Source organism: Coturnix japonica, chromosome 2 (genome assembly GCF_054131305.1).
Source record: "Coturnix japonica strain WE chromosome 2, WE-NBRP24, whole genome shotgun sequence".
In the NCBI taxonomy this organism is placed as follows: Eukaryota; Metazoa; Chordata; class Aves; order Galliformes; family Phasianidae; genus Coturnix; species Coturnix japonica.
The window spans coordinates 32,111,694-32,172,792 of record NC_140664.1 but is presented as its reverse complement, the minus strand read 5'-3'; the positions used below and the strand labels follow the sequence as shown (position 1 = coordinate 32,172,792).

At 38.2% G+C, this 61,099-nt stretch overlaps 1 protein-coding gene across 3 annotated transcripts; it reads left to right on the top strand.

Annotated features, from left to right (window-relative positions):
• Window positions 1-801: 801 nt before the first annotated feature.
• On the top strand, window positions 802-26,310 carry YTHDF3 (YTH N6-methyladenosine RNA binding protein F3). 3 transcript variants are annotated; one of them, XM_015855721.3, is made up of 5 exons: window positions 802-1,061; window positions 2,755-2,779; window positions 8,079-8,164; window positions 9,386-10,978; window positions 21,765-26,310. In XM_015855721.3, exons 1-5 carry the CDS (start codon window positions 1,038-1,040, stop codon window positions 21,786-21,788), a joined length of 1,752 nt encoding a protein of 583 aa, XP_015711207.2. In that variant the 5' UTR covers window positions 802-1,037; the 3' UTR covers window positions 21,789-26,310. The 3 variants fall into 3 exon arrangements, with proteins under 3 accessions (XP_015711207.2, XP_085395635.1, XP_015711206.2); XM_085539509.1 differs by lacking the exon at window positions 802-1,061 and adding an exon at window positions 1,189-1,332; XM_015855720.3 differs by lacking the exon at window positions 802-1,061 and adding an exon at window positions 1,344-1,870.
• Window positions 26,311-61,099: the final 34,789 nt, after the last annotated feature.

The following is a 61,099-nucleotide window of genomic DNA, read 5'->3' as shown; positions in this document are numbered from 1 at the left end:
TGACTGTCTTCACATCAACCCTCATCCATTTCTTTTATAGTCCAGCTAAGGCCATTTCTTGCTATCTTTCACAGAATCACAGAATGACCCGGGTTGGAAGGGACCTCAAGGATCATGTAGTTCCAACCCCCCTGCCTGGCGGGGCCACCAAACATACACATTTACTAGATCAGGTTGCCCAGGGCCCCGTCCAACCTGGCCTTGAACACCTCCAAGGACGGGGCATCCACAACCTCCCTGGGCAGCCTGTTCCAGGGCCTAACCACTCTCCTAGTGAACAACTTCCCCCTAGTGTTTACAACTTTCAGAACCTATTGCCTGGATCTTTCATCACCCTTATAGCTTCCCTCTGGACTCCAGTTACGCGCAACTTCCAGTACAGAAACCACTTTGTCCATTCTCACACTCAATCCTATCACAGCCCCCTGATCTCCCAGGGTCGCAACCATTCCACCAGCACAGCCCAAACAACCTCAGACCCGCATTCACAACCGCCCCGCACACACACACATGTAGCGGAGCATGGGAGCCTCGCATTCCTCAGCTGTCCGTGCGGAGCATGCGCACTACGACACCTACGGAGCGTGGGGGGGGGAGCTGCTCCGAGCCCTTCCGCCTGAGCCTCGTAGTGCGCATGCGCGCTCCCGCCCCGGCACCATTTGAGTCGCTGGCAGCGGGCGCGCGCGGGCCTATTTTCAGCGCCACGTGACATGGAGGCGGGGACGGGAAGGGAAAGGTCAGCAGCGACGCCGGCGGAGGGGGAGCGGAAGGTCAGGGCGCCGCGGAGCGGAAGTGGGAGCCGGAGCTCGTCCGCCATTGTGGGGAAGCGGAGCCCGGAGCAAGGGGGGGGAAGCGGCGCTGCGTGCGGCCGGCCGGCTCCTTCCAGCGGCAGCCCCATCGGCGGCGAACCCAGGCGGCGGCGACAATCAAGCGGCGGCGGGGAGGAGGAGGAGGAGGCGGGGGCGGGCGAGCGGCCCCGGCGTGCGGAATCACTCGAGGCCCAGGCGGAGCGAGGGGATCGCGGCTCCCCGTGAAGAATGTCAGCCACCAGCGTCGACCAGGTACCGGCCGCCCGCTCGCCGCTATCCCCGCCGCTATCTCCTCTCCTCGCGGCCGGCGCTCGGAGGGCGGCGGCCCGGCGGCCTCTCGCTCCGTCCCTCCCTGCCGCCATAGGGATCGGCGCCCGCGATGGCGGCCCCTGCCCGGCCCCGGCAGCCCCTATTTATAACCGCCGGGCCGCGCCAGCTCCGCTCCGCCTCCCCGCTGCGGGGCCCAGCCCGGCCTGGCGGCTCTGCGTCTGCCCGCGCCGCTAGCGAGCCCTCAGCAGGCCCCGTAGGCGCCCGTTTCCTCTCTCCACTCCCGGAGAGCTTCTCCTGGCTCTTTGTGGCTTTTCCGACTTGTGGTTACCTCCTTCTCTCTAATTGTCTTTCTCTCCTCACCCACGTTTTCTTCTTTCGGGCCTCCTACCTTGCGACCTCCCCCTTCTTCCAGCTTCTCGGATTCTAAGCAAGGCTTCGAGGTTTTCTCAGGCCTCTGCCGCTTTTCCTCTCATGGCGGGCACTTTTCTGCCTCGGTTCTCGCTTCTTCCTTGGGCCTCTGCCTCTCCTTCAAAGTTTTCTTCTCGCAGCCTCCTTCCCCCCTTTTATTTTCTCTGTGCCTTCAGTGTTTTCTGCCTTTTGTCTCTGTGCATGCTCTCCGGTTTCCTTTTGTGCACTTATTTCTAGCTCAGTGGTCTCTCAGCTTTCATTGCTCTCCTGCCTTCCTCGGGGGCTGTTGCTTCTCAACTTCTTTTTTAGCTTTTATCTCTCGTTGCTCTCTGCGTGACTGGATGAGTTGTATCCCAATAGATGAGATGTTGGGGTTTCTTAAGGTGGTTTTCTTCTGGTTTTGGGAGAGGGTGGTGGCCTAACTCTGAGACAGATGTGTATACAAGCAAGATGGAGGTGTTTTTTTCTAACCTAGCCTAAACTTTCAAACCAGTAAATACTGAATCTTTCAGGGTTAAAAACTGCTGGGGAGTAGTGGAGCCTGAGAATCTGCTCGTGAGGAGATGAGTTAGATTCTAATGGGTTAGGAGTTGCCTATTTCTTTTTAAGCTGTTTTATTTTGTTCTAGAGGAATTCAGGTTACCGTAACTTGTTCGTTTACAGTGCTTCTTAGTACATGGCAGATTAACAGTGTTTTGTAATGACTAATCCTAAAAAAAAAAAATTCTCCTGGAGGTATTATTTCCTTGTGTGAACGCGTAGACATGGTATTATTTTCTTGATGTAACTGACTGAACAAGGAGCATATAGCTTGAAGTTCAGCTTGCAATATTACCGTATATTCTTTTCTACATTTAAAAGGCAAGGCATTATAGGTTGTTTTTTCCTGATAAGTACCCATCAGTCAATTTAAACGATGACATATGATAATGAAGCTCTAGCACTGGCAGTAATCTTAAGCTAACTTTCTTTGTTCTTTTAGGCTATGCTATGTTTATTGCTTATGCTTCTCAAGGAGGGGCAATCAAACAGATTTCTGCTGCCACTTAAGCTTTGCATGTTATAAAAGTCTGTAGGATATTTTGATGATGAAATTGAAATTCAATTTTAAAACTCTTCAGTTGGATTTGTACATCAGCTTTTATAATGGCTTGGATTGATATTTAAATTGAAAAGAATTGGTAAACTTAAATTATCTTAACAAAAACATCAGAGGATTCTAACTGAAATTTTCTGTTTTGCTTTTTTCCCCACTTCCTATGTACAGAGACCTAAAGGACAGGGAAATAAAGGTAAGTTGATTCACTGTCATTTTGTGTAAATGTCTGATCTTGTTTGTGGAGCTTAATGTGTTCTGAGACAATTAAGGGAAGGGAATGCTGCTGTAGGATGGCTTATTCCAGATGAAGACAACAGGAAATTGTGTACCAAATATTACTTCCCAGCATTTTTACTGTGCTACAATAGTATCTCAATTGAAATTTTTATTTTTCAGATTACTGCCAGGAGTAATAAGATAATTAGCTGGGTTTTTTTGTAGCTGATGTTGTTTGATACATTTCTATGATCTCTTTAACAGTCTGCCTTGGACCTTTCTGTACAGTGAATGGAATCAGTGTATTAGAATCGTCAGGAGGAGTCTTTTGAGCAGCTTCCTTAGCTTGAGAAATAGGAGCCACGTGACTCCTTAATTACTCATATCTGTGAGCAGAACACATCACCCTTCTTATTTTCAGAAAATATCTTGGCTCTGTCTGTAGAGAATATTTTTGTAGTCTTCCTAAGCCTTTTTTATTTGTTTGTTTTTTACTTCATCTTTTTAAAACATTTTTGTATTTAAATTAGGGTTTATTCCCTTTCACAGAAATGACCAACTACTTTCCGTCACTCTGAAATACTTGACCAGTCTGTCCTATGCAGCATATCTGATTATGTCCTGCAGTTTTGGTTTTTTTTTTCTGGTCTATGGCTTATCTTTGATATTAAAAAAACAAACAAACAAAACAAAAGAAACCCAACCCAATAATTTATTTGGGTTTTCTATTTAAGTAGTCAGCACGTTTGTGCCAATCAATTTCTTATCTGCTTAGTAAGCTGAGCAGTAGGATAGTATGCAAACAGCTACCTGTGTGATGCATTCACTGTGCTTATTTCTGCATGCAGATTAGAAATGTTTTTGGGGAACTTGTGTACTTTTTGACCCTGGTGTTTATTATCTGAACTAATCTAATTGTTCTCTGTGAAGTGTCATTTAATGTTATCCACACTCCTTATTCTCTTGTTCTGTCTGTGTCCAGATTATTTACTTCTATTTGTACCACTCATGTTGGCATGTGCTTGTTGTATCTTGTTGAATCTGTCTTAGCACTGGAACAGGCTGCCCAGGGGGGTGGTGGAGTCTCCTTCTCTGGAGATATTCAAGACCCGCCTGGACGCCTACCTGTGTGACGTGGTGTAGGGAGCCTGCTTTGGCAGGGGGGTTGGACTCGATGATCTCTAGAGGTCCCTTCCAACCCCTACAATTCTGTGATTCTGTGAATCTTGCCTGTCCCCTTCTGATTTCAGCATGCATTCAGTGAAAAATAAACCCGTCTGCCTCTTTAGTTTCAGTTCAGTCTTTTTTCTTGGGTACTTGTTCTCTCCTATTCTAATACTTAAGGATTACTTTAAGGCTTACTTTTTACGATTTTACTTTGAAACAGTTGGGTTTCTGCCCTTTGTGTTTCTCTTAAATAGAAAGACAGTTTCATTTTAGCACATAGTTTGTGGCTTTCTGTTCTTCAAATGATGTTGTCTGTATTTCTAGAGAAGTTAGAACAGTCAGAGAATCATAGGAGTAGTTTTTAACCTATACATCCAATGGTATGTAAAGTATTGAGCTATGTTTGAGATACTGTCCTGCTGTTTGTTTAGTAATTAAAAAGCAAAAGTCAGTGTATTTTCATATGCCACAATTTGTATGTGTAAATCAAAGACAGCTTCAGCTTGTCTAAATAAGGAGGTTCTTGTACTTCTGAACTTAGATTTTAGTGGATTGCATCCTGTTAAATAATGTACAAATCTCCTGGTGAGAATATGATATCAATGAAAATGGAGGTGAAACAAACCAATAAAAAAACAATAATCATTGCAATTCTACTAAAATATAAAGCATAGCAAATAATTTACAAAACTGATTGAATTTGGTGTTAGATTAAAGGATGTGGTGATTGAAGATGGTAGCACAGGATTGGCTCAAGTAGTTGCTGTTAGATCAGAGGTTTGTTAGAGAGGATATATTAATTTAGTGTCAGAAATTCTTCCTGTCCAAATGTTAGCAGACAGTCATCTTTATCAGTGTCATGATGTGGTCCCAGCTTAAAGGGGCTTTGAGGGAATATATGTTACTGAGTCAGCAGATTAATCTGAAGTTCTGTGCGTATATATAGGAATGGTGATGTTGAGAAGGATACGATTAGGTAGGGAAATGAAGTATTTCTCATGTTCAAATAAAAATACTAAGCCTTCAAATGATATTGAGAAGTAACTTGCTTGTATTTTCTAGTGAATGCTCTTGATGCTTTGTTCTAGTTAGTTAAAAGTAGGTGCCAAGTGCTTTTTCCTTTGACTGCAATGTGTGGGTTTATACATCTCAGTTATAGAACAGTGTATCAGTCAGTTGGACGTTCATTCCAGTATTTCAGAGACTCGAACCAGTAAATGATCTTATCTTGGAAGTTTTCTTACTCTGTTTGTCGAACACCTTAGTGTTGACATAAGACATCCAAACTGGTATTAATCAAATGATGTCTTGCAGCGGGGGTGATAAGGACCTGATGTTCACCAAGCTCCCCTTCTCCCTTGCTGTAGTTTGTGCCAGCATATTGCACCTATGAAAGGAAAGTGCTGACTCGTGTTTACCTGTATATACTTTTGGTTTTGTAGGAGGTTTATTTATAGGATTAGGTTTAAAACAAGATTGGAGCACTACAGGTTAAGTACTTAGATGTACCTTATTAATCTGGATGTAGTGACAACTTCTAAGGGGGAATTTAATCTTAATACTTTTGGCCATCATTTGTGCAATTTGCTAGTGATTATTCAAAGGATAGCAGCAGTTGAAGCAACTTGAGCTTTAAATTACTTTATTTGACAAGTTGTTTCTTCTTGGTATCTAATTACACTGTATTTTTACATGGAAGTATGCGGTATTTTCAGGGTTGGATTGATACAGATGCTTTTAGTAACTGTAGGTTAGTTTCTGTTAGTATACTTCATCACTGCCCTGCTCACTTAGAAACCTTAATATGAGTTTTTGGGTATGAGGCATGCATCTTAAATCTGTTTTCTCTTGTTAAATACGTGCGTGGGCTGCATTCTTCATTATAAACACCTTATGTAAAGTTAGAGTGAAAAGCTAAAGAGACAGTTGTAGTGATGCTGTTTAACTGAGAAGCGTATACATGTAGTAGAGATGGCAGCACAGAACTATTTTGTGTTGCTGACTTAAGATCTCAATATAGAATAAACAAGAAAGAAAGCACATTTATAAGAATATTCTGTTAGTTACGGCTGACCAAAATAAATCTCTTAAGAGACCTTTGAATGCCTCTGGAACAATAAACATGGCTCCTGTTATGAAGATCAGCTGTCAGTATGAAGAGATTAATTTGGATAGGATTCTAATCTTGGCATGTAGTTTGTATAGTTTGTATATTGCTTCATGTGTGGCTGCATGCCTTTAAGAAACTCGTGTCCCTCCTTTTTTTTTTTTTTTTGTTTTTGTTTTGTTACAACAAAATTGTATATGGAGATGTTGCTGTTTGTAGTCTTTGGTTAAGACTAAGCAATAGTTATGGCGTGGGTGTGAAGAAGAGACCTTGAGGATCATTCTTTTGTGTGACTGGGCCAGATTTGAAAAGGAGTATAGAGTTCTAGAACATCCATATGTTCCCATTGTGTTTAAGTTCATGATGGTTAATGAAACTCCTTATTTATGGAAAAACAAACAAAAACTAATATTATCTTAATTTGCTATTTAACTTGGAAATATTTTTATATCATGTTTCAGTACACTTTGTGTTCACCGTTGTTAGTCATACTTGTCTGTAGCTGGTACACAAACACTGTGTTAGTATATAACAAGGTCAAGAGATCTGTCTTTTAAAACCCCAGGATGGGAGGTTGCTTCCCTTCTTCTCAGGTAGTTGCTTTGAAACTAATCTTCTATTGTTCTTTACTAAATGATGATTTTCCATCTCTTGTTACTGCTATCTGAAATTAATACGTTTTTTCAAGTTTGTTTGTTTTTCCCATGTGTTTATGTGTATTCCTTTGTTATTTTTCCAGTTAGTTTAATTTGCTGAAGACAGCTTGTTACTGAAATCAAACGTGGAAGAAGTTGTGAAGTGTTTGGTTTGCAGTGTTAGCTTTAGTGGGGGGAGGAACACAACCAAGCAATAAAACATGCTCTTAAAACAATTTCTATGTACAGAAAAACTTGAAGGTTTACTTATATAGCTGTATATACTTTTCAGAGGCTTTTGCTAAAAGAGAAAAGCAGGTGTCAACTTGTATCTGTGTTTTCCCAACTGTTAGAAAATCTGCTGCTTTGCTGTTTCTGGTATCATTCATTCTCAGAGCACTTTATTGATTACTCTAAAACTTGTTCGCACCAAACTTACTGATAGGTAACAGCGGCAAAAAAATGCACTCAGAAAAGCAGTCAGCTCTTTTTGAGAAGGCTTCTTTGTCTTTCAGTTGTATAATTTCACATAAACTACCTGCTTATTTCAGTCACCATTCTGCTTTACACTCTGGGAACTGTGGAGTTTAGTAGAAAATTTTGCAATTTGAACAATAGCCTGGGGAAGGGGGGAATTGAGAGATACCTCAAGTAATTTGAGCAACTGGAAAATGCCAAGCAGGTATTAATGCCTTAAACGAGGCAGGTTTATTAAAGGTAATAAATAGAAAGCTAAGAAGAGCAGATAGGAAGAGATTCCTGGGTATAGTGGAATGTGTGCTGGGAAAGGATTGTAAACTTGCTTTTGGGGACTTGAACATCTGTTTCTGTCTTGCATTGTCCCTTTTAAACTTAACATGTTGCTAATTCGGTGCATTCTAATAGTCGTGTAGGAAATAGAAAATCAGACAGCCGAAATAGGCCTTCCTTGTTGGATTGTTGACTTTAATCCTATCAGGAGAAAGGTGTATATTACAGATTTCACTGAACCTGTTGAATATGTGTGATCTCACTGGTCTGCACATTTGCACTTAGTCTGGTACTTCTGGAAACGCTGGATTTACTGCCCATGCAAATAAGGTGACTGTAGTTTTTCTGTCTGTGTAGTTTAGGAAATTCCTCCTCCAGGAAGGTAACTCTGCCATCAAGAATAGTTTGCTTTGGTCTTTCCAGACTTCTTCTGAGATTTGTAGGGCTTAATGATCTATTTTCTTTTATTTGAACAGCGTAAAGCTTAACAATAATGTATTCTGTCTCAATAAAGCATAAGTAGAAGCATTTCAGTGAACAGGCGATTAAGTGTTACCTAGTTTAAAAGCGTATCGTCACTCTTCCAGAAAGTGTATCTAATACAAATATAATTTTAGTTTCAGTACAGAACGGTTCGATTCATCAAAAGGATGCAGTAAATGATGATGATTTTGAGCCATATCTAAGTAGTCAGACAAATCAGGTAAGTGAACATTGCTTACTGTCTTGAAGTTAACTTTGGAGTTCAATGGAATTCCATTCTTAGTTCATTTTTGAGTGATTTTTCTTAGCATTACTTGCCTGAATAGCTGTTGAGATACAGTTTTGTATCTTATTGTATTTAATATATACTACATGAAACAGTTAAAGCTGTCTTAAATTCTGGACAAGGTTCTGTTAGTAAGTGTGCTCTGGTGTCTCTTGCTTGTGTTCCAACTTCAAAAATAACTGGTTACAAGAATCTTCAAAAATAAAAAAAAACCCATACAACCAAAATAAAACCCTACACCTTACGTTTGCAATGAATTGTATTTTGGATGAAATTCAAAACAACAGTTCCATTGGCTCTGAGAAAATATCAAGTGCATGGACATGATTCCCTTTGAGACTGGTAGGAATATCTCACAGTTGATTGCATAATAGATTGAAGCATCATATTACTGGAGTGCAGTATAATGCTTCTGCTGGAATGTTAATGGCTTATTTTCAGAGCTTTGAATTGTCTCTGTAATCAGAAGCTAATATACGTTAAGTTTATAAGTTGTAGTGGTCTTGAGAGGGAAAGGACAAACTATTAAAAGACTTTTGAGGACTCTTCCTCCTTTTCCATTTCCTCAAATAACACAATATTAAGGAGGCATTATCTAAGAGATGATAACATGCTGCATTTTTCTTTCCAAAACAACATCAGATGTTGTATGGTGGGTAGTCCTTCAACTGTCTTGGAACTTCATAATCTAAAGACATAACTGTTGTGATTTCTTGGGAGTCTTGGGAATGGAATTTGGATTAAGTGAGCAAACTTTGTTCTGCTAGACCACAGATTGTTCTTAATGGGAACTTTAGTTTGAATATTGTTCCTCACTAAATAAAGATGTTCTTATGTTCTTTCTACCGTTATGTTCTGGTAGTTGTCTCCTATTTAGACAAATCTGACAAGAAAGCAGCAAGAATACAAAAAAATTAAGTCCTAATTGCAATTATGTTTCTTTGTTAAAAGTTATGAAGTTGTTATGCCTTGGTTTTTTTGAAGCGGTTTCCGAAAGCTTAGCTACTTCCAACGGGTCTTTTTACTCATCTTTCTTACCTTTGAGGGAATGGGTAAAGTTGTGAGTTCATTCATACGATTGTTAACAGTGTATTAGAAATATTTTGTCCTGAGAGTATAGCCTATATTGCTGATTTTTGTTTTATTCTCTTGCAGAGTAACAGCTATCCACCAATGTCAGACCCATATATGCCTAGTTATTATGCTCCATCCATTGGATTTCCATACTCCTTAGGCGAAGCAGCATGGTCAACTGCAGGTGACCCTCCAATGCCATACTTGACAACTTATGGACAGATGAGTAATGGTGAACACCATTACATACCCGATGGTGTATTTAGTCAACCCGGGGCATTAGGAAACACCCCTCCGTTTCTTGGGCAGCATGGATTTAATTTTTTTCCTGGGAATGCAGATTTCTCTACATGGGGGACGAGTGGATCTCAGGGACAATCAACACAAAGCTCTGCTTACAGCAGCAGCTATGGCTATCCACCTAGTTCTCTTGGGAGAGCCATAGCAGATGGACAGGCTGGATTTGGCAGTGATACTCTGAGCAAGGTGCCTGGGATTAGCAGCATTGAGCAAGGCATGACTGGACTGAAAATTGGTGGAGATATGACAGCTGCTGTAACAAAAACTGTAGGTTCAGCTCTGAGCAGTACAGGAATGACAAGTATTGCAGCCAACAGTGTGCCCCCGGTTAGCAGTTCAGCACCTAAACCAACCTCATGGGCTGCCATTGCAAGGAAGCCTGCTAAACCTCAGCCGAAACTCAAGCCTAAAGGTAACGTGGGCATTGGGGGCCCTGCTGTACCACCACCACCTATAAAACACAACATGAATATTGGAACTTGGGATGACAAGGGGTCAGTGGTAAAAGCTCCCCCAGCCCAACCAGTACTGCCTCCTCAGACTATAATCCAGCAGCCTCAGCCATTAATTCAACCACCAACACTGGTGCAAAGCCAACTGCCTCAACAGCAGCCTCAGCCACAGCAACCACAACAGCAACAAGGACCTCAGCAGCAGGCCCAGCCTCACCAGTTACAGCAGCAGCAGTTGCAAAACCGCTGGGTAGCGCCTCGTAACAGGGGTGTGGGCTTCAGCCAGAACAATGGAGCTGGTAGTGAAAACTTTGGTTTAGGTGTTGTATCCGTCAGCTCCTCACCTTCTGGTGTGGAAGTGCACCCAGTGCTGGAGAAACTAAAGGCCATAAACAACTACAATCCCAAAGACTTCGATTGGAACCTGAAGAATGGACGTGTGTTTATAATCAAAAGTTATTCAGAGGACGATATTCATCGCTCCATTAAGTACTCTATCTGGTGTAGTACTGAACATGGTAATAAGCGCTTGGATGCTGCTTACCGTTCCTTGAATGGAAAAGGCCCGCTCTATTTACTCTTCAGCGTGAATGGCAGTGGACACTTTTGTGGAGTGGCTGAGATGAAGTCTGTTGTGGACTACAATGCATATGCTGGCGTCTGGTCTCAGGATAAGTGGAAGGGCAAGTTTGATGTCAAATGGATCTTTGTCAAAGACGTTCCCAATAACCAACTGCGGCATATTCGCTTGGAAAACAATGACAACAAACCAGTTACCAATTCGAGGGACACTCAAGAAGTACCCCTAGAAAAAGCCAAGCAAGTGCTTAAAATAATTGCTACTTTCAAGCATACCACCTCAATCTTTGATGACTTTGCACATTATGAAAAGCGTCAAGAGGAGGAGGAAGCCATGCGTAGGGTAAGAAACCAGTACTATAGTAGCTCTCCTGTTTTTTCGATTCTTGGTGACCTTGTTATTTCATACAACAGAAATTTCTCAGTGTGAGTGTTGAATCGGAACGTGGTGCTTTTTTGCCAAGGTGTATGTACTCGAGATAACTAGTTCTTAATGAAAAGATTAACTTTCTTGAACCGGTGTTAATAAAACAAGTTACGTGTTTTAACCACAGTGCTAACATTGGCGTGCATAAGTTGACTTCTGAGTGTTTTTTAAAGTGAACAAAAGTTAGATTACATTATCCATAAATGAAGTTTCCCAGTTTAGACTTTTTTCAGTTTCTGAATCATTAAAGGAGGAGACTTGAAATTATAGATAAAGTTAATGTTATTTACAAAATAAATTAAGATTCTATTTTAATTAACTTTAACAACAAGATTACCGCGAAGAGCAGATTTTCTGCTGGACTCAGTTTGTCTTTTATAGGCTTCTGAAACATACAAGTGATATAACGATGACTTACGCAGTGTCAGGATTATATCTTTGGCAATTCTGACAGTGCAATTAAAAATCTATGGAGTTTGTTTCTGTGATTAAAAGTGTACCTGTGATAAATCTGTAGAGAAAACTGTAATTTTGGAGGCCAACATTTCAGAAAAGGAAAAAAGACTTTCACTTCAAACAGTACTTGCTTGTCAGGTGAACTCTCCCACCACTAAAAACTGCTCTGTTCACCATTAGCCTCAATATTTACTTTTGCTATATTTTATTCCAGTCTTGTTAACTGTAACAGTAAATGCATGATTTATCTTACGGTTAGAACTGCTTCAGGGGTCTGGAATTACTTTACCTAGTTAGTTGATATTCAGAAGTGTGAGTTTGCATCAGTGGGACTTTGCTCTCTGTTCGTCCATCACACCACTTACTGCATAAAAATACCCTTAAGTCTGTGGTTTATGCTAAATAGGAGACTTGTGGGATATTAAAGTCCTGAATTTGTTCTTCTTTGAAGCTGTCATCGTTCTGACTGCAAAAGAATTTCACCTGCTCCACTATCTCCTTATCTCTGTTAGGTGAGGTCCAACCTCTACTGCCATACTGCCAGCATCAACCTCTGATGCCATGGGCCAACATAATAAAGCAGGAAGCATTAATTTTAGAGCACCCCTTTTTATTTTCTTCTGTTTTTGCTGAATTTTTAAGAAACAGTGGTGTCCTAAATTAATATTGCTGCTTCTGTGCCATCTTGATGATGGGAGATTGGACCATGATCCTATCTAATATTTTACGTAAGGGGAAAATTTTGATCTTTTCAGTTTTTAGTACAACTTTATGGTTTTAGTAATGTTTCAGAAAGGCAAGACTAAGTGTTTCTCTGTAGCCTTCATGTGTCAGAAGTGCCTTGATTTCTGATGGTATAAGACACTTTATGAAGACCTTGTTGACTTCATAAGTACAACAGATACTTTTGTGAAAGCGCTTAGCAAAGGAGTCATAATTCTGATGTGTCCTAGCAACTGTTTTGTGGTTTGTATCCCTCCACAGTAGGTAAAATCCGTGACACATAGTGGGAGGGAGGGAGCGAGCATGGATTTAGTAATGTTTCCGTGTATGTTAAATTTAAACATCAGCATATTAAACGCAGCATTTGATAGGTCTCTAACTACGTGACTGCGATTGTGTATTTTATGTAATAAAGGAATATTGCTCTTTAATATTTTCAGTGATGCATGCAGTAACTGTATGACTCAAGTATTGAACTTTACATTTCTCTATTAATACAGCTTCTTTTCCCAGTTCTAGTGAAAGCAAACATACTTGTTACGGTACTCGCACAATGGACATCAATACTTTTACAACAACATGCAAATTGTTTTTGTAGCAAATTACAAAAAAGGAATGTAGAGCTGCGTGTCTTAGATGTCGGTGGGAAGTTCTTAACAGAGAGTGTTGCGGTGCTTGAACAGGCTGCCCGGAGAGATTGTGGATGCACTGTTCCTGTAGGTGTTCAAGATCAGGTTGGATGGGACCCTGGGCAGCCTGGTATTGTACCAGATCTGGAGATTGGTGGTCCTGGTTGGGGGCTGGAACTTCATGTTCCTTGGGGTCCCTTCCAACCCAAGCCATTCTATGACGCTGTGTCTAGAAGTGAGGTTTCCTTTTTGAAGATGTATTTAAGACATGCCTGAAGGAAATTCATAGAATTCATAGCATGGCTTGTGTTGGAAGGGACCTTAAATATCATCTAGTTTCAGCTCTCTGTATTGGGCAGGGTTGTTACCCACCAAATGAGGCTGCCCAGGGCCATATCTTAGAATATAGGAAGTCCAAATTAAACTCATTCCCTTAACAACTAGTGTTGGTTTAAAACCTCTAGGTTTCTTCTTGTTCTGTTATGATGTAGTATGGGAACAACTTATCCTTAAGCTGTAAACATTCAATTGTTAACTCCTTCATGATTCACACATGGTTTAGAAATGCAGTAATTAGTATTGTAAGCTCTGTTTTATGGTTAGTTGAGTAATCCTTTATTACCTAAGGTCATCTAAGTTTATGGAGCTGTATACAAATTAGTGCACTTCTTACTGCCAGTAGAACTGAGTATTCCATGCAAACTGAGTTAAGGCCTGTTTTCTGTGGCAGCTGTGGTTGTTTCCGGTGCTTCTGTCATAAGTTTTCTTTTTGCTGTTCATAAAAAAAATAATACATCAGATAGCAGTAGTCACTTGCATGTTTCTTCATGTTTGGTTACACATTTGTTGTTGCAAAGGCGGTAGCAAACTTTCCTACAGCCAGTGATGTAAGCAAAACAACATCTGATTTATAGATGTTGTTTTACTCTATAACTGTTCATTCCAGCTAACTTATTTGAAAGTAATTGGTTGTAAATATATATATATATATTATTTATATAAACGAATTTTATATGTTTATATAAACAAATAAATAAAAATTAACCCTAAAATCTCAGGGTAATCAATAAGTAATTTCTAATCTGACTTGTCATTGTTTTGTTTAAGTTAGGACAGCATACTTGTAAAAGTGCAGTGAATGAGATTTCCTTAACTTTGCATTTGATACAGGCTGCTTTAAAGTGTCAATATTAGAACTGCTGTATCAGTCACTGCTTGATGTGACCCTGCTGTGGACCAGATATGTAAAAGTAGGATTGGGAGCAAACTTGTGCACACAATTTTCTTACTGCTGAGGTTCTAGTATCCTATTTTAAATGTACTAAGTTCCTTACCAAGAGAGTGGTGAGGTGCTGGAACAGCTGCCCAGAGGGGTTGTGGATGCCCCATCCCTGGAGGTGTTCAAGGCCATGTTGGATGGAGCCCTGGACAGCTTGGTCTTGTATTAAGTGTGGAGGCTGGTGGTCCTGCCTCTGGCAGCGGGGATGGAGCTTTGATGATCCTTGAGGTCCCTTCCAACCTAATCCATTCTATGATTCTATATCTTTTAATCTAAGGAACAAGCAAGCTCCTTTTTCATGAGGTTGTGTCAATAGTAATCTGAAATTGCATCAGTTGCATTAAACCTTAGGTTGAAGTATTGTTTTGTGGTTGTAGTGTAAATGTGCATGACTGCAGACTGTTTGAAAAAGTTACAGCTTAAAATACCCTGTTTAAGAGTATGTAATTACGGTAGGAAAATAAGTTGCAAAAAATATGTTGTATTTAATACACTTGGCCATCAACAAATACATAGGTCAAAATGAAGCCTGACTTTCATTCAGAACAACAAAAACAAACCAAACAACCAAGCTCTCAGCCAATTAAACAAATAACATACCCCCAAACTAACAAACAGCTGTTGAAATCTTCCAAGGTTTTCACTCAGCCAAAGGGGGTGACTTCTTAGAAGTGTCATCATCTGTTGTTTGAGGACCTCTTTTGGTGTTGCTTAGTACTGAATTCTACTTCTTGTTAACATAAGGTGGACAGAAGGTCATGGTTCCTCCTAACTGTGGACCACTGGCTTAGTAACAGTAGCATTAAATTGTTTTATTGTAACAGTCCTGAAAAATAATTATTATCTGTAGGAGAAGATGAAATAGTAATAATCTTAACTGCTTATCTAATTTGCATTTGGCTTTTTTTCTTTACAGGAAACTTAAAGGGCAGGTAATTATTTGCCATGTTTGTTTTCCTCTGGCACTACCTTGTTGTATGAGTGCTCGTATAGCCAGAACTTTCTGACTCAGAGTAATTTCATGTTTTTTCCTTTGTTGTGATACCGATGTGGCTGCTGTTTCTCTGATAAGCGGGTCTTATCAGATGGTAGTTTTAAACCTGTTAAACAATATGTCTTTCCACTCCAGGACATTGCTGTCTTTATGCTTGATTAGATATTTCTGAACAATATCTTGTAGGGGAATGAGGGAAGCGAAAAAACATCCATAAAGTCTTCACTGTTATCTTTTTCCTCCTGCTCCAGCTCATTCAGCTCTGTCAAGCTCTGATATAAACACATAATCCTTGCACAAGTCAAAGAAAAGAGGTAGTTGAATAGCATTTTGAATGTGGGTAATTGATAGTTGTGCTGTAGTCTTGTGTGTGTGTGCTAAAGATTCAAAACAGTAAGTACAGGAGATTTTTAATATCTTGTGAGAAATGCATTTGCTATCTACTTTTCAGATTTTGAGGGTTATTACTTGTTGCATATCTGCATTTTTTTCTTTATAAATAAGTGGTATTGCAGGTATCATGTCTGCTGCAAGAAAAAAAATAATAACTGGTTAGAAAGTAGATTGTTTTTACTGTTGATGTGCATAAAGTGAAGGTAACCCTGGTTGTGAGAAACGAGAATTATTTGCTACAAGATGAATTTGGACACTGATCGAGCTTTTTCATCCTGTGATGAAGTATACTTCCTATGCCTTAATATGCTTTAGCATTGTGAGGCATTTAGGAGCACCTGAAAATGATCTGCAAGTTTTCTTACAGGCATATGAATTTCAGTGCCCGTGGTTTCTGTGCATTTCGCTGAGGCAATTGTTCTTGTTTAGAGTTAGCATTCAAAGTTTATTACAGGATAAAGATGATATGGAGGGGTTTGGATATTAAAAAATTGTATCAATGATAAATAATGACAATGTAAGAATTTAAGTAGTGATGTAACCTGCCTTTCTGTTGTAAGGGAAAAGCTGTTACAGCAGGGGAAGTCCAGTACTGCAGTGTTGAATGAAAGTGCTGGAATGCAATTAAGCTCACAGGTAGTTTTAGTTTAGAAAGAGACTTAAATGGATCTTGTTCCCTTTTCTTTTGATTTGAAATTCCTGCCTGCAGAAGGAAGACTTCAGAGTCTTTTCTACTGAGCAAGAGTGACCAAATTTCTCTTGCAATATACAGACCCCTATTGGAAAAGCTCAGAATATCATCTAACTGGTTTTCCTGGATGCTCCGAGGCAAATCATTTTTGGAATCTAATGCTTTAATGTTCATAAATATGAAGGTAGCTTCTTAAAACAAAACTTTGAACTTGAATTGAGTATGGTTTGTTAGAGCTGCAGTGTTTCTGAATGCGGTGTTGGAGTTCTTGTATTTTTTAAGACACAGGAGCAATTCTAAGTTCCTTACAGAGCAAAAGCAGATCCATAATTGTTCACGAGTGGCCTTTTGCATCCTGCTCAGATGAATCTGTTGAGAACAAATAGCACTGAACGCTATGCGTGTGATGAAAAATGGCTATGTAAAGTAGTCACAACCTGCATGACTTCATTCTACTTCTGCCTTGTTTCATTAACTTATGCCAGAGGTGGACTAGTTAGGAGAAAGTTGAGCATAGATTTTTGGTGATACAGAATCACAGAATGACCTGGGTTGGAAGGGGCCTCAAGGATCATGAAGTTCCAACCCCCCTGCCTGGCAGAGCCACCAAACATACACATTCACTAGATCAGGTTGCCCAGGGCCCCGTCCAACCTGGCCTTGAACACCTCCAAGGACGGGGCATAAGGACATGTTGATTTGATGGAAAAACCAACAAACCAACAGAAGAGTATGAAGCTGAAATATCTAGAAACACTGTTTGTACAGATTGAGTTGAACTAAATTGTTGAGTTTTAGCATGCAAATTGATTGGTTTTAACCTTCAGAATCATCTGAAATCATGTTTTACAGTGTTTTTTTAATCAGATGAACTGTCTGAGCCAGGTTCCATTTAAGTGCTTGGTAGTGTTCATAATAGGAGAGCTAATTGATTACTATTGTGCTTCTCTACTTAGTGTCGTATTCAGTTGTGAGAATGTAAGCAAATTTGTATGTTAATTCCATTTTCATATGGAATAAAATGAGAAAATGAGATAAACTATAGTCATGATTCTTCATGGCAGGTGTTAAATTGAAATTTGAGTTGCAGATTGTAATTTCTGTTACGTGTATGCAGAGGGCATTAGTTGTGAGGCTTAAAGAAGGTCTGAGAAGTTCTCTTGCAGAGTATATTCTAGCCCTGCAGTGAATGTCATTTCTCTTCTAAGGCAATTCTAGATTTCTTAGTAGAGTTGTTAAGTAAAGTCTTGTTTTTGTTGTCCATGGACTTCTGAGTAGAAGTTGTCACTTGTCTGCTTCCTGCAGTTCATCAGATATCAGTTCTGAGGCTTGAAAAGTCAGAATTACACAGTTTCTTATTTTACTTTTTAATGAACTTCCTTCGATGGCTGTAGTGTAGCTAATTAAAATCTGATATTTCAACATGTATTGCACTGTTGGGAAGCACTTACTATGTCTAGTTAGAATTGGGCAATCCATCACTGACAGTACCCATCTGGGAAAACAAGTCTGGAAGTGCTTTTCTGGCTCATGGAGTTTACGTTTGTTTTTTGCAGCGCCTTTCTTTGTGTCATTCTGTAGTATCTTTAAATTAGTTGAGTTTCTTTCCCACCTCTGCCTGATGAATGTTCAGACCTTGTTATTTAGTGTACTGTGGAAGTTCAGATGTGAAATACATTTCTCTCTTAAGTATAACAAAATATAGAATGGTCTGTCCCACTGAAAATGATCTGCTCAAATATAATTTACCATGATCATTGTAATATTCACAGTTTTGCTGTTGCTGAAGCTTTCTGAGGTTAAAATAAGTAAAATGCCATCAAAATTAATATGGAAAATAGGATTTTTGGGTTTTGCAGCTTTTCAAACTTCCCTAGCATTTATATGCTTGAAAGCTGTATTTGTTGCCTGGAGCTCTAATGATCTACAGCAGCAGGGTCTTGGATGAGTATTAATTCATATGGCTTACTGGACAAGGAAGTGCTCTGGAGTTGTAAGATTTTATTTGACATCTTTGATTTTTAATTTGTGACTTTTACTTTTCATGTTGAAATAAGGAATAGAAGAAACCAAACGTTTGGGAGGAGATGGTATCTGAGTGCTTGAATTTCTGGGTTCATCTCCTAGAGATCCTTCCCACCTGATCTTTCCCTCCCAGAATCACTAGAAGTTCCACTTAGTTGTCTTTAAATTCTTTTATCTGGTTGTGAGATAATCTGTCTTCAGATTCACCTTCCCTCTGGAATTTGAGATGTTGATAAGGACCTGCATTTCACACAACCTTAGAAGTTTCATTAATATACAGCCAATGAGATTCTTGCTATAAATGGGGTAAACTATTTCTAGCATTTTTGCTTTTTGCACAAATCTATTCTTGGTTGTGGTCTTGAGCACTAAAATCAATGTTCATGCTGTCCCAGCTGTAGTGATACACTGGGGTACGATGAATGGCAGATTATGGCTGAAGTCATTAGTAAATGAGGTTTCATTAGCTTTGCTGTGGCTTTTTCTCACTACCTCTACAGCTGTCTGTTCCACCTCTGCCAGGTGTTCCAGCCCACGCAGTTGGGTTGGCAGAGGTGTGTGCCTGCACTTCCCTTCACAGAATGCAGTCTGACGTGTTTGCTTATGTTGCAGATCAACATGAAGATTAAATCGAAGTCTGCACTGAAGCAACAAAAAAATGCTGCATGTTCCCTTTTGAAACTGCTGTAAGAATGCTGTCTCTTGACAGGGCAAAGCAGACAGCTTCGAGCATGAAGGTTTTAAAGATTGCAGCGTGATGCACAAGTTCAGCAGAATTTTGGTTTTTTTTTTTTTACAAGTATAGTTGATTGTGCTGGAGTTGAACATGTGGGGAAACTACCTGCAGTTTGTGCAAGTTTGCAATCCCAGATGGCTTTAAAAATGCACAACTTCAAATGCTTACACCTCTTAACTATCACAAAATAAACATAAGTCCTTCTCTCACTCTGAACTTCATTTTGTAGGACCTTGGAGGGGGGGAGGTTCATCTTAGGACTGTAACAATTCTTTTTCTTAGGTTTCCACTTAAATGTTGCTACTAAAAATGAGCATTTTTTTCATTTCCCTTGTTTGGGTAAGAAGTTCCAGAAAGTGGTGTCATACATCTCAGCATTTTCCTTCAAATCAGATCAGAACATATTTTTGTTTCTTTGAAATTTTGTTGGCATAGAGATTTTGTTAAATCAGAGGATAAATTGCATTGTGATTGCTTTTTAGCACAGGATCTTTCAATTAGTGCAATGAAATTTTCAAGTCAGTAATTCAATGCATATTGCTGTTCTGCTCATTACATATTTTCCTTTACTCTCAGTTGAGACATATTTCTAATGCCCAAACCTTTTTAAGTTCACCTTGATTTGGTTTTGTCTGTTTGTGTAGTAAGTTGTTTGCGTACATGAAGCTTGCTCACCTCATGGCCTCTTGCTAGCAGTTACAGCTCACCAGCTGTTCCATTCCCACATAGTTCTAATTCATACGCTTAATTGCTTTCCACTCCTGCTCTAAAACTCCACCCAGAGCTGGGTAAACTTACTATGGCAGATCGGGAATTGAAGCAGGCTGTGCTGGCCTTTGGCAGGGAATGTGGATTGACCTGAGGAGCTTTTTACTCTGAGATGCTGAGTTTTGGAAAAGATGTTACTCACCTGAGTCTAAGGAGCATAAGGAAGAGAGACAGCAGTTTGGAAAGCAGAGGGAAACTGTGTAATCAGCTTGATTGCACCTGTAGATGGAGGGAAACTGAAGATGCTACTTTTGTAGAGATAGTATTTTAAATAGTGAAAATATTGATACGTTATTATTTAACATAGCAGTTTTGTAGCCTGCTATAGTACCACCGTAGTGGCTCGCAGCACTTGGCAGTTAAGTCTGCTAATAGTACAGCAATAATCTAAGATGTACATAAGCAGGCTATTTTTGCATGCTTTACGTACGTAGTCAGGCATGAGGCCCAGTGATCATGTGTTTTTAGCCTAGAGATACACTCTTAACATACCAGTATATATTAATTTAATTTAGTGACTGATAGCATCAATCTCATTTTAAAATCACTATGCAAATATAGTCTACGCATCTCTGAACTGGGAAAAAGAATATTGCGGAATAATGCTAACATTGTTCCTTAAATAGACAGAAGTTCTGTTGTGGAGATTGGAACGAGCTAAGTTATACAGCTGCTGGGGCAGTGAGATTACTGTTGTGACCAAGAGCTCTGCAAGCCCTGCATCTTTGATATTCATCTTGAAGCAACCTTTCTTGAAGCAGAATCTGTCTTGAGGAAGACTAGATAATCAGCTGTTCTCTAGGAGCTATCTCAGTGTTATGTATGTTCTCATTATAATGTCTTTTTGGGAGAATTTATTTGGAATTATTGGTTAATTTTCACCTTCTCTAAGTAGTTTCTAGCATAATAAAGTTTCAGCATGATATCAGATAGTGGTTTTGAATTGTTTAAATGCCTTCTGGTTTATTTTGGTTTTCCTTGCTATGTTTGTGTTCCAATTATAACATCCTGTGTTATAATGTGTAAAAACAGTGAGAATTAGTTCTGTTTTCTTTTAAATGAGGCAGGCAGCTATCTCTTCCAGAAAGTATCATCAAACATTTACATCATTTGCTCAGTGATACATATTAAAAAATATATAATAATAATTCTAATGGAAGAAAAGTTCTTAGTTTCCAAGAGTCAAACTGTGGTGTTTTTCTTCAGTCTAATTAGCAAGATTTGTAATGAAGGCAAGAAAGAATAATTGCTGTTTGTTCTTTTCCTAGAAATCATAATACTAAATTGTGTGCTTATCTTCAAGAAAATGATAAATCATTGAAAATGTTACTTCTCTGTTGGTCTTGTAATACAGTGGAAGATTGTATTAGTTTCTGGTAGACACATGGTGAAATGAGTACTATATTTTTTACCCATACAAATTTTCACATTGCTTATCTCTCTTTTTTTTTTTTTTGCACTCATAACATCTTTTATACTAAATGCAACATCTTATACCTCAATTGTAGCTTTGAGGTGAATATCAGCCTGATTGCATGTGACACTTGCATTTGAGTGGTTTCTGTCATCGTTATTATCTTGTTTTTGTTTGTCTTTTTCCCAGCCCTTCCTACCTCATTCTTTTTGTAAGTAACTTTTAGACAAAAATATTGCTTAGTTTGCCTTTTTTGTTTTATCTTATCACAGCACTGTGTTTGCATGGAGGAAGATGTACTGGTGCAACTTGTTTCTTTACCTGTTGATCTTAAGCACATTAAAACATTTATTAAAGCAGTCTTTGATTAAGGTATCTGGGAGCGTGATCTTTGTTTTTTCATTCATCTGGTATCTACTGTAGAGAGAAGATGTACATAGAGATGGATGTAAAGTTATAAAGTTAGAAGTCCTTGAAGGCTAGTTCCTTGATTTTAGAGAATTTATAATGCTACTGCTTTAATGAGAGGAAAGCAAATGATGTTTCACTTTGTGTATTAACACGATTTTCTTCTTTGTTTTTGTTCTCTTTCAGGAGAGGAATAGAAACAAACAATAACTGTATGGAGATATCCTGCTAGAATTACAACACTAATGATGTAGACTCTGGAAATGCCTAATATGTCTAAGAAGACGTTATTAAAGCTTTTTTCTGCTTAAGGTGACATCTTTGAACACTTTAACACGAAATTGACTCTTCTTGTAATGGTTCTCATCAGTGCATCTGCCCTTATACTCTCTCACCAAACACACTTGAGAACTGTACCTTCGTCAAGCACTTTCTGTCCTGAAGCTTTTACCAGTATCTGCTGTCTTTTGTATTTATGCATCCTAGCTAAGGCACAGGAGACTGAACGAATGCAAGGATTCATTAACTCTTTGAATTTGTTAAATACTAACATTTAACCATTAGAAGTGGTTCAATGATGTGAGATTCACATTGCTTCAACTTAATTTTTTTTTTCTTTGTAGTTTTTTTAATTGTCAGATTTTAGCTATTCAACAGATTAAAAGCAAATCATGCCATATTTAGTCCTGGAGTAAAACTCAAGTCTAAATGTTCATGTGAAAATTATTGTAGTAATCTTTTAAAATGGCAAAGCAACTTTAAGCTGCAGTTTAGCCAAATGAAACGTAACATAAAATTATATTAGAATGACATTTCCCTTGTTTCAAACTGTTTGGTGTAAGAGAATATTAATATGCAGCTTGGTGGACACCACCAGTTAATGCACATTTCTTTATTTTTTTTTTTTTTCTGTAACATGTATACTGAAAAAAGTGCATTTGTCTGAGGAACTGTTTGTTTGCTACCACTCGATGAATCTCAGTTTTGAGTAAATGTACCTCAGTCTAAATCAGACTTTTTATGACCTTTATAACTACATTTAAAATAATCTTTAATTCCTATTTCTGGGTGTTTGCAAGCCTGACAGATTGCTATCATGAAAGTGAAAATTTACTCCTCTAGGTGATTCACTAGCTAAATAAACATAATTCTTGTTTAGCAAGCATATACTGTTCTCAAAGTTTTTTGTTTCATTTTCCCAACATTGAGGTGTTTTCCCCTGTCTACTGTTAAAAATATTGGAAAGAAAAGAAAAACAAAACAAACCCTCTTTGATCCATGGAGAAGACGTAGCTATTTTATCAAGATTTTTGTTAGAACACAAGGAATTTTAGAATACATATTAAACTGGTTACTGCTCTACTAGCTTTTAACTCCTCGAATCGTATCTTTTGTTTCAGTTTATGTAGCCATGCGCATTCTGTCTTCTGGAAGAGAATATTAGAAAAATGTTAAGCAGGTGTATTGACTGTATGAAATACTGAACAGCCTGTACCAAACTCCATGGATAGCTTTCTCTTTTTAGAAAGACAGTGTAGAAGTCAGATATGTTATAGCTTAAAATAGCGATACGGCATATTATTTGAACGTTTCATGTCTTAATGTCCAGCACAGATGTTTATATTGTTTTGAGCCCTTCATTTACAGATTCTGGCAATCAAAGTTCTGAAGCTTAAGTGGTATGACTTTCTTTTGAATGCAGACTATTTTGCTGGATTTTAGATTTTCTTTTTTCAAGCCCCTGTCTCTCTTCAGACTTTTGATATACAAAACATTCAATACATGTTATTTCTTACTCATTATTTTAAATATTTGAGGATGAGGAATAGCAGATACGAATCTTAATTTTTTACTGCTTATTTTCTGCAAACTCCCAAGGAGAGCCGCTTCCATGTTTTGGAAAGAAGCAGCAGTATCTCTTAAATACTGATTAGGTGAGGAAGAGAAAGGAAATGCTAAGCTCTTATTATGTGAGGAGACCAAGAGAGTTTTCAAGGCCCAAACCTTATGAAATTGGCTTGAGCCCCCAAATCCATGCTTCCCTGTCTTTGTTTCTCGCTAACAAATTTTGTAGGTATTTGTTTCCCTCTGTTGGCTGACCTGTGGATTACTGCCCGTTGTTCCAACTGTGACTGATCATTTGAAGTGACAAAGATCAATATTCAAAGAACGCAGTCTTTCTGATAATCCTTCAAGGGATCAGCGTGCTTCTACTTCTTTGTTGCAGAAATATCAGGAAAAAGCACAGGTGTTTCCAGTTAAAAGAAAGCTGCTGTTAGTCAGGTATTCAGGATTTGATTGCATGTGCAACCTTACTTTGCTTCTGCTGCAGTATTCATATTTTTGCAGACTTAAGGTATTTCCTGCTTTACCCCTTGCCTATTTTACTCTATAGCATGAGCATTGCTCTGGGATTGAATCAGGTTTAGAATAAAATGAGTTTGTTACTTTGCAGACTTTGAAAGCTTGGAAAATGAGAAGGGATTGTAACAGAAGGAGGTGATCACATTTAGAGAGCTGTGACAGTTCTTACGCTGTTCCAGGGTTGTTAGTTGATCTACAAATAGAAGAGTTTAATTGCTGATGGTATTAGTCATGTTGTGACCGACTTGCAGACTGCTGAGAGTTTAGTATGTGCAGCTGAAATTAAAAGGAGTTTTATGTGCATACAAAGTGCTGTAAAAAATAGTATATACACCATTGTAATATACAGCTGTGGAGTGCTGTACTGGTTAATGGACACATGACACTGCTAGCCTTCAGCTTCCTTATGCACGAGCTATTTTCCTCCAGAAAGAAAAGGAATGGTGCTTAATATCTCAAATAAACGTAGAAATACTTTTTTTGGTCTCTTTTTTTTTTTTTTTTTTCTTCTTTTTTTTTTTCCCCAATACAGTGAAGCTGTGTTAATGGCTGCGTGCTAACAGTGGAGTTGGTAGAAGCCTATTTCTGTTCCTGATTCTACCTCCTCTGTGTCAGGATTTGTTTTCCTGTGGTCCATACTGAACCAGTTAAACCAGCAGAAAAATTCTTGAACTGTCTGACCAGTGAGGTTAAACTTTTACGAGGAAGATGGTGGGAGGGAAAGGAAGAAGGCTTGCCCCTTCAGGAGCAGTACTGAAAAGGGGTTGCTGCATTGTAACTATGTGCTCACTAGCTGGTGAACCATATATGTAGTAGTATTGTGAAAACTGCAGAAGATGACTGCCCTTACCCCCCCCCAAAAAAAAAAACCCAAAAGCTGTTTTTAGTGCAAGATTTTGTTAGCGTACAGAGAAATAAGATGTTATTGCATCTCTAGTACAGGAGGAGGGTGAAAATGCAGTCTTTTCCATTTTGAGTAGTTTTCACACTTCAAACTCATCTGAGAAGTCATAGAGAAAGGATTGCTGAAAGACTTGACCTGCCTTATTGTACAGATTGAGACAAATCAAAGTTGTGTGAGCTTTGCTAATCTTTGAGTATGTCTTGTCTTTGTAATATCAGCATCTTTAATGTAGGGGGTTTTTTGGTGTTTGACAAGAAATAAATCCTGTCAGTTGAATGCTCAGGTTGCTGACTTAAGCAAAACATGGGTGCTACTTTATTTTTAAGATAATTGGATTGGGGAAACCTCAATATTCACAGCTAGACAAAATTCACTGCTTCACATCTTTTGTTTTTCTAGGCTTAATTTATCAAATACCATTTTTTCTGTAAATCCTTTTGCTTTTTTTCTCCTTGGATACTCTGACGGTTTCAAAGCACTATCTGCAAAGTTTAGATGCAAAAGCCCCTTTGCCAAAATCATTTTCATCCCAGACAAATCCACCAAACATGATGAGCTTTTTAGTCAAGTGCAAAGAAAACCCTTGGTGTTTAGAAGGAAGTATATTAGTTGTTTTTCATTCCTTAGTCAAAATTCTGTCTTGAAGTTGCTTTCTATGTAGTACAAGTGTTTCCACACCTGAAACATGTTCTTTTAAACAAATTCTTTTGATGTCAGTGCATCTTCCATTTTCCTATTTGAAACTGCCAATTTCACTGAAAACATTGAAGCAACGGTGTTTAGAATTCCGTAAATGGTGGTTATCTTTGTTTTGGCCCTTTTGCAGCTATGTTTCTGAAATTATTGTTAGTTCTTACACAAGAAAGTATTTAAATGTTTGAGGTGTTTCTAGTAGAATGTGAAAAACCTTTGTGGAGCATCTTTAAATTTTCTGCTGCACTCATTTCTAAACGAATAATCCCAGGTATTCAAATATAAATAACTCTTTATGAAGAAATGGCTTTCATGTGGCTTTCAAAGCTGTTTGAACTAATTTTTGCTGCCATTTTATATTATGGAACTACACTCCTGTTTTCCATGTCTTTATTCTTTTGACAGGTGGGAGGTCAGTATAATTTAATGATAAATTGAGAGAATAAGAGAAGTCCTATTCAGTTGCAAAAGAAGCTGGTTTACATTTTTGTTTTTATATAAATTACCGTACAGTAACTTAAATGAAAACCTTGCATGACAATTGACAATTTGATCTTAATTTTTTTTTATCTATTTTCAGCCTGGCATGTAAGCCGTAGTTTGTGGGAGAGGAAAGAATTATTCCATGAGTTATAGGAATCTTACATAAAGTTTGGCTTCGTTTAAAACTATAATACTAGTGTACAGCTGACATGTTTTCATCAAAGCATCTGTTCTATATTGTCTATTCTACTTTATATACTTGAATAAAGTGCATTTGAATATGGTGAATATTGGCCTTTCGGTTCATGAAGTTAAATTTCTCAACTATTCCAGGCTTTTGACAGTATTTAACTTCCCATAAAAATCCTGAAACATTAATTATATACTCATTGTTCAGGGATCTCTAAGCCAAATACTACTAGTAACGCATGTAACATTTGTTTGTTAATGTTCTGTTATATGCATAATGTTTGTTACCACTTCTTATCTGACCTAGTCCTTCCCCAGATATAGGAGTCTGACAATAGAAGTCAAACATGATTTGGATGTCTCCTCCAGCTTCCCTTTGTGTTGCACCAGGAACATCTGTCGTAATGCAAGCAGAGAGCACAAGTAGGTTGGTCTTCAAGTATCTTCCTCCAGAATTTTGCTCTCAGTTAGACCTTCAGGAGGCAATGAATTCCTTTCTTTCATCTAAGTAAGCATTCTTTCACATTTTCCCATTCCTTTTGGGATGACTCCAGTGTCTGCTGCTACCTTGGGAAACATGACCATGGATGCTTTTTTTTGAAATTCACATAAATGTTCCCAACTCGGTGATTTTCCTTTGAGGACAAAAGAAATCTGCTAGTGGAGTTTAATTTGTTTTGGTATGTTTCAGTCTGTTTGCCACAGGAGCTGCTAAATTCAGTTTCCCAGATGATGAAGGCCAATCTTTTTAATCTAACTCTACAGGACGTTCTTTTGGAAGGTGGAGAGAGGCATCGTTTTGTTCAAGTTTTGAAGAGCATATAGTTATTCCCATGTAAGGATCTGCTCTGGTTGTTTCTTCGAGTTTTAGGGGTGGTGATAACTGATGTGTTAACAGTGGGAGTTGATAAAACTGTTTGCATATCCTCTGTGCATCTATGCTTGTCATCTAAATACTGAATTTACTTCCTTTGCCTGTAAGATTAGTTTGTGAAACTTGAGAAACTTTTTGTTTTTGTTTTTAATTTCATCCACTCAGGCTATAACATTTCATCTGCCTGCACGAGTTGATGTGCGTCTTGAGAATGAAGTGGATGTTCATGTAATATGAAACAAAATACTCTACACTGATGATTGTATTTTAAGTTGAGCTTGCGGGCTTTCAAATAAACAAGCTGTCTGTGTCCTTGTACATGAAACGTTATACTTTAACCTTGAACTCTGAATTGATGCATCTTTTCTTTCTTTTTCTGCGAACATCTCAATGAACCTCAGATGTTTAAAACTAGACACCCTTGTTTTATGCTTAGTCTGGGAATAAAAATATCTAAGCTAAGCAAGATAAGGGGAGGTTTAGCTTTAGTTTGGGCTCAACTCATACATTTCAACAAAATGGTAAGGTAAAAGGTTGTGGGTCTTTCATTATTTACTATAATTGTATATCTAAAGTAAAAAATAATAATAATAATAATAATAATTAAAAAGAAAAAAACACCAAAACATTATTTTGCAGACATTAACATATGCAGCTGCTGTTTAATAATAGCCAACAATCTTCAGTATTTACATCAGTTCAGTGTAGCAACTATGTAGATGATGGGAGGACTGAGATCTTCTCCTAAGTACATAGAGTTTTAAAATTGGTTAACATTCAGATGTTTGTGTTGCGCGACTGGGATATATTGGATGTGAAACTTACCCCTCTTCAGCCAGTCCTCTGGAAAGTGTTGCTACCAAATTCTTTATTTTTAAAACATAAAAGGCTGCCAACTTATTTTATACCTGCTTAACTGGTTTGCAGCTTAGTTGCCATGAGATGCTTCAATGGATCTTGTGAGTGTGGTGCTTCATCAGAAAATGTATACAATTGTATTTAAATTCTTCAAGTTAATGTATATTAATTGCTATCAACTTGAGCTGTATTCCACTCAACTTCATATTTTAATATTACGCTTGGTCTTTCCGTTGTATTGGACGTCCTCTTTAATTTCAACAATACCATATGCAGAACAATTTGGAGAAGTTTTTAGTTCCTGAAAATTTATGCTTATTTTCAATGTTAATAAATAACTATCCTACATACCCTTTGGGTTTCTGGTGAGTATTGATGATTTCTTGGCAAATTAGGAGGTCAAAATGTAGAAGCTGGAGTACTTGACCTGGGAAGTGGATAAAATGCTGCAGTACCGCAGTGAACTGCTCTTCAAGATGAAGAATGTTGGACACGTTGATACAGTGCTGTGGGGTCCGCTATTCACTCACACTTCAGTCTTCTCACATGCTGGAAAAGCATTATGAGTAAAGAATTGAAATACAGTAAGTATACACAGAATACCTTATTCCAGTTGAACTCCTAATTCAGTCTGGTTGTCTCGTTTATCTTGTAAAGTGCTTCCACTTTTCTCTCAACCTGATGATTTTGCTCTTGGATTTATTACTGGAGTTGGAACTCCAGCATGAGGTTTCCTGCTTTACTTTCTCTTTAAATCATGTTTTTACTGAGGCTTTGAAGGTTAATGATGTTCTACATAGGTCATGGCCTGTCCCCTTTCTATCTTTCTTCAGAAAGCTGCCATTGATGTTTTTTAGACTTCCTTTCCTGATTTCATGGTCAGCGATGTTTCTATTATTGCTTACTTAGAGTTGCTCATCTATTCAAGTATTACTGCTTTTCAAGTTCTGGCATATTTATGTAAATAATCATTACTCTTTGGAGCAGGTTATATTGATAAGTTGCATCATTTTTAGCCTCATACCAACTAAATGAGAAAATAATGAAATATGATTAAGCAATTTCTGTGGTCATTATATTAAATAATGAAGGTTTCCTGGGCAAACCTGTATTTTGAACACAGTCATCACTGATCTCTGTTCCAAGTTGTAGCTGGCTTTCTGTCTCAGATCTGTCTCTATGGCACTCAGTACTTTTTAGGCAGCCTGAAAAAGTCTATTTAAAGCTTTCTGCCTTAGTAAACCGTGATAGGGTTTGTCACTTAATATCTTTAGTCTAAGAATTAGATTGCAACATAAATTACATTTAGTGAACCCACCTGCTTTCTCTGCAACAGAGAATTCACTTGAAAGGACACCTCAGTGTTCTGCTTCTTGCTTTTCCTCCCCTTCCTCACAGTTGCACTAATCATACTTGTGGCATATAGAAGAATGAGCTGCTGGTTTATTCGTTTGCAGCAAGTGGGAGAGATAATGGGAAATCTTTGAAGCAAAGTTAGAAACAGATGGAATTGTGTGAAACTTCCACCTGCAAGAAGCAAGCACAGCAAAGAAGTCTGAGGAGAAAGGAAGTCAAGGAAAAACTCTAGATGTAGATGTACTCTGATGTACAATTCAAATGATTGCATTGAATAAAACCCTGTTGCTCAGGAGAAGTTCAGAATGCTTCAGTTTTCTTTATTCTTTCATAAAGCTGGAAGGTATTTCTGAGCCCTTTCTCTCTTCTACATCCTCAGATCTCAATGAAAAACAAACCTGCAAGCATTGAAGGAAAAAGTTTGTGTAATACAGAAATTGGAATGAATTAGTTTGGAAGTTCAGGGGACATAAAACAGAATACAAAGAAAAGCATCAGTCTGAGGTGCTGCTGTCTGAGTGACTGGAAAATAATGCTGCTGTCTTGTCAAGATGGGTGTGAGTAAAGAGGCTCTAAAGGCAGCTTCTGGCTATATCAGCTCTCAGACTGAATGAGTTGCTGTGTGTTAGATTTTTGCTTCTCTGAAGGTAAGGCAGACTCAAAATGAGACCTTCCCTGCTGCGGAGTATTTGTCTTTCAAATGATGCATAAAATTAATGATTTATGCAGGGAAGAACAATAACCTATCTGTAACAGATTAGGAGTTAGTGAACCTCTTCTAATCTTAATGAAATACTTGGAATCTGTGTTACATGCAGAGGGGGACTTGTCTTCTGAGTTGTGTCTTACTGCCTGGTCTGTTGTGCTGTTCCTGGTGTGGGGATCAGTGCCCACTGCAATATTTATTCCCTTTGGGGTTCCTGTTATTCTTGCATTAGGAAAGGTGATCTGCTAATATCGGTTGTGGAGCAGAAGTGGGAGATTTTCATGTAAGAGAGCTTTGTTCTCAGCTGCTCAGGAATATTCTGCACATCCAGTGCAGTGGGCTACAGAAAATTCTGCATTTATTCAATATTAGCCTGGATTTGATTTGATAGTGCTGTTGGACAGCGCTGGGTTAAATGTGTGTTGAGGTGAATAGAACAGCATAGCAGCTCACTGTGCTGTACTCTTAAGTTATTCGGTGTGGTAAAGGCCTATTTAAATAAGCCAGCTAATTTATTTTTTCCTTAATCCTGATGTCAAACAATTTGAATACAGCTGAAGAAGACTTGCTACTCTCTTGGCAATCAAGTCAATCCTGAATATAATGTTTAAAGCGTTTATTTCCACAAGTGGTGTGCAATACCTTGTGTGTTCTAGGAGAAAAATTTTAACAGCTAAAATGCACAAATTTAATACAGTAATTTTTACCTTTACACTTAGTCAACCATTAGGAGGCATCAACTCACCTACATTTAACTGATAACATGATGATCTTTAATTACGGTAAATCACATTTTTCTACAGTAGAGTTGAAGGTTACACGAAGGTGAGATACTTGCACCAGACATTTCCCAAGTGGATATCCCTGGATTTGAAAACTTGTAACTAAATCACACTGAGGAGGTGAAGATGGTTCTAGAATGTACGACTGTTTTTGTGGTGGCACTGGACAAGGGTTATATAAGAATTAGTAGAGGCAGGATGCATGGATGCTTGGGGAAGGGCAGCAAACGAGCAATTAGGGACTGAGAAGGGTACAGTGGGGAGGCATGGAGTGACCCATGAGTATGTGGGTGTGGAAATGGGTCCAAAGGATTTTGAAATGATGTTATGGGGATTTTTCAGTATTAAGATTTATTGAACAGGAGGAGGGAAACTGGAATAATGATGGGTATTGATTGCATTGTGCATGTAGGAGGAATGAAGTGCAAATGTGGGTCTTAGCTTGAGGGATGGCTGCAACTCTCTGTACAAACGTAGGAGCTTGACATTCAACCTCTTCTGCCCAAGGAAGGAAGTCAGAGGGGAGGTAGCCAGGCTGGTAAGTAATTTACCCACTAATTGCTAGCAAAATGCAAAGAAAAATGAGCTTTGTGCAGCTTTTCAAACTCTAGAGTGAGTACTGACTCAAGGGAGATTGCGCCTCTAAGTAAGAAATTCTGCAGTAGTGGTTAACGTGCTTCAGCCTTTCCCTGCATTTGGCGTTCCAGAGGACACACATGCACCAGCAACCTCCAGTAGAACTAAATTTAGCAGTTAGATGGGGGCTGCACTCCCACTGAATCAAGTGCTCCTGTCCCTGAACAGAGACAAGATGTGCTTGATGCTGGGTTAGTTACTCGTTTGAGTTCATTCCTATTCATTTCTTCCCTTGTGCTCGTGTCAATGCATGTGGAAATTAGCATAGGACAACCTGCTCCCTGTTCTTTGAAAGTCAGGTTCTTTGCTGTTAGCTGAACTTTCAGCTGCTGTAGGAGATACTTCCTGTAATAAGGAAACAGTGCTTAGGAGCCCAGGCTTTTCTTCCAGAAACTTCTGTTCCCAGAAAAGGGCAAAGATGCTCTTGGGTGTTATCTCTTCTGTGCTGCAGGTTTTAGCATGAGCATTCAGCCTTCTTTTTTGTTGTAGGAGATTGAATTGCAAGTGACAGCTGTACCAGAATTTACATAGAACTCATATTATTCTAATGCTAATATAAAGACGTCTTTCCTCAAGTTAGCTACTTGTGAAAGAGTGTGGCATAGTATGGGAAAAAACCTGACAAAACTGAGATCATGGTCATAGGATATAGCAAGTGATCACTTGGTCACACTTCATCAGTTGCACACAAGCCTGCTGCTTCTAGCTATGACTCTGTGCGTGTTACCCATTGCTAGAGCAGGACTGGGGCGATTCTAAGCCTCAGTTCTGTGCCAGTAATGAGGTCATTCCTGACAGGAATCAGGATCTAAACTGATCAAGCATGCAAATATTCTAAAGATAAGCTTCACAAACTTATATTGTTTCACTCTTTCTGACTCTCACTTGATCCCAAGTCAGGATAATTATGACGGCTCTTTAGGCAGAGTTTGGAATACGTACAAGATCTCCTTTCTAAAACACCACAGATGATGGCCTTGTCGTCTACTTGCATCTTCTAATTGTTCTCCAACTACCTCCTTGCTTTGCAACATCCAGTATGTTGCAAAGGCAGGTACAAGTGTGCCAAACTTAAATGCTTTTTTGGGGGGGACTTTGTGCTATCAGCAGTTCACTCACAACAATTAGTCCATCCAACCCTGCCAACCAGGAAAGCCTGCTGGTAAATCATAAGGTGTATAACTGGAGAACTGAGCCGGAGGAAATGGAGATTCAACTTCCTGCAAGCATATCAGAAAGATACAGTCTGAATGGTATGTAGATGGTAAACATGGACTGCTCTGTTGTATTTGTGCATTCAATAGCACTATGGAGTGCATATTAGGAATCTTAATTTAACTTTCTTTAATGATTTAAGTTAGATTTTCACAATGGCGCCTCTGTAAAATCTCTGCCACTGTAAATAGCAAATGACTTCACCAGTTTATTACAGTCCAGGTAAGTAACACCAAACTTCATTTTTCTTGATGTAAGCTTTGACTGCAAAGAAGCAGGACTGTAAACAAACTGAAGGCATTTTTATGATCAGTGGAGTGCATTTCTGTTTTAAATCTGGAGCAAATGTATTGACACTATTTGAGCATCCTTGACTTGAAATATTTCAAAAGCTCATTCAGATATTTCTTGGCAGATTAGGGTGCTCCACCTCCAAGCTATATCTGGGACATTAGAAATATTATCTAAATTTTAATAGGTACAATTTAATGCATGAATTTAGCCTAGTAAAACTAGAGAGCACAGCCATTTCCTGATAAGAAGTAGCTAGTAATAAATAGGAGTGTCTGTATAGATTTACTTAAAAACATAAACTAGACTTGCTTCTTGTAGGTGAATTAAACTGCTATAATAGGAATGCACTGGGAAAAAATAAAAACAAAACAAGAGTTGAAATCTATAGAGAAGTTTTGCTATGCTAAGGATGTGGGAGGAATAGAAACAAAATGATTTACATCATGTTTCCTGGAAAGGGTGACGGAAAGATGAGTCTGTGTATAATTTTAAGGCCAAATTAGAATGTAACTATGTTATCGCTCTTTGAGGAGAGAGAGAAGGACTGCCTTCCACAAGTTTAAATGCATACTAAATAAAAAGGAGAGTAGGTGCAACATCCAGCAATCTCAGTTTCACCATTGGATGAGTGAGATGCCTGTCAGCTATTTAAGTGCTTGTGTCTAAGTATGATTTAGGCAAATGCACCAAGAATGCAGATGCTGAGAGTGTATAGAGAAGAGCTATTGCTGTTCTTGGGCATGACAGAAGCTTCTTAATTTAGAACTATGAGACCATCAAATGCTGCAGTGTAAGGGGTAAATATAGCTCTCAGTTCTGGAGGTATCGGGTTCTGTGTGATAGAGAGACAGAAGCAATTGGGGTAAATTGTAGAACGGAAATACTCACTGCATCCGTTCCGCTAACCTCATGCACCAAATATGCTTCAGGGAGCATTAACAGGAGGCGTCCCTAAGTAGTGCCTATTCCTGCACGGCTGCCAAGGTCAGGGGAGCTCTGCTTGTGGATGAAGAGAATGAGTCCCTCCTCGGTGGCGATGTGCCTGGGATGGTTTTCTGAAATGGTCAAAATGGGAAATAGTCAAGTATTTTCACCTTATGCTTCCCGGTTTTGTCTCAGTGTTGCAGAAAATGGGCAGGTGTTTGGAATTTGGTTTTTTTTAGGGATCTGTGGCTTGGAGATTACCCCTCAGCATCACTGCAGGGGGAGCTGACTCATCACCATGAGCTTCTTGGCAAGGCTGTGGGCTGCTCTCTATTCTGCCTCTAGGACTGTTCCCATAGCTCTGAAATATTTCTGTTACTCTCTGGCACAGCTGAATCATGCAAAGGGGTCTGGCTTTACCAGAAAGGAAATCAATTTCTCTGTCAGCAGTTAAATCCAGCTTAGCTCCCAAGCTGATGAAGATGATGATAAACTATTCATAAACATTGTTTCCTGATTCTGGTATGCAGGCTTGAAGGGATGCTGCTGCTCCAGCCTTGGGGAGCAGGTGTTTAGTTGTACGCTGGGGAAGTTGCTTTCAAATGAAGGTTTCTTTGTCTCTCTAGCGCTGGTGTGCTTAAATGTTGTGTGAAAAAGCCGGATACTCACTGACAGGAGAACTTGAAACTTCTGAGACGTGACAGCAGAGGGAGCTATTGAGATTTGTTTTGCTTGCTTCCCTTGGAAAGGGGGAAAAAAAAAAAAAAGAATTTTTAAGTTAATTTCCCTTCAGTACCGTAATCTAGAAAAAATTCCATGATATTTCAGTACATCTTATATTAGTGTCACTGTCAGTATTGAGATGCTTCAGAGATCTGAGCTTTGGAGCAGCTTTCTAAGTAAATTTCAAGAGCATGAACTTTGTGGAACCATCAATGTTTTAAGTGCATTTACTCTCTACTAGGATGTACAGTATTATTTATTAAAATCTGCACCATAACCTGAGTTATCTTTAGCCGGTGTTATTTTTATGTCTGTCAATATTTCTTTCTACTGTTCTGTATTTACTTCAGTCTATCTATCCCAAATGTTTGCATAACGCCTGGAGCTGTGTGGGCATTGCAGAAACATTTCCAAAAGCAAGATAGATGTGGGCAAAACATGTTCCTGTGTTTTTAAGGCTGTATTAACATACAGACTATGGCAAAAAAGTAAGAAGAGAAAAGTGTTTGATTTTTTTTCTAAATTCTCCTTGTTACCTGCTGGAAGGAGCAGCAAAAGCTTCTGGTCCATGAAATCCACAACCACTTGGTTTCAGTCAAGTTTTTTTTCACTTGATTAATTATGTCTTCACAGAATTCCAAGGGCTTTTTTCTGAAACTCACTGTATGATCATTCGTAGATGTAGAAGCGAAGAGTAGAAGTCCTCACTGCAGTTATACAAACAATTAGAGTAAGGTTCTCATTTAAGTTAGAGGAATTTATTATGTTGCACATAGTATGAGAACTTCTGCCTGCAGAATTTAGTTTTCTTTCTCAGAGCAGCTACAAATAAAAGATATAAACTAGTTGCTCTTTAAAAGATTATCACGCTTCTGACGTTATTCATAGTTATCATATCTATTATTGCTATCAAACACATTACCTGTTATCTTACGCCACTTTGTTGAAAAAGATTTCTCATGGTATACAGTCAGGACAGCTGCTTCCTAAATTCTTGATCAAGGGACCTTTTATAAGAAGGTAAAGCACTACTCTTTGAAAAGTGAGGTGAAAAAGATACAGTTAATTGTGTTATATTGGACATTATGTTATATAGTTCAATGGAAAGCGTAATGACAAATAGCTTTGCCATCATCTTATCACTCAATTGTTTTAGGCCTTAGATTAGCTGCTTTCTGAATGTGAATGGCAATGTATCATGAGCTAATTCTCCTGAATGAACAGTGTTAGAAATAGATAATCAAGTAAAAATCCATACTTGCTCTGACACTAGTAAAGGAATTAGAAGAAAAAAATATGCTATAATCTTAATAAGCAATTGTAGCATTTGTTACATGTTCAAAATACGGGGTGTAATCTTGTCCTTTTTTTTGCTATGGGGCTTAGAGGCTAGTGAACAGTGAAGGGACAAATGCAACAAAATATTTTCCATTGCTTCAAAAACTGCCCCTCAAGTTTGAAACAGCTCCATAGGAGAAAAAATATTAAAATCTTTTCAAGTTCATACCATTTGCAACATGGAAAATTAATTCTGAGTTCCAAAGCATGTTATTTGGCACTCTCAAATTGGAGCTCATGGGAACTTCAGAAGAAGCAGTGCTTAAAATATTATTCAAAAGAAACTGTTACTTAAAAAAAATAATAAAGATTAAAAGTTAGTCACAAATTATCAAAAAAACAAGGCTTTCCCCCAAAGCATCATATGTTTAAATAATTAACCACATTCATGTTTGATCTTGACACTTAATTCAAATGCAGGATAGAATCCAGACCCAAACTGAATGGAAATGCTGGTATTTTTCCCTCCTCATTTGCAAGATCTCTGCTCAATGCCATTTTGCTTGTTTACTTCTCTATGATGCTCCGCTTATCTTGTTATGTTTAATAACACACATGCTTTGATTTTTGATCATGGGAAGCTGGACTCCTGGGCAGAGAGAAAGTTTGATCTCCTGAGACTGTCTAGATCATAGGCCAAAACATCGAAGCTGTAGATATGGTTTCTATTGACTTAAATGGGAATTAAGACTTCAGATTTAACTTCAGTATCAACTACCTGCTCTACATTAGCTACATGATTCCTTCCTCCTAGGTTTTAGTTTAATCTACAATCCTGTTTCAAACTTTCTTCAAAATACCTTTTGTATTCTTTAGCAGACTCAGTCTTGTCTCCTCTATCTCCCTGCTTCGTTTTCCTTACCAGCCATCCCAACATCTTTCCTAGCACTGCTCAATTTATATCTCCTTGCTTTCTAATAATCAGTTTGTTGATATTCATTTTTTTTCGCCTGCTAGAGATTCTTATGTTCTTTCTTCCTCCAACCCTCACTCTGTCTTCTCTGAGTTCATTATCACTTTTCCTTTTCTTATCCAGTTCCACCTATGTGATGACTTTTCACTAATGTTGAACCATTAGCTGATCCCCAAATAGACTACATCTGTACACTTTATATAGAGATGTATATTTAATTTTATACATATTGATATAAAAAGCATGCATGTATAAAAAGAGAGTCCTTCATTTCTGTTATATATTTACACATTCGTACCTCATTTTTGTCTCTCAAGGCAAACTTGCTTTCTTATTTCATCCAGTGCTGTAAAAGTATATTTTTGAACATCACCTTCTTTTCTCTTGCACAATAGAACAAATGGTTAATGATTTTTTGCTGTTATTATCAAGAGAGATGTTCGGTTTAATCCATTTACATAGGTAACATTTCTTAATTTTCTGTGTCAATTATTATAACAGCTGTCTGTCCATAAGAATTACAATCCTACCCAATTCAAATGTGCAGGATAAAACTGAAGGGATTTTTTTTTTTCCTGGTTATTACTTAGACTTTATCAATTCTTTGTCACATCACATATAAGCCTCATTTCACACACTCTCTCCAGCCTACCCACCTTCCTTCTTTCACTGTGACTATACCAACTTCTTCTCAACTATGCTAAGATTTATCTCTTTTAATTTTTCAAATAAAAGTCAACAGGATTAATCATGCTACCAATTCATCTTGATACTCCTTCAAAATCTTCATCTCCTCTATGTCCTTAGAGAGAGCTGTAAGTGTAACCATAGTAAGGCTGATGCTGACCGGTAGCATCTTATTTCCCTCTACTTTGTCTGCCGTGAGCTGAGATTCATCTTGTTTTTATACAGCTTCCAGTTTAAGGTTGTTGTCCATAGGCAGTGACTATTGCAAAAGATCACAGAATGGCCAAGGTTAGAAGGCACCTATGGGTCTGTCTGTTCTAACCCCTGCTCAAGCAGGGGCACCAGAGGAGAGTGCCTAGGCCCACATCCTGGCAGCCTTTGAAGATGTCCAATGCAGAGACTCTACAGCCTCTGGGCAGCTTGTGCCAGTGCTCCATCACTCACACAGCATGGAAGTGCTCCTGATGTTTGTAGAGTACCTCCTGTGTTCCAGTTCCCTTTGCCTCTTGTCTAGGCACTGGGCACAACTGAACAATCCTCTTTGCTTATCTCTTCGGGTATTTACAGACACTGATTAGATCCAGGCGGACCAGCCCCAGCTTCTCTCATAGGAGAGGTGCTCCAGTCTCCCAGACATCCTGTTCACCCTCTGCTGGACTCTTTCCTGTACATCCACTAGTACTGCCCCACAAGCGGATGAATTCTAACATCTATGACTTTATGGCGTTATTTCTGTTTCCTTAGAAATTCTCATGGTGAGGCAAGTATGTTCTTTCCCCCTTCCTTTTCCCATCAGTTTCTACAGTAAAGGAGTAAAGGAGTCCTGATCCATCAACAAGTCTCGTGGGTGATGTCATAATAGAGTAGTAGAGGTGTACCTATTTATAGGTTAACATTTTGGAGGCAATGTTTGTTTCTCAAGGAATAATCTTATTCTTTTGAAAATCCTGGAAACTCATTCAACCACAAAAAACACATTATTTCCTCAAAAGGCCTCGGAGTTGATCTTAAAGTTCTGTTAGTACTTCTTCTTTTTTAATTTGCCAATGCCACTAATGCCAATGGCAGAAGCTGATGTGCTTTTAAGTTTGGCGTACTCTAGTGGTGCAGTGAAGGCAGGTGCTTTGCTCCAGACCTGGACCTTGCAAATGCCCTACTTCCAGTCATGCTTCGTTTTCTAACCTTCTAACATTATGGCTAAACACCAAGTTTGTACTTCCTGCTCGCCAGCAGATGGCAGTGGTGTAGGAGCGTTTGAGCACAAGGGTTCTAGTAAAGTGGATTTGCCACAACTGTTCTCAGGCTGCTAAACATTCCATCTCTTTGAAAATGCAAGGGGACTCTGAGCATGTTTCTGCTTGGTCTGCATAAGTTGACTCATCTCATTGGGACTTTCTGATCAATTGGTACGTTCTTGAAAGCGGGTTTTTTTGTGAGTTACTTTTTCCAGTGTGTGAAATGATGCCATCATTGCTATTAATGGAAGTAAATGATAAATGATAATACAAGAAATGAAGTACTTTCTACACAGCTTTTCCTCAGTGACAAAGGACTATTGAGAATCTTCAAGCATTTTCACTTTTCTTTTCTTTTTTTTTTAATTTTTTTTTTTTAATTTTATTTTTGGGTATTAGTAAAAAAATGATAAAATCGCATTCATTAAAGTTCTGAATTGTCTTAGTTTTGGAAGTTCTGAGCATCACAGTACCTCACTTACACTTGAACCTCCTCAGGATTCAGAAAATTGGGCATTTCTTGGCTCGTGTTTCTGACAGAACAAGTGAAATGTGAGATCGAATAACATACACTGACAGAAAATGTTGCCTCATAAGTTGAAACCTTATTTGTAAGAAGAATGTTTTTGGGTTCTGCAGAAATATTTGAGTATAGGGGAGAGAAACAGTAAGTGATGTCATCAAGGAAGTCAAGTAAGAGGTGACTGTGATAACAAATATATATATATTTTCCCTTCTGTATAAGATTACATAGGTGATATATTCTTCCTTCACCTGAAAAAGATGAAAAAAAAATACTTTGTCTACAAGGAAATGGCACTTGAAAATTCCATGCCACATATTAAGGATTAACATTAATCTGTAATAAATCCTACACTACCTCCATTTTCAGAATGACATGCAGTAAGTACATAAATATGATGTGCTTCTAAATGTAATTAGATACGAGACAAAATACTTCAGAAAGACTCCACATCAGACACGACAGCCCTAATTTTACTGTCTTTTCCTTATCTTCTGGCTTGTTTCCCATGGCAATACAAATGATGGCAGTGCTGTGTGGCCATAAGATTTAAGATGAGGACAACACAGAGAAAAAAATACACTGAATCACTGGTCCAACTGCTTACTGGATTTGAAACCTAAAAAGATACAATTACTTCTGTTGTTGTTTTTAAGCTTCCATCGTGTTTAGAAATGCAAAGGTAAGTACCAGCTCATGTTTGGGTCTTCAATTCAGAACCTTTGGGAGGAAAGATCCATCCATTACATTTCCATACTCTTTTTCCTGGGGAGAAAGAGGCATTGAACATTCATTTTTTCCAAGTATCTCTTATCAACTAAAGCCACATATGTAATTACTCACATATTTTGAAATTTATATGGGCTACTGGCCTTATATATATATATATAATAGTTAAGGCCTTTGGCTTAATTCAATGTTTCATGCAGGAGCTGCGTGGCAGAATTCTGACTTCAACTTGGAAGCCTGCAGATCATTTTCTGCTTCAAAATAATTGAAAATGAATAGAAAAGTGAGGAGTTGTCCAAGATGAAATCAGTTATTAAAAGATAAAGATCAAGCTCAAATGCAGATCATGATCTGCTGGTGGTTTGTACAGCAGGGAGCACACCGCAGTTCTGGGCTGGGGATACAGAATATTATTTCAATACAAATAAAGACTGCTCACACATGAATGATTTAACATAGTGCTCATGGGGCCAGCGAACTGTATCAGTCAGTGCTTTCTGTAAATACTGAAGACAGTTCACGTGAATTATCAGCATGATTACGTGGCTCCAATATTGTTTGCTTTGTTCTTTAATTTTTGATGGCACTGCCATTTTCAGAGAATTTGTGCAGTGTGTTATAAAGAAGGAGATATGCTGTACTTAAGGTGAAAATAGGCTCAGCACTTGCAGGAAAAAAAATATATATATGTATATATCTGAAGAATATTTCTTATTTATATTATACTTATTTACATAGGTCATAATGATGTATAGGAAATGGAGGTATACATTTGCCCATAGAAGTGCATGTGCACACCTCAGAAACCTGCAGGTACCCTTGGCATCCAAATGACAGAACCATGTGGGAAAATGGGCTTTTAAATTCTTGTTGGATAAAAATGATATGCAAGGTTCAAATCCACAGGGAGCTGAAGAATTACAGGTAGAAAATGAAGGGAGAAAATGGATGAGTGAAAAAAAAAGAAGTCTGATTTGTGAATACTTCATCTACGAGAAGTGACGGCATCTCAGACCATCCAACATGGCAGGGCCTTATGGGGCCACAGAGAGATATGCTATGGGAGTAGAAGGGATGGGACAAGAGCAGGAGAAAGGGAAAAATCTTTACAATTTGATAAAAGCATCAGTAGCCTGCCAGTCAAAAGCACTGTGGAAAAAAATGAGTGACACTGCAAATGAAGACAGATGTTATTGAAAAGCAGACAGCCATTACAATGGAAAGAAATGGCATGACACCATCAGAACAGGAGTAGCTCTCTGTACGAGCCTCACAGAGACAGGACTGTAAGCTGTGGCCGTTGGAAAGGGATTCTAATTTTGTTCCAAGATGTGTTGTGTAAAAATTATCTTCATTTAACTGCTTAAATTGTGTTCCACTTGCATCAATCACCTCCTTTTTTGCTCCTGATTTGTGAAGCAGAGGGAAGTTAAATAGGCAAATAACGTTGCTATGTACTTTGTATCCAGTTGATGGAAACCAGTTTTTAAGAATGCAGTGATGTTTTGGAATGTAGTAAACTCTACTAGATTATGCTTTTTATGATTACCAGAAATGCCATAACATTTCAGGGTACTGGCTTCTGTGGGCAGATTTATAGGATTGAAAAACTTTGAGGAGAACAGATGTGAACACTGTGCATTTCTCACATCTGTCCCTTTAATTCTCTGTGTCTTTGTGACTCTGCTTGGAATAGAACGATGCTATATCTGTCATATGCCAACAGATGGCAACATTATAAGTCCATTTTTAAAGATGGTTAGAAATAACCATCCTCTCAGCTGCTCCAAATTTAGTCAGGAAAAAAACAAAACAAAACACACACACACACACACACAAAAACCACAAACAAACAAACAAACAAAAACAAAACACAAAAAACAAGGAAAAATTAATTGTATCTTTCCTTGGATGTGAAATGGTTTTGCATGCCAATAAAATGCAAAAAAAAGATCCCTAACCAAACAAAAATAAGATAAAACCAAAACAAAACCCAAAATACTTTCCCCCCCAAAAAAGTAAAAATAAAAATCCTAACAAACAAGTGCTGTCACAATGTCACAGGTACAATTATTTGTTCCTTTTAAAAATGCTTATGAGCTTTCTTGTATTTTTGCTCTTACATACTTCACATTAAATTTAATGCTTAGTGTTGTTAGTCGTGGATTTATAAAGCTACCCTTTCACAAATATGTATGAAACAATGTTTAGTGATGCTTCCTAAGCCCTTTGAGATCCCAGAAGTAATAAAGATTTAGTATCAATAGACATCTCAGGTGTTTTCTATTGGTTTACTTTAATATGTTTGTGTAGTGCTTTATCAGAAGCAGCACTAGCAACACAGAAGTCACAGGGTGAATTGCCATTGTTTCCTATTATAAAGAAATCAGATAAGATGAACCATTGATCCTACTGGCTTAAACTGTGAAGGTTTATAACGTTGAATGAAATTTAAACCCAGCATTTGCAATTTACAAATGAGGCAGTTTGCTTAGCTTGCTGCAGCCTGTTTACTTGCCTTTGTGGGCCATGGTCACATGCATTGGTGGTTGGGAGGTTCATGGCAGCCAACCAACCAACCAACCAACTGGCTGCAGTTCAGCCAGTGTCTCCAGGAGGTGGCACAGCAGAGCTGAGGCATGAAGCGGGATGGAAAATAAAGATGTCCCAGCAGGTAGACCTAACAGAGTTGTGTTAGTGGTGCAGCCAAACTGGACAAAATCTTCAAGGGACAAATATCTTGCTTTAAGTTGTGTTAGGGGTTCAGAGTTTATTGATTTTTTATTTTTTAATTTTCTCTGTGTGTTTAGTTTATATATGTACACTGTAAACAGAACAGATCTGCTTTTTACTGTGAATAATATTCTAATTTAATTATAAAGTAAGTATAATCACAATAAAAAGTAAAGTAAGTATATGATATATAATATCACAATAAACAAAATATTTTTGTTTAGACAGTCTTTGACAACAGTTTTCTTAAAGTACTGTTCCTTGAAATTAAATCTGTAGGCAGTCAATTCTTGTAGGGATAATCCACACAGAGTCAGAGGGAAGGACTTCCAGAGATGAGGGCAGTACTTGAGTGCAGGAGAAGGCTGCGGTGGGTTAGGGGTAGAAGCATTGCTGGAGGGTGGGCAGCCTCCAGACTCAACCTGATGTGTTATCCCAGGTGAGATTTCTTTGTCTTCAGGTGGGTAAGCAGAGCAGATCTGCAGGTTTGAGGTCTTAAGAAAGAGAAAGAAAAAAAGAATTCTGAATATTTAATTATGAAATGGCCTTTACATATATGTTGTGATTGTTACTATCGCTGTACCTACTATAAAGATGTTGTATATGTCAGCACCTACTTGGAGTCCTACAGTACTGCTTCATTGAAGTGGAGAGTTCAGAGAACGTAATCTGGGCAGAGCTCTTCACTTTGTTACAGAGCAGAGACTAATGACACCATTGTAATTTGGCTTTAGGCCAAAACCTGTTGCCTTTCATAATTAATTGGCTCGTTAGCTTGCAAAGAAGAATGCACATAGGTTGTGCTAAATGATTTCAAGTCAGTCTTAGAGGCAGCCAAAATAGAGTACCACAAGGGTCTCCTCTTTAAACGTTTTCTTTGTTGCTAGTAGACCAAAGAAAAAAAAGAAGAAAAAAAAGAAAGAAACAAAGAAAAAAAAAAAGATAAAAGAAAAAAGTACTGGGTTTTGTTGATAGTTAATCTTGCCAGCAGTTTCTTTACTTCCTACGGAGCCTTAAATTCAGTTTGCTTCAAATATCAACCATTGAAAGAGATACTGCCCAAGCCGTGCAAAGACTTTACACATCTATTGCACCTAGTAATCAACTGGCTCACCCTGAATATCTGAGAGTGAATCATGGGAAGCAGCTCCCCGTGGTGTGCCTCACACTGCTGGGGTCTCGGCAGTGAAGGCCCATGTAGGCCTCACCTTCTTCCACCCTGCTGCTCAAGTCATTGCCTTTGAGGGATAAACAAGAGCACACTGCAATTCTCTCCATGCAGTTAGATTACTTTTTAAAAATACCTGTATGCTAGGAGAGGTGGTACCTCATCAGTTTTTCTCTGACTTTATGTTTGAGAACATCTATTTGAATAGGTCTCCCAACTTTGGGAAAATTGTCCTGCAAGCTTCTGGATTCTTGGTTTGGCGTTTGAAGAAGGGACACTGAGTTTTGCAAAAGCCCCGTGTCCTCCCATTGAATGTTTGATGAGTTATGCGCTGAATTTTGATTGAAAGTGTCAAGTCAGAGGACAGCAAGGGCTATTATCAGAGCTTAGTGCTTCCATGCTACACAGTCTGTACTTTGAACAGCCCAAGTCAATGATCTGACCTTTGATCAAGGCCCTTTCTCTTGCCCACTATTTAAGTTGCTTCCTTGTTGCCCTTCACTTTTGAGAGAAAGAAGGTGTCTCATCCTATCAAGGTGTCCTGATAAAATGTATATATATTCCCAAAATGCACCAGCAGTCACATGAAAAAGACCTGTAAGCCATGATAGCAATGTCACCTCAACTTGCAGGATTCAGACTGTAGATTTATGCAAGTATTTAATAGTGGCTTGCCAAGAGAATCGGTACTCTTTTCAAAAGGAATCTTTCTTTGTGTCTTTTGATATTTAAAGAGCTGTAATTACAATGGCAAAGCTTTGAATTCTTTTTTTTCTTTCCTGTCCTCTTTTACACATTAATTTATGGACCAATCCAACATTACAGACAAGCTAATGAAAGAACCACACACTCCCTTTATAATTTTTTCTTCTTTTTACAGTTTCACTTGTGTGGATGAATGCAAAGTAGTTAATGCTATAAATAAGTTTAATGATGTATCTCTTCTCTCAATTGCTGGTTGTTGATGCTGCAGTCCTGCATAATAGGAGAAGAAAGAATTGGATTTAAGTCTTTGTCTCTCTCTTTCTTCCTCATTTTCCAAAAGGTTTCCCCAGCTACTAAATACAAGTATTGCTCTTTCAGTTCTATTCTATATATATTTAAAGATCACTACATGATTCCATGATCACATCCCTTCCCCTCCCTTTTCGTATTTTTAGCTTTGTAAAAGGATCAAAATTACATAAACCAATTCCAGTAGCTTCAGCAATATCAGCAAAATTTGGCAGCCTCCTATGGAATAAAGTCTTTTCAGCTGGTCAGAGTTGGTGGTGAACAGCAGCAGGTATAAAAAGAAAGGAAATTCCTGCTGTGAGGTTTTTACTATTGCCTTCTTCAGTAACCACGTGTTGTTAAAGTTATTATGGGGAAGCCTGGGACTTTTGCTTTTCAGGACTGAAAGTGATACTCAGCCTTGAATAGCAAAGGCTGTGCTACATCAAGGCTGAGGAGTTTAATATCAATATTGTTATAGCCTAAACTGTGGAATATCTGAAGTATCTTCTGCAGTTTGTTACAGAGGTTATTAATCTACGTGCAGTCCTTTGCTAACAGGAGTATATCTATGGCTTCCAGTGTTTTTATTCTATTAGTCTGGAGCATAGACGGAACATGCCTAAGTCTATCTTGAAACAAGACAGGTAGGGCATTTACAGTTCTCAGATGGTAATGTAGAAAGCTATATTGGACTAGATGATCTTAGAAGTCTTTTCCAACTTAATGATTCTGTATAAGTTCAGTAACATTTACAGACTGTAATGGTGTTGATGGGGCATGTTGTGCTCCCTATGCAGGGGAAGAGGTACATGGATCAGAAAACCTACAAGGCTAGCAAAGCTGTTAATCTCATCTATCTTGCATGTCTGCAATAGATTTGGGGACAATCTACCTCTAAAGGCCATAGCTATCCCAAGAGCTGGGTAGTAATTTCCATACAAGAGACATATCTGCACAGTGAAAAGTTTAATTGTGCCCCTTTTTCTAAGGAGACAACAGTAATGTAAAAATATATTCCAGGGTTCCTTTGAGAGCAACAAGCTCTTTCCACAAAGATTCATTCTCTTGAAAGGACTGTAAAAGATACTGATTCTCAAGGGACTCATCTGTCTGCTTGTGATGCTGATGCATGTGTATGACAAAGAGATATCTTGTTGTGTTCAAGAGCAATTAGATGCGTGAGCTTGGGATTTTTAAGATGCAATGGGACCAACACTTTGCAACATGACAGTGCAGTGAAGTCCAAAACTATTGCACTAAGGACTGGGGCCAAGCAAAAGAGAAACTACAATGATTAGATATGGTTTTCCTTCAGAATAATTAAATGTTTAGAAAGGAACTATGAGTGAAACACAAAAACTCTTCTCTTGGAGAGATATAGGTATGTGTCTTGAAGGCTATTCCATGTTATCATCCTCACTCTCTCTTTCCCTAGTCCCATCACTACTTAGTTTGTTTTATGAAAAACATAGCCTAATAAAGTGTAAGACAGCTGCTATGGCCAGAACAGAGGATGCTTCAGCCCATGTTGGCTGTGTTGGTGGCACTCTGAATTTAACACCTAAGCTTGAAGAAACAAAACATTCATTAGCATCACTGAACTTTGAGGAGGATATTTAACCACTGAGCAGCTCCACAAAAGATGGGAAGTCTTTCCTATGCTACTGTGCTTTAGGAATAGAAGAGAGCCTTCCTCTGTAAGGAAAGGAAGAGTGCAGATACCTGCTGCCAAGAACGGTTTTGCATTGTTGATCCTTGGTGAAACATGGTATCAAAGATTAACTAATAGGTGGAGTTAATGAGGGCATGGAGGCATCTCTTCTGGGTGCTTGTGTATCCATGTAAAGACATTTTCATCATGGTTCAGAAGTGAACCAGCTAAGTGCTGCTTGTCTTTGGTGGGTCTGCCTTAAAGGGCTAGGTGTGAACACAGGAAAATGAAAACCTGCTGGAGGTTCTTGCAATAGAGTTCACAATTCTCTTTGCATTTTATTTAGCGAATGTCCTTAACAAAACCCATCCAGCTGAATTGTCTGAGTGCTTCTGATAATGATGAAACTAGAACAGTGTCACGGGTTACTTAGATTTACCTATGCCTGTGACAGGGGAAGCCACCCCATGGGCCCCCCCCCCGGAGCCTGGAAAGGAGGGGGAAAAGGGGAATGGGATAAAAACAGCGGCAATCTAAGGAGGAAAAACTTATTTTACTAAATATGATATCGAAATACAAGATAACACAATATAATATAATTGAGGCTAACAAATCGAACAAACAGAGAGAGAGAGAGTCCCCGAAAACCGAGAGGCCTACTGTGAACTCTAGGCGACACGGCTGGAACACTTCCCACTCTCCGAGAAGTTCGAGAGAAGAAGGAGGGCACTCCAGCCTGGGAACGAGATTATATAGCGTCCTGGTCCCGTGACTTATCATTACCCCTGTTGTTCTCTGGGATATGTAGTCTTCTTCTGTGGACTTCACATTCAATAGAAGTATCCATACTTTACATGATGTTATGATGTGGAATACTGATAGCAAAATTACAAAATTACAAAACCATGACAAACAGAAAACTGAGATGATCTCTTGAAATAAGACTTAATTAAACAAACTTTCTCATCATTTTGAGAAGAAAAAAAAGAAAAAAGAAAAAAGAAAAAAGAAAAAAGAAAAAAGAAAAAAGAAAAAAGAAAAAAGAAAAAAGAAAAAAGAAAAAAGAAAAAAAGAAAGTATATTGAAACAATTCTCATAATCAGCAGTTTTCCTCATTATTTTTCCAGATACTTTACTGTATTTTGTTGTTGATTGCAATGGTGATACTTAACTATTTTTATGCCAGAAATGTTTCGAAATGAATGAAAATCTTTAAACAATTCTTACCTCTGAAGAGGCAGCATGAAACTTTTCATACAAAATAGAAACTAGGGAAAGTTTTCATTTAGTCTACATAACTGCTATGTAAAATTGCATGTTAATTGTTCCATAGTAGTGTTCAAAATACTCCTGCTGCAGCCAGGGAACAATAGGAGAGCAGGTAATTAAACACCTGCAGATTTTCATAGATCCTAATGGAAAAGTGTGTAGTCTGGCAGATAATGTGTCTCTTAAGTTGTGTAAGTAGAATATTTGAAGTACTGTTAAAGCAGCACTTTTATTGACATTTTGAACACTTTTTCCATCAATGCCATTACAGATTAATTATTTTCAATTTTCTTAAGTGCCAAAAAAACCATGTTAATCTGCATCAGGTGACACGATGGAAAGGAGAGCTCTGCAGCATCTACAATCCCAGAAAGATATGCTATGATAATCATTAAATATTTAATCTTAACTTTAAATTCATTTCTAATTTGCTGTCTGTTAATTTTTCATTAGCAGGCCAGAACTTTTAATCAAAAATGTGAAAACTGATGGACTGATGGCCTTATATATTCTACTAAACAAACATTTAGGGAATCATATTCAATAAATTTTCCCCCCTCATTCTTCATGATTTTATTTTTGAATTTAATCTTTTTTTTTTTTTTTTTTTTCTTTGATATGGTGAAAATCGATGCCGATTTGAGCGAACTTTCTGAGGGGAAATAAGGGTAAATTCAGACTTTTTTTTTGTAGCAAACTTTTTTTTTTCTCTTTTCTTTTCTCTTTTCTTTTCTTTTCTTTTCTTTTCTTTTCTTTTCTTTTCTTTTCTTTTCTTTTCTTTTCTTTTCTTTTCTTTTCTTTTCTTTTCTTTTCTTTTCTTTCCTTTCCTTTCCTTTCCTTTCCTTTCCTTTCCTTTCCTTTCCTTTCCTTTCCTTTCCTTTCCTTTCCTTTCCTTTCCTTTCCTTTCCTTTCCTTTCCTTTCCTTTCCTTTCCTTTCCTTTCCTTTCCTTTCCTTTCCTTTCCTTTCCTTTCCTTTCCTTTCCTTTCCTTTCCTTTCCTTTCCTTTCCTTTCCTTTCCTTTCCTTTCCTTTTCTTTTTCTTTTTAAACAAAACAAAACAAAACAAAACAAAACAAAACAAAACAAAACAAAACAAAACAGCTTTAATATTTAGTCTTAAGGTCTGGAATCTTCTACATATCTAAAAGAGCTAAGTGCCAATATTCTATTGAAATTCAATTACATTTGGGATCCTAGTACTTCCATAATGACTTTAACATATCAGTCAAAATTAAATTGATCAGTTGCAATTCAGAAGCATTTACTACCAGAATATGCTATTTCAGGAGCTGTCATCGAGTTGAAAGAAAAAAAGAAGAAGAAAGGAGAAGAAAAGAAAAGAATATTCAGTAGCTTAAACAAGTCAGGATGCATATGAAAAGGTGTCCATTTGCTCAGGTTTGTCTAGTTATGCATCAGATCCAAACATGATGAAAGTTTTGTCCTAAATGGCATTTGATTTGTGGCATATAAGAGCCATTAGTAGAAGGTAACAATGACAAACCATGCTGTTTGGCAATACAGTGCTGCTTGGGCTGGATGGAGAGAGGTGTAATGCTGTTAGACTTTGTGTATGTAGTTGCCAAGCTGAGATGAACAGGCTATGCAGTGAAATTTCCAATGGGCAGATGAAATACATAAGCACATCTAAAACCTCAGCCAAACCTAAAGAAGTGTTTTGAAGGCAGAAGTGCTTATCAGAAGTGCCAGAGAGGAGCTTAGAGAAGAGCATGAGTATCCTGGTGAATAGCAGGTTAGCCAAGAAGGCCATTGGTATCCTGGGGTGTATTAAAAGTAGTGAGGACAGCAGGTTGAGGGTGGTTATCTTCTCCCTCTACTCTGCCTGAGTGAGGCCACTTTTAGAATACTGTGTCTTGTCCTGGGCTCTCTAGTCCAAAAAAGACAGGGATCTCCTAGAAGGAGTCCAGCAGAAGGCCACAAAGATGATTAAGACCTGGATCATCTCCCATATGAGGAAAGGCTGAGTAACCTGGGAAAGTTCAGTCTGAGGAAAAGAAGACTGAGAGGGGATCTGATAAAAATGTATAAATATCTAAAGGATGTGGGAGGCAAATAGATGAGGTCAGGCTCTTCTCAGTGGTGTGTAGCAGTAGGACAAGGAGTAATGATATAAAAGTTGAACATAGGAAGTTCTGTACTAACATGTGAAAGAAATTTCTTTACAATAAGGATGACGGAGCACTGCAACAGGTTGCCCAGAGAGGCTGTGGAGTCTTCTATAGAGAGATATTCAAGACCTGTTTGGACACCTACTTGTGCTACATATTGTAGGGCACCTGCTTTAGCATGGGGGTTGGACTCTACGTTCTCGTGAGGTCTCTTCCAACCCCTGCAGTTCTGTGATTCTGTGATACCATGATGCCACAGGTCTTTCTGTTCTCCCTATGAAACTTAGCTGAGAGTTTTCACCAACCCTGCAACAGGTTTTGTTCTGAATGTTACTGGACCAGTGCTAGTGAGGAAGCACTGGAAACTGCAGTGAAAATTATAGGATGCAGTGCACTTCTCCTAAGCAAGTGGACAGCCTTGTTGGATTTATATGGTGTGCTGAGAATGGGCCCTCTGCTGATTCCAGTCATGCATGAATTCTTTGAGTTCCATGAATGCCCAGCTGACACACTTCCCACCCATCATCAACATCCTCCTCTGCACCTGCCCAGGTTGAGCTTGGCTGTGCCTCTGAAAGTTTCACTTGTGCCCTGACTCCTCTGCAGGATCTCTTCAGTCTCCTTGAGCTTGGAGTAGATGAGCTGTGGGCTGAGGTAATGCAAAACTTATGTGCTGCTGCTGGAGCTCTGCAGGGTCTGCACTCTCCACCTCCATGCTTCAGGATGGCATATCAGACTATGACAAAACTGAGGCAGCATGCCTTTTTGTTCTTAGAGTTGGGAAGAGGGTCCACTCGCTCTACTGCAATTTTTCTTTCTTCTCTTTGTTGTGATGTGTCAGGAGATCCGGGGTATAGACTGCCTTCTTGGGTAATGACCCACACACTTGCACCTGTTTTTGTCTTCAGCATCTGTCTTTATACTTCGTGTTGAGCTCCATGGTTTTACTTTCCATTTCTGCTTCATTAGCAAAGTGCTGAGAAAGAGTTAAACAAATTGGGAAAAGCATGTGTGTGACCATTGCATTACGAAAAGCCCTGGCTCTGGCAGCTCGGCAGCCGACAGGGACTCCAGGGGTGCAGGGCTGCAGATGGCAGTGCATTATTACAGCCGCAGGATTGACAAGCACTTGCTATAGAAATCTCTTGCCCTTGCCACAGAAACTGACCTTGAAGCACTGCAGAATTCCTTGTGTGGATCTCCATGAGCCTGCACCCAAAAGCCTGTGCTTGATGGAGGTGTTTGCTCTCTGGCTGTTTAGATGCTGCTGTCTGTTACAAATACAGACTATTGCAGACTACTTGAGCTCTCCTATATTTCCCATTTGTCTAAGGAATGTATTCAATTGTGTAAGTCTGTTTTTAGCAGTGGCTGTTCGTGTGATGTTTTTGTTGCTGTGCTCAAAGCTGCTGTTATTGCTCTTGCTACCTGTTTTGAACCTTCTGATAATGCAGGGAGTCTGGAAAGGAGGGCAAAGAAAGCGAGAGAAAGTGAATACTTTGTTCTGCGCAACAGAACAATCTCTTGTTTCACCTTTTCCCTGCTCAGAATTAGTTCTGTAGTACTTTGGCTGAGAATATTAAATTTCATTTTGATAGAGCAAAGAAAAAAAAAGTTTTATTTTTTTTTCAGTAGCAAAATAACTTTATTTTTTGTCAATTGTGAATAAAGTAACAATATTTCATACAAAAAAATAAAAATAATAAAAATCCCAATGATTTACCAACCAACCAACCAAAAAAAGTTAAACTACCTAACATTTATCACTGGCAAAACATTATAACAAAGCCTTAAAGAAATCATAAGTCAATATTTCTTGGTGATTTATGATGCGCTCCTGTACAAACAACCTGAAGCAACTCACAGAGGTAAGGCAAGGAGAACACTGCCAACTTGGAAACTAACCAATGAGATTTTATAGAAAATAAGTCTTAGGAAAACATTGCTCAGGAGAGACAGCAGACCTCATAAAGAAGTTACATAGAGGCCACAGGTGAAAACTACCCAGTGCAGGGGGGGCTAGGCAGTAGAGTAAAAATCAAATGTAGCCTACTCGTAAGTGCCTATATATGACCTTGAGCAAAAGAAGAACCTGTTCAGAAAGGGAAAACAGATCAAGTTACCAAATGTAAGTACAAAAGAATTAGATTTGACAGCAAGGACAAAGTCAAAAATACAAGATATGAACCAAGATGCGTGTTATATGGAGTGTAAAAGATAACAAGATACGATCTTATGTTATTAGGAAGAAGACAATAAAGGAAAAATTGGTCCACTGTTCAAAACAGAAGGAAAGCTATCAAATGAGATGGAGTCTGAAATTCTGGACTTTTGTATTTTAGTTCACACCAAAAAGGACCGTTCTTGGGCTACAAATACAATCAACAAAAACAGCAACAGAATGGCCATAAACAAGAAACACTTTTCAGACACAAAGGAGGTACAGTACAGCATAGTCTTAGATTCATCCATTTAAAAAATGTCTGAAGTTTATGAAGCAATACAAAAAAATAGTGAAAATCTTCATTTGAAATCCCATGAATATTATTCAAGATTTTTGGAGGTTTGAAAATGGCATATAAGATTTTTATTTCTAAAAGGGGGGGAAGAAGGGACTTAGAAAACAGTATAATTCCAATTGCTGGAAAGGTAAAAGAAAAGAAATATTCTTTATAACAGTCATTTGTTATGGATGAAATGCAAGCAGGGATCATGGAGGGTTGCTGGGAACTAAGTGCATCAAATCCATCCAATGTATTTCTGACGAAAGAGAAAACAATATATTCTAAGTCCTAGTTTTCAGTGAGGCTTCTTTAATTGACTTGCATAATATTTAAAAGTAAGTTACAAACTCAAATTTTGGACAAAGCTACTATAATGCAGGTATAAACACTGAAAAATTGTGCTGAGTTTGTTGTCAGGTTAGAACATTGTGTTTTGCTTTGGCTCAGTAAGTTGTTTTGTTCCTGTTCTGAGTTTCAACTTGCTGAATGTTTTGATTCTTTGTATGGCTAATGAAATGAAAAATAAGTTTATTAAATCTATGGATGGCATCAAGGTGCACAGATCTGGAAAAATCTGGAGATCATTAAAATCTGAAATGAGCTAGGGGATATGTAAGATTTGTCTTCCTATAAAAAAATAATAACACTATTTCTTTATAAGAGAATTTGGTTTCCAATTGGCTTTTCCCACATAAGAGGGAGACATCAATTACAAAGAAAATAAGTAAGTATAACCTAGCCTGGGAAAAACTTTCTTGAAATTAAGCAGCTCTTCATAGGAAGCCTGTGAGAGATTTGGAATTACCTGTAAGAAGCTGTTCAGAAGCAGTAGGATAAGAGATGAGCAGGATAAAGCCTGGAGGACTCTTTCAGGCTTTCCTTTCAGAGTTTTAATGATTGATGATGAAGTGTTTAGTCTAAGAGAAGATTCTTAGGGGTAGATTTTCCCACCCTTGTTCAGTCATTATATTTGGCCAGATTCCAAGTAATTGGTTCAGTTTATTCCTGTGAATGAAAATTAACAACTTTAATAAACCCTTTTAACCTTTATCCTTTATTGAGAAGGATACTAAACTTAGGCTAATAGCAATGAAAAAAACTCTTAGAATCAGAGTTTTGGTGCTGATAAGATATATAGATTTCTACTTTTCCCTGTAAAATAGGACTGAAGTTCCTCTTCCTCACTATAAAGCAGATATTGATTGTTGCCTTATATATATAACATATTATAGCATGAGTCAATAAATATCAGACCTTCTCTCACACCACAGTAAGAACTTTTGGGAGGAAAGCAATGAGCTACACTTCAATCCCAGATATTTTGGTGATGCTCAATTGTAGGTGAACTTTCACTTACATATCTAACTTTTTTATTTTTTTTCATAAATGCTTTGGATTTGTGATTTCATTAGAACAGTTTAACACCTACTATTGCTGTTGCTGTGCTATCTTTAACAAATTTGCTACAGAAAGAACCTATTAACATGGCTCCACTTATGGCCTAACAGTTCAGCTGTAACATTTTGTAAAGACATTATGGTGAAATGTTTCTTTGCCTTTTAGTTATGCATAATAGATGATTTCTTTCAGAAGGACATTCCTTCAAATTTAGTAGAAAATACTTGGGTAATTGAACTAGCTCTTTGTCAGGCTTGAGAAAACTGTAGTAGATTATTCACATTAAATAAATAGTCATACATGTATCCTGTATGATGATTACCATTATTATTCTTATCAATAATACCAATACAACCAGGAAATAGTTCAAGAAACACACATTTTCACCCCTTTCTGCAGTCTTTTCTTTTTCTGAATGTCATACCATGTGGCAGCCGCGCACCTTAAATTAGTGCCCAGTCAAGGCTGTTTAGGAATTCTTAGAGACGCGGGTACTAATATGCAGAAAGACAAGTAAGTAAATTCTGCATACCATGCATCAACAGGTGAAATATAAAGGCAATGAGTGTTTAGCTTGTGCAATTGCTCTCCCCTGTTCTCCTTTGCAAGTGAATCCCCTCAGGGACTGGGATGAAAAGACAGGAGAAGAATGGCTTCTGATTTTGCAAATGCCAGATTTGGTGCAGCAGCACTGGAATGGTCACTAGAGCTGTCCCCCATAGGCAGTGCTCGGCAAATCAAATGGTCACTTGTTTTGCAGCACTAGTAGGATGTATTAATACATACTTACACTGTGTCTTTCTTGCCTTCATGTTCAGCTGCTCCTGTGACACAGATTTTGTAGCCTTACTCCTATGGAGAGCAACTCAGAGAAAAGAGGAAGAGGCATACATTTCCCAAATGGCTATCACCATTTGTCTGTTTAATGGTACCACCAGGAAACGCTGCAGAGGTATGCTCTCTCTATTACATCGTGGTCAGAAAGCCTGTTGTTGAGGGTGAGATAGATGATGCACAGGTTCCCTGCAGGTCGCATCCTGTGCAGTTATGTCCCATTTGGGAGCTGAAATGCCTTTTTCACAAAGGGGAATGTGCCTCCCATGGACCACCTGGTAAGAGATACACAGTCTCAGTCAGTGATTGAGAATTTGAACAATGTGAATTTACATAGTAGTAGTAACATGTTCATAGTGAGACTCACAAAAGAGACATTTTTTATTAACAAGAAAGCAATGCACATTAAAGAATCAGTGATGTCAGAAATGAAGTCTGCATGCCATAGGAACACTTAGGTTATGATAATTGTCTTTCATTTTATTTGTAGCCCTAATAAGATGTTGGAACCAGAGGTGGGTTTGTGGTATTTCTTTTCTATTGGCACCAAAATGGCAAATATTAATTACTTTACTGAACTGAGTCCAACATTGCTGAGCTTCTCCACTGCTTAAGCAGGACAGATATAAAATGCAAGGCCATAGGCTCCTTGTATTCAGTGCTTGAACAGCAGCCAGGCTACGTCACTTAATTTCTGTTAAGTGGCTGGATCGTTTATAGCCTTTTAAGAATAATATCGCCCACTGCATGCGCTGTGTTAACACAGCTAAGTATCAGAGCCCACTTCTTCAAGAGCATCTGTTTTGCCATATACTTAAGTCAGCAATTCAGATAATTCAAGGAAAAGGCTATGCAAAGCTATTGAGGGAGACCAGTGAGCAGATGAGGTATTGTTGTGTTCGGTGATCCTCTGCTCTGACTGCTGACTTTCGTCAATCCCACTTGTGGAACTGTGGCCAAAATTTCAAGGCATTGGGGCTGTTAATGGTAGTGATGCTTAAATCACTGTGAGATTACAGATGCTGTATATTAGTTTACAGTCTTCTATTAAAAAATAAAAATAAAAATAAAAATGAGCACTCTTTATTGCCAAGTTTGAATAACATACTTTAGAGAGAATATTTTTTCTTATTAAAAAGTTTTTAGTTGTATACATCTGTCTTCAGTTTTTCTAAATGTGATTTTGTGTTTTATATCCATATAGGTAGTTTGGCCCTGATCCTACAAAGCCATTTCTGTCATATCTTTCATGACTTTCATGAAACAACAGGAGCTCAGCACTACTGACACAAAGACATTTATTTCAAAGCAGAATATTCCATATCTCCTGAAAATCTTGGTACTGATTCAAAGTGGAAAAGGAATGTGTCTGCATTAAGCAGATTTAGTGAGCTGGGGTTGCATTGTGTGACCTGTTTCCCTACACTATGTTGGCTGGCATGTTCTACTGCAGCATTTTAAGGTAGCTGAATTCTTGCCTTTGGTAAAGATATCTGAATACAGTGGGAACCAAAATCTTGGGAAGACTGAAAATAAACACTGTATATTGTACTTTGTCATAAAAAGGAATTTATTAATTATTATTTTATTAATAGTTGCATTTTTCTTTTTCTTTCTTTTTTTTTTTTATCACACACCTTGTAATCAGGACATGAGATTATTCAATTTCTGAAGTGTAGTATCAAGCATAATGTCATAGCAAGACAAAAGCTGTATCTAGTGATTTGACTTGGAACAAGCTTTACTTGCTGTTGCTTTTTTTTTTCTTTGAATGATTATTACTGAAGTTCCTTTGTGCTTAATCAATTCAATGTTGCACGTTTCTTTTGAGGATCCCATGCTTGACAATCCTTTCTTGCTTGGCTATCAGGTAATTTGACATGAGGTAAATGGTGGGAATGTCCCAGGGCATCACTATAGGATCTAAATCTCTAGTGACTCTTTAATTACTCAGAGGGGAGAGGGGATTAATCTGGCAATGGTCTAGTCTGAGATTTTGCAATTAATGCAGACCTGCCTTAAGTAAAGCGTACAGGCTTGTCTCACTGTAGTGCTTAAATATTCTAATAGAAAATGTATTTATGCTATATTTCTAGTGTTGTTTAGTATTTTTTCTTATTTTTTACTATTAATTATTTTCACTTACTTTTTGTATAATAATTGTTAATGGTCTTACTACCTCTCAGCTTAGCAGGAGTTGATTCTCCTTCCATATTGCTTTACTGCCATTCAGGATCTACAGGAAACACTCAGACTCTTTCTCATACTGACATAGTTTATATTTTGCTACAAGATGACTCTTTATGGTAAATCCCCACTGTGGCAAGCAGTGATTTGCTTGAATGGTATCAGTCTTCTTCCATTTATTCTTACTTTCTATATTAGTTAGTACCTTGAGCCTTGCTAGAAATGCTGCCATTTGTGTCAGTCCTCTAATCTCATAGTGAGAAACATCCTCAGTCCTTACCTTCACCAATGCCCAGCCCGTAGAGGTGAGGCAAGTGCTGGGAGAGGCAGCAGAAGGATAAGAAGATGAAACTGTAGCTATATTTCAGAGAACTCTGACCACAGTCAGCATTTTCTGTATTGAGTCAACTCTCCTTCACGGCTTTTAGATATCACTGAGAGTCCTTAAACACACATTTTTATCTTTTTTTCTTTTTCTTTTTCCTTCTTTTCTTTTCACTTGAAAAAAAAAAAAAATCATTTACCTATGTTTGTCATTACTAGGTCTTAGATTTGGAGGTTTTAAATCTGATTCTGAATTGTTAGTTATCAGTATCTATAACCAAACATGACAACTGTAGCATACTGCTTTTTTGTTTTTATTTTTTTACTTCTCATCATTTGCCTGGCAATGAATACACTCTTTCAAGGGCAAAGAGGTAAAATCAGGGTATGAAATATAAATGAGAGATGATCCTGTTTGAAAGAAAAAAGTAAAAATAAAATCCCCAAACCCTGGGACTGTGAAAACTGCTCTCAGTATATGTGTGTGGAAAGAGTAACAAAATCTCTGATAAAGCAGAGCTGACAGAAATGTGTTTTTTCTCTTCCAGGTGGCCACATGAATCCTTCTATACGGCTTTGTCATGTGTTTTATCTGGTACCACCAGACTTCTTAACACTCTCAGCTCACTTGTGAGACTAAACAGTTCCTTCACAAGACAATGCTGTACTTTTTGCAAGAATCACATCATTCTCATTAATTTTAATGAGCGTTTATTGCATCTCAAGTGTGTTATTTTTACATCCTGAAATTTGTGACTGTTGAAGGATTAGAAGCGTGAATTTTTATTATTATTATTTGGCCTGGGTGGCGCAGAAGAACTTGCTGTTCCCAGATATGTGAAGGAGCAGTACTGCACAAGGTATATCTTTATTCCTTCTTTATGCAGAGTTAAAAGTCTGGCACATCTGTGCCCTAATACAGATTAATGAAGAATAGAATTTTAAGGCTTTTATAGTCATGTCTTATTTGATTTAGCTGAGCATTAGAAATGCATAGGGAAACAAAGAAACTCAAATTGTCAGAAGAGTGACATTGTCCTGACACAGGACTGGGTTCCCTTGATGCTGTTTTGCCATTATAGAATATGTTCCTATGTTTAGTTATTGTTATTTGTCTATATTTCAGGAAGGTGAGCATCTTACCCTTATTTCATGTCAAAGAGTTTTTCAGACAACATCAGTCTCTTTCCAGGCAGTTGACCACTTAATATGAGAAAGCCACTTCCTTAAATTGTACAGCTGGACTTGGTACCTGTATTATATTAGATTATATCAGCTTGATTAGATTTTGCTTTAATATATTTTCATTGGCAGAACTTTCTGTGGACAGAATAAAGACATCTGAATTTGTCTGCTGTTTGATCAGAACATGCTGTTCTCTCCCTGCATTCTCTATCTTTTCCATTCTTAATCAAAGTGTAACCTACCAAAACCTAAAAGCAGTCAACGATGCAGACATTCAAAGTAGGTGCTATCATTTATAGGGGGAAAAAGGTCTTCCCTAATTGCCATTTCCAATTTAGGACTAAGGTTGAGTAATTACTACAGCAGGATTAATTTAATACTGTTTTATTAACACCGATGTTTCAAGGAGGAGTTCAGGGAATTAGAAAAATGTACATTTTCTATGAAATACTGTCCCACTTAAGAAAATTTAATAGCAATCTACAGTTTAATTGCAACATCATAAAGGAATAAAGATAGATAAGCATTTGAGCATGCAATGATCACTGCTGTTTTTTTGTATTGTAATCATGCTAAATAAGAAATACGACATTTTGGTTGTATGTGTCCTTACTTTTCACTATTCCATGTAATTTACAGGTCCCAAGTTAGCGAGAAAGATGGAGAAAGTTTCTTTATGTTGGCTACCACTGCTCTCCCCGTCCATCACTGGATCTATGGAATCTCTCTGTAATGAAAACCCATGTTGTGTAGTGTTATAAATACTGGATCCAGTAGGATCAGAGTTCACTGATGCACATGCTGAATTTTTTTGTTTAGGCAGTTGCACTACCAGCAAAGCAGAACTTCTAATTTTGGTCCAACATGGTGAAACATAAGGATTTTCGTACATGATTTTTCATTTTCCACAAATGATAATGCATTACTGGCATTACAGTTATCTCAAAGGTGGTAATGTTTCCCTGTATATCTCTATAGAAGACAAGGAACAGTGCTGCTTCATGTGGAACAATGAAGTGCAGGATGCAAGGTGATAAATGTGTGAAGTGCAGGATTCATGAAGTGAGCCATTTATTTGGGTTTTAAATAGTTATTTGGCTAATACTAATGCTCACAGGCAATTTCAAATATGTGTTTTTTAGGTAATTAAGTACAGTGGGGTTCTTCCTCTATCATTTTTTTGTGTGTGTGAATAAACAGTGTACCCTTTTTTACAAGGCTAACACTTTGATGCTAATGACTACAGTAAAAGAGTATTCCCAGTGCGCTGAAAGCAGCATTCATGGGTAGAGATCATAAACAATCAGGTGGCTGAATTAGGGTTGCAGAAAACATTTGTTGGATAGTTTGACACAACAAATAGTATTATGATAATGAAAGTTGCTCTGCATTTGAACAGTGCCATGTTAATTCAGCTGGATCAATCTGACTTCCCCAAACCCAGAGTCTCTCCACATCTGGAGCTTGATTTCTTCCCTACCCCAACCGTTGTGTCACTTAAGGGGCTGAAAGAAGGTTTCTGGGCTCCCGTGAGCTCTGTTACTGAAGGAAGAATGTTGGTGGTATGTGTGCCGGGGAAGAGGGAGGAAGGGCCTATTAGGGCAGAGGGTTTCTTGCTATGCCTTCTCTCCTCAGCATGGACTGGTAAACATTAATCACAATTTCTGGTATAAAGACTGTACTATGAATTTTAACAGTGGTTATGATTGGAAGGCATGAGTTGGGCTGTGGGTCTTTCTAGCCTGATATTCTGTCTGTAGCAGTGGGTGAGAACAGATGCTTAGAGAAGGGCAGAGGCTCAAAAACAGTGGTCTACTCCTGGCTAAAACCTCTCAGCAGTCAGCAGTTTAGGGATAACATAGTGCAGACTCAGCTCAGTGGAAGAATAAAATATCCAGAAAGATCCCATGTACTGAACATCTGTAGTCTTTATGACAATGGAGTGATTAATTTTCTTTCATCAGAGGTCAGTTGAGGTAAAGCAGTAGGGTTTATCATGCTCTAGAGTAAGAGGATTTGGCTGGGTCATAAATAACTCACTGCTGTGTAGTATTTGCAATACAGCAATGTATAGGTACTTCAAGGGAAAGAGCCTGCTATTTTGGGATGTATGTATACCTCTAATGGGAAATCTATCCCCATTTGCACTGTGGCTTAGTTTCATATTTGCAGTGCATGTGAATCAAGAACTAATCAGTTTTGAGTTGATCGTAGCAGAAGACACAGGAAATCAGAGGATGATCATTCAAATAACGATCCATCATGAAACTGTCTTCCTTAGTGAAATGACAAGAGAATGAAGAAGGGGAGAAATGAGCATGTGACAGCCATCACCTTTTCCAATTGCTATGATGATGTGTGCTCCAACTTTAAATATAAAGAGAATGTTTGGTGCAAAGCATGCCTGCAGCTATCACGTTTGAAGATGCAACTGAAACATGATGTTATAGGAGATATGTGGATATGCAGTTTTCCACTCTTTTGTTTTGTTACTGTGAACACATGTGGGAAGTTAAGGATTCATGAGGCTTAGAGAGAAATGGCTGCATTGCTGTCAGTGAGAGTTCTGGCTTTATTGAAATCAGTGGTTAAATCCAGAGTATAGGAAGTTGTTTTTTAAAAATAGAGCAAAAAATCCAGTTTGAGATTTCTGTTTGCAAATCTCGTGCAACTATACTTCTTTGACACAAACTATCTTAGTGCATCTAAAGCAAGAGA

What these genes read in the sequence shown, in the direction of transcription:
- YTHDF3 (XM_085539509.1), top strand. Translation starts at nt 1,189, where the DNA reads ATGGCGGCCCCTGCCCGGCCCCGGCAGCCCCTATTTATAACCGCCGGG. An exon ending in GCGAGCCCTCAGCAGGCCCC is followed by an intron (nt 1,333 to 2,754) that starts GTAGGCGCCCGT and finishes TCCTATGTACAG; the next exon opens with AGACCTAAAGGACAGGGAAA. An exon ending in TAAAGGACAGGGAAATAAAG is followed by an intron (nt 2,780 to 8,078) that starts GTAAGTTGATTC and finishes ATATAATTTTAG; the next exon opens with TTTCAGTACAGAACGGTTCG.